Raw genomic sequence first — 72089 nt, 5'->3', positions numbered from 1 at the left:
AAATGGGTTAATACCCAAAGGCTCAGGAGTTGGAACCTAAACATGGCTTTTGTGGGGGACATGATTCAATTCCCAACAATAGCAAAGAGACTTTTCTTCCAAAGCCAAGCACTTGAAGCAATCTTCTGTCCCATCTGTCCCAAATGGGGTGATCTACAACATTTTGATAAATAAAAAATCTTCATTTATGAAAACTAACATCTGTTAGTTCTGGTAGATAGTGAATGCTAGGGAGAGAATGGGAGGATAATTTGACCTCAATTCTCTAAATATTATTTCAATGCCTATAAAGAGGTATTAAGTCTCCTTCCTCTTCCTCTTTCTCATCCCTTTCCGCTCTCCTCCTCCTTCTTCAGAGCATACTGTTGGCACTGATAGGTATAGACATCTCCTTCTTTCTCTTTTTCTTTTTCATCCTCCTTCTCCCCTTTTCTCTTCCTCCTTCTTTCTCTCCCCTTCTTCTTTTTTCCCCTTTTTTGTGTGAGGGCAGGTGGTACTTGTGGTGACTCTTGAACACCAAACAAAAGTCACAAAATGTGGAGTATGGGCACCCATGCATGTAAGATGTAGCATGTTTTATATGGGACTCTTTACTCTGATGGAAGTTTAAACTGTGTACAGTCCTGGTAGGCCCCAACTTACAAATACTTGACTCATTTAGAGCAGTTCACATTGGCATGATTTTGAATATAGATTCCAGCTCTTTTCCCTCCTTGAATATTGCCCTTCATTCTCTCTGTTTCCTAGAAAGTTAATAACCTAGGATTACCATTTTGTATGAAAATATAGGAATGTACAGAATGAGCATACTGTTAGCACTGATAGGTATAGACATCTCCTTAAAAATAATATAAAAAATGGAGGGTTGGCAAAACTGAAATAAGCTTGTGTAAACACTATACTGCTTGTACAAATACAATTTTAAAAAAGAACGTGGGCACTTTGTTTCTAGCTTTGACACAATGAGAAGGAGTAGACTTATCCTTCTACATACATATCTGGAGGAAATATATCTCCAGATATTGGACAATGGCAGTGCAAGACCATGAACCCTTACAGAAGGGAAATAAATGATTAAGCCACACCCACCACCCCAGATTTCTGTCTGGGGGTGCATTTCAGCAGCAGTTCAGGGAGAAGGATCACAAGGAGAGCATGGTGGCCTGGCTGAGATGAGGAGACAGGCAAGTCAGGGAATTAGAGGCAGCTGGAAGTTGCAGGACAGGGAATGAATGAACAGAGAGCTGTAAACTGAACAATTTCAGGAACTCATACAGGGCAGAGAGCTGTTTAAGCTCTGGCCAGTCAGAGTGGAGGTCCTTGGTACTCAAGCAGGGCATTTGACTTTAGAAGGACTATGTCTTAGTAGTAGGGTTGCAGTATACCTTGAGTAAAACCTCCTCTAAACCCACTTGAACAAAGTTTAAAAACCAAGATTTGGAAGACTTAAGCTGATGTACAAGTCTTTATTTAAAGGAAGACAACAAAATTTAGGCACTCTATAATATTACATTTATGATGTCCATACAGCGATTAAAATTATGAAATTGTGTGGGCCATGGTGGCTCAGCAGGCAGAGTTCTTGCCTGCCATGCCAGAGACCCAGATTCAATTCCTGGTGCCTGCCCATGCAAAAGAAAAAAAAAATTATGAAATTATTAAGCTGGCCAAGAAACAGGAAAATGTGACCATAACTAGGAAGAAAATCTGTCAATAGAAAGACACCCAGAAATGACAGAGATGATGGGATTAGCAGATATAAAACTAATTGAAAACACATTATATGTATTCTCAAATGCTCAAGGATTTAATGAGAATTTGAATATAATGAGGAGATAAATGGAAAGATAGAACGTCAAAAAGTAAAAAATAAAAATATCTAAAACGAAAAAATTGATGGATAGAATTGACATTAGAAACTGCCAAGATCAGTGAATTTGAAGACTTAGCAATGGAATCTACCCAAGCCAAAGTACAGGGAGAGATGTAGACTGGAAATTGCTCTTAGCCAAAGTTTAAACCCACTCCTGGGCCACAACCCAATGACTGGCTGGAATGAGGGTACAAACTTCCCCAGAAGGGATCACAGCTGCGAGGCTTCAGATGTCTATACTCCTGGTAGCTGGAAGGATTAGTGCTTTGGTCCTAAAGATGAGAACAGTCAGGATGCCATAGCACTAATCAAACAATCTTAGACTTGACTGTGGAATGGTACAATACACGCTGATTTAAACAAAAGCCATTTAAAAAGAAAAATTTGCAAGATAAATTTACATATAACCATAAATTATTTTTAAACCAAGCTACTTTTCTGGATAAATATGCTCCAAGAGGGCAAGCAATTTTTGTTGTTGCTATTTGGGGTTTTTTATTCTATCCTAAGCATCTAGAACAGTACCTAGTTGGCCGGTTTGCTTCTGTTGTGTATTCCAGAAAAGCTGTGTTCTTTAATTCTTATTCAGTATTGCTGGGTGGGATCTGTTTTATTGTTTCCATGGAGATGTGACCCACCCAATACATTTGATTAGGTGGCTTCCATGGAGATGCATCTTTACCCATTCAGGGTGGGGTTGCTTACTGAGCCCGTTAAGAGGGAACCATTTTGGGAGAAGCCCAACAGCACACAGCCAGAAACCTTTAGAGATGAAAGAAATGCCCCCGAGAAGCCACTGAAGAAGCCGGTAGAGGAAGCTAGCAGACATTGCGTGTGCCTTTCCAGCTGACAGAGGGGTTCGGAGGTGTTCCAGACAGCTCCAGCCTTGCTTGAGTGAAGGTAACTTTAATTTGGATATTTTCAAATAGTCTTAATGTGGATATTTTCACAGCCTTAGAACTATAAACTTGCAACTTAATAAATGTCCTTTTTAAAAGCTGTTCTATTTCTGATATATTGCATTCCAGCAGCTTTAGCAAACTACAACACTAGTATACCAAGAAATGAGCAGTAAATATTGAAAGAATAAATCAGTGAATGAATTGGGCTCTATTAGAGATTAAATCATATTTCCTATTATTTTCCTCAAGGTTGTGCTGTGCATAGTATAAAGGGTCTCTTAACAAGTGTGATTCCCCCCCAAATATAGCCTTAATAGCTGATCAGTTTTGTTTCATTATGTACGTCTTTTATTTTTTTTAACTTTCTCATCTTTCCAGCCTTCCAATTTTTTAGATTTATGTTCTTTATTGAAAGAGGCTTACAAAATTATCACAGGGGTTGGCTTTCTTGCCTTTTCCTCCTACCATTTATCTCTACCTAATTTTATCAGTAAGTCCTCCTTTGAATACTTCCCTGACAGAGATTATGTAAATTGCTTCATTTTCACCTACTATCTCTATCATTTATTTAAAAAGGATGTAGCTGACCGATGTTGATACTTTTCGTGCTAACTCGTCCATTTCTTTCTTGCTTTTTTTTCTAGATGCTTATTGCCCAGTATTTTTCCAAGTCCAAGTTTAAACTAACTAGTCTCCTTTTTTATACAGCTTTATTGAAATATAATAGGTACAGAATAAACTGCACATATTTAAAATATGCAATTTGATATGTTCTGGCACACAAATCTGTGAAACCACCGCCACAATCAAGATGATTTGCATAACCCAAAAGTTTCCTTGTGCCCCTTTACAATTTCTCCCCCCCAGTTCATCATGCCCTGCCCCCTAATCCACCTGAAGGCAACAGCTGATCTGTTTTCTGACACTAATGATCAGTCTTCATTGTTTAGAATTTTTTATAAATGTGGTCATATATATTTTTACTTTATATTCTAGCTTCTTTACTTAGAATAATTGTGTGTATCCATAGTTCATTTCTTTTTGTTGCTGTGTAACATTGCATTGTATGGATATACCACAATTTATTTATCCATTCATCTGTTGATGTACTTTAGGGTTCTGGCCAATTCTGAGTGATTTCAAATAAAACTGCTATGAATATTCACATATAGGCTTTTTGGTGGATGCTTCCATTTCCCTTGGGTAAATACCTTGGACGGGAATAGCTGGATCATATATATCTCTAAATTTTTAATGTGTCTTTAAATTTTAAAGAAACTGTCAAACTATTTCCCAAAATGGTTGTACTCTCTTTGACATCCCTACCAGCAGTATGTGAGAGTTTCAGCTGCTCTACATCCTTGACAACACTTGGTGTGGTCAGTCTTTTTAATGTTAGTTATTCTCAAATGTGCATGATGGTGAATGGCCTTTATTTTATCATCAGTTTCTTATGTTTAGATATATTTTCAATTTTCAATGAGTCTATGAATGCTTTTCTATACTGACTTTAATTATTAGGCATAAAGGTGAAAAATGTATGTATGAAGAAAGAGGAAAGATAGGTGCCCTTTTTATTTTAAAAAAAAAGGAGGGAGTAAAGTTATGGTTGGTTATTCTTAAAAAGATTAGCTCTAGCGATTATACAATCCATGTGTCAAGTATTTGTCTTGCATGTCGGAGGGGCTGGCATAGGCCTAGCAAGAACGATTTGAGAGAGAGCATGAAAACCCCTCCCTTACTCTTCTTCCAGCCTCTTCATCATCTCCTGCTATCAAGAGTTCTCAGCTGAAACCGTTTTTCCCTTTTGGCTTTTCAAAGCTTTTCTACAAGAGCCCACTTTTAAAACCAAGTATTGATTTCTAGGAAGATGGCAGTATAGGATAGGCTGATTTCACTCCTACTCCAAGGAATAACTTGAGCAGTGACAGAAAAATGAGTGGGACAACATTTACAAGGTACGAGTGACCTGAGAGGGTCTTTTACACTATATAGGGAGATCCTGGATGAATCCAGACTTCAGAATCAAGACTCCGGTCCTCTGAGCCCCCATGCTGCACCCCATTCTGCTCCCTGTCCTGTGCCATGCCCTGCACTGCTCCCCTGCCCCTGCAAACCCATACCTCCTAAGTCCCACACTCCATCCTCTGCTGCACCCCACCCCTGCACCTTCACCCTGGGCCACACCCTGGGCCATACCCTGTGCCCCTGTGCCCCTGCTCACTACACCCTGCATCTCCATGCCATGCCCAGCCAGAAGGCATTTCCAGGTTGGTTATGGACAGGAGCAGCTCACATACCCAGTCCCACAACCCAGGGTCATTCCAAGCCTGAGACTGGGGTCTTCCAGACCCTTCAGGCCCACAAGCAAAATCTCTCACTGAGGTGCACACTGGCTACACCCCTGGCCTGGGACTGGAGACTTTCAGCACTCTGGGATGAGTGGACCTGGCTGGAATTGCACAAGGTCTCCATCCAGCTTCCCTGGCTGCTGCAGTTGGGGAGAGGTGGGCGTGAAGGGAAGAGGCAACCCAAGATTGCCATCTGCTCAGAAGAAACAGAAAAGGCAGTCCCACAAGCTCCTTAACTATTTACTTTCAAATGGATCCTCAAGTAGAGTTGCTTTCCCTGCATGTAGTCCAGGTCATGGTCTGGTGGGGAATTACTAATGAACCAAGCACAAAAGGAGAGCTTCATTACAAATCAAAGCAATTACAAAACCTTAGATGACTGAGGAAAACCAACATCCAAAATAATCTGTTAATATAATCAAATGCTCAAAGGCAATAGAAAATCACAAAGCATGTGAAGATGCAAGCAGACATAGCTCAGCCAAATGATGAAAGTAAAACACCGGAGGAGACACAGACTCTGGAACAACAAATCAAAGATATCCATGCAACTCTCCTAAATAAATTCAGTGGGATGGCTAATCCTGAATCCTGAATTTAAAGGATATCAAGAAGATGCTAGAAGAGTATAAAGAATTTGAAAGACCAAATAGAAAAATACTAGATATCACAGAGAAGAAAGGTACTGTAGACTAAATTTAAAATATATTAGAGACACACAACAGTACATTTAAAGAGACAGAAGAAAGAATAAGCAAACTAGAGCACAGGACAATTGAATTCAAACACACAAAAGAATAAATGGTGAAAAAGATGGAAAATTTTGAATTGCATCTCAGGGAAATGATGGGACAACACAAAGCTCACAAATATAAAAATAATCAGTGTCCCAGAAGGAGAAGAGAAAAGGGCTAGGAAGATTAGTTGAGGAGATAATGAAGGAAAACTTCCCAACACTTAAGACATAAAAATGAAAATCAAAGGAGCCCAATGAATCCCAAATAGAATAAATCCAAGTATGCCTATTCCAATACACATACTAATCAGTCTGTCAAATGTTGAAGAGAAGCAGAAAGTCCTGAAAGCAACAAGAGAAAAACGACTCACCACATACAAGGGAAACCATATAAGACTGAGTTTGGACTGCTCAACGGGCACCATGGAAGCAAGAAGGCAGTGGTATGGTATATTTACTATCTTGAAAGAGAAAGACATCCAGCCAAGAATTCTTTATCCATCATAGCTTGCCTTCAAAAGTGAGGGAGAGTTTCAAATCCTCATAGACAAACAAATGCTGAGAGAATTTGTCAAGAAGAGGCCAGCCCTAGGAGAAATACTAAAGGGAGTTCTGCAAAAAAAAAAAAAAAAAAAAAAAAAAAAACAGACAGAAGAGGGAGGTCTGGATGAGGCCACAGAAGAGAAGAGAATCAGTACAGGTAATTTAAAGGATAAAAAGAGAAAGAGGGGAAAGAATATACAGATCTGACTGCTAAAAACCAAAGGATAAGATGGCAGATTCAAGACATGCCTTTACAGTAATAACTTTCAATGTTAATGAACTAAACTCACCAATTAAAAGATACAGATTGACAGAATGGATTAGGATTTATGATCCATCTATATACTGCTGAAAAGAGATTCATATACTGAAAGCTATAGGGTAGAAAGAGATGTCCCATACAAGCTATATCCAAAAGAAAGCAGGAGTAGCTATACTAATATCAGATAAAATAGACTTTAAATGTAAAAATGTCATAAGAAACAAAGAAGGGACAATTCATTAATAAAAGGGACAATTCATCAAGAAGAAATAACAATCATAAATGTGTATGTTCCAGTGCAGGGAGCGCCAAAGTGCATGAGGCAAATATTGGCAAAACTGAAGGGAATGATAGACTTTTCAACAGTAATATTGGGAGACTTCAATACACCACTCTTTTCTATAGATAGACCAACCAGACAGAGGATCAACAAAGAAATAGAAAACTTCAACAATTTGATACATGAATTACACCTAACAGACATATACAGATTATTACACCCCCAAACACCTGGATATACATTATTCTCTAGTGCTCATAGAACATTTTCCAAGATGGATCATATGCTGGGGCAAGAAACAGGGCTTTATAAATTTAAAAAGATTGAAATTATTCCAGGCACTGTCTCTGATCACAGCGGAATGGAGCTGGAAATCAATAACCACCAAAGAACCAGAACTTTCCCAAATAAATGGAGATTATATAACACACTCTTAAATAATCAGTGGGTCAAAGAAGAAATTGCTAGAGAAATTGGTAAATATTTGGTGATTAAATGCAAATGAGAATACAACATATCAGAACTTATCAAAGGCAGTGTAAGAAGGAAATGTTTTTTGCCCTAAATGCCTATATTAAAAAAGAAGAGGGTGGGCAAAGGTGGCTTAGTGGCAGAATTCTTGCCTGCCATGCCAGAGATCAGGGTTTGTTTCCCAGAGCCTGCCTGGGCCAAAAAAAAAAAAAAAAAAAAAGAAGAGAAGAAGGAGAATGAGCAAAAATCAAAGACTTAATGGCTTACCTAGAGGAACTAGAGAAAGAACTGCAAACTAAGCCAAAAGCAAATAGAAGAAGAGAAATAACAAAATTTAAAGCAGAAATAAATGAATTGGAGGATAAAAAATAGAATCAACAAAAAAAAGTTAGTTATTCGAGAAAATCAATAAAATCGATGGACACCTAGCTAGGCTGACAAAGATAAAAAGAGAGAGGATGCAAATAAACAAAATCAGAAATGAGATTTTGTTACCATGGACCCTGAAGAAATAAAAAAAAAAATAATGAGATATTATGAACAACTATACGTCAACAAACTAAACAACTTAGATGAAATAGATAAATTCCTAGAAACACATAAACATGCTACACTGACTCATGAAGAAATAGAAGATCTCAGCAAACCAATCACGAGTAAAGAGGTTCAATCAGTCATCAAAAATCTTCCTACAAAGAAAAGCCCAGGGCCAGATGGCTTCACAGGGGAATTTTATCAGACAATCCAGAAAGAACTAATTCCAATCCTGCTCTCTTCCAAAAAAAAATATGAAAAGACATTTTTCCAAATAACAAATACAAATGGCTAAAAAGAAGAGATGCTCATTTTAATTAGTCATTAGGGAAATGCAGATCAAGACTACAATGAGAAATCACCTCACACCTATAAGAATGGCTGCTATTAAACAGACAGGAAATGACAAATATTGGAGCAGATATGAAGAAACTGGAACACTTATGCACTGCTGGTGGGAATATATAATGGCACAGCTACTAAGGAAGATAGTTTGGTAGTTCCTTAGAAAACTAAATATTGAGTTTCCCTACAACCTAGCAATACCACTACTCAGTATATACCCAGAAGAGCTGAAAGCAATGACATAAACAGACATTTGTACATCCATGTTCATAGCAGCATTATTCACAATTGTCAAAAGATGGAAACAATCCAAGTGTTCATCAACAGACTAGTGGATAAACAAATGCAGTATGTACATTTGATGGAATACTTATGCAGCAGGAAGACGACATGAGGGCCTGAAGCATATGACAACATGTATGAGCCTTGAGGACATAATGCTGAGAGAAATAAGCCAGACAGAAGGATAACTGCTGTATGATTTTGCTATTATGACCTTGGTAAAGGTAAACTGAGAGGCTTATAATATAGAATAAAGGGGACTGAGAGATACATGGAAGCTAGAGACGGGTGAACAGTTAGCTAATGTGGTTGAACTTAAATGTAGAGGAACGGACCGAAGTGAAGGCAGTTCATTAGTGGGTCTGTAAGTAATATTGCCATATTGAAGGTGAACATGATTGAAAAGGATTGTATAGAGACATGTATCCCACTTATTAACATTACAAATATAAATAACCTCTTGCATGAACTACTTCAAAGGTATGAATCTTGTACAAAGAGTAAATAATAAAGGGTTATGGGGAGTGTGGTAGTTAGATTCAGTTGTCAACTTGGCCAGGTGAAGGCACCTGGTTCTGTTGCTGTGGACATGAGCCAATGGTACATGAACTTCATCTGTTGCTGATTTACATCTGCAGTCGGCTAGGAGGTGTGCCTGCTACAATGAATGACGTTTGACTTAATTGGCTGGTGCTTAAATGAGAGAGCGCAATGTAGCACAGAAAAAGCAGCTCAGCATACCTCATCTCAGCACTCACAGCTCAGCCCATGCCTTTGGAGATGCAGAAAGAAATCATCCTGGGGAAAGTTGTTGGAACCCAGAGGCCTGGAGAGAAGGCCAGCAGAGATTACCCTGAGCCTTCCCACGTAAGAAGGAACCTCAGATGAAAGTTAGCTACCTTTCCTCTGAAGAACTAACAAAATAAATCCCCTTTTTATTAAAAGCCAATCTGTCTCTGGTGTGTTACATTCTAGCATCTGGCAAACTAGAACAGATTTGATACCGGAGAGTGGGGTGCTGCAGCAGTTTGCAAATACCAGATATGTTGAAACGGGTTTTTTTTCATGATTAAGGGGAAGATTTTGGAGGAACTGTGAAGAGAATGATGGAGAAGTCCTGGAGTGCTTGAAGAGACTGTTGGTGTAAATGGAACCACTGCCAATCTGGACAAAGGAGGACACGAAAGGACAAATTGGAGTTTGCAGAGTGAGAGCCATGGAAGCTCGGGTCTGAAGCCAAGAAATCTTGGCCAGGAGAGTGGACCCACCCATGTACATGGAGAGGGTGAGTTTACCCTGAAGAGTAAGGATGAGTCTCCCATCTTGTTGCAGTGGAAGAGTTGTGCAGCCTCAGGCCTTGGAGAAGGTAGAGCACACTCCTTGAGGGACTGGGGAGAGCCTGGGCTGCCACCACATGGAGGGGATGAGCGTGTGCCCCGGAAATGGCAAAGAGCCCAGGGGTGGCCCTGATGCCTGGAGAGAGTGGAGCAGAGAAAAAGGTGGTCTCCTCAATGTCCCCCGGGGTTGATTTGGAAAAAGGCGGGCCACTGCATAGGCCTGTGGAAAAGGTGGGACAGCCACTTTCTGAAGCCAAAGGATAAATGACTTTCGGGCTTTGAAATCCCATGGTGCTTGCCCTGCAGGTTTTACATCTGTGTTTCTTCCAATTTCTCCCTATGGAAATGAAAACCTGTATCCTATGACTGTTCCTCCTTTGCATATTGGCACCAGACAGCTTGTTTTGAGATTCACAGGTCCACAGCCAGAAGAGAATTTTTTGCACCTTAATATTGTTTAAGGTGATGCATGTAGTTGCCAAGTTCACAAAGGGTGGACATGTGGTAGTTAGACTCAGTTGTCAACTTGGCCAGGTGAAGGCACCTGGTTCTGTTGCTGTGGACATGAGCCAATGGTACATGAACTTCATCTGTTGCTGATTTACATCTGCAGTCGGCTAGGAGGTGTGCCTGCTACAATGAATGACGTTTGACTTAATTGGCTGGTGCTTAAATGAGAGAGCGCAATGTAGCACAGAAAAAGCAGCTCAGCATACCTCATCTCAGCACTCACAGCTCAGCCCATGCCTTTGGAGATGCAGAAAGAAATCATCCTGGGGAAAGTTGTTGGAACCCAGAGGCCTGGAGAGAAGGCCAGCAGAGATTACCCTGAGCCTTCCCACATAAGAAAGAACCTTGGTGAAAGTTAGCTACCTTTCCTCTGAAGAACTAATGAAATAAATCCCCTTTTATTAAAAGCCAAGCCATCTCTGGTGTGTTGCATTCCAGCAGCTAGTAAACTAGAATGGGGGAAACTGCTATTGCAGGCTATAGTCTATATTTAACAGGAAGAAACAGCAATACATAGTAAATAATTGTGGGGGAAGGACAAGAGCTAAGTGGAGGTTTGGATTTTCTGTTTAGTGATGGTGTGTTTAGCAGTTATTTTTCTCTTTGGAGCAATGAAAAATGTCAAAATTGAGGGATGTTGATGATTATTATACAACTAAATGAGGATAATGTGAGACATGGATTGTTGACTATGGACATTATACATGATGCCCCATGGAAAGAGATGGTGAACTGTGGAATATGATGAAATATTGTGCAGCTACAGAAATGAACGGAGTCATGAGACATGCAACAAGGTGAGTAAACCTTGGGGATATTATGTGGTACAAAATAAGCCAGAAACAAAAGAGAAAATATGATGTTGTCTCTTTTAGAAAATGCTTTTAAGAAAATTGGGGCCTAGATTGTAAGTTGTTATAGCAGTCACATTTAGTTTGGAGCTGTAAATTTTATTTCTAGATTTTGAGATGCTGTGCTGTATATGTATAAGCTGGTTTCTCCCTGGAATTTGGCCACCTGTGTGACACCTAAGACTCAGAGTTGGATTTCTGCAGTTCTGAAAATCAGCATTGTTACATAGAACAACTGTTAAAGAAACCAAAACAAAGATCAGGCTTCAATTAGAGATAAGAATGAAGCCAGTTGGGTTGGGACTAAGGTAAATCAGAATACAGGGGTAAGAATGACATTGTTGATATTTTAGAACTTCACCTACTGTATGAGACCAAAAGAAGAGAGGTTTAGATTGTCCAAAACATAAATTTTCTGTAGTACATAATCTAACTCAACTGTCTGATTAGCTCATTTAAACAGCCCAAACACATGGAGCCCAGAATAGGAATGAGGGCTTGCAATTCTGTAGAGTTTAATGTAATACTCAGATACATCCAAGAGTATATTGAGCAGATACTTTAGAAATATTGATAGACTACATCCCTCTCCAAGGCAAAAGGTCCTAAAACAGTACTACTCAAAGTATGATCCAAGGCAGGTGGCACCAGCAGCTTCTGGGAGCTTGTAATGCAAATTCTTGGGTCCTGTCTTGACTTACTGAATCTGAATCTGTGAAGGTGGGGCCCAGGAATATGCATTTTCACTAGTCTTCTTGTAATTTTTATGCATGGCAAAGTTTGATAACTACTCTAAAACACAAATGGGGTGGTGACATTCCACGCCTTCTCGAAGACAGAGTTCAGCAAGGAGAACCTAGAGTTCTAGTTGGCCTTTGAGAAGTTCAGGAAGACCAGATCAACTACCAAACTGGTCTCCAAGACCCACAGGATTCTTAAGGAGTTTGTGGATGCACAGGCTACGTGGGAGGCAAACACTGACTTCCAGGCCCAAGAAACCACAAGAAAGAACATGCAGGAGCCATCCCTGACTTGCTTTGACCAAGCCCATGGAGAAAGACTCTTAACCCAGGTTCCTGAGGCCCAAAATGCATTTAGATTTGCTGTCCCAAAGCCAGAGGAGGCTCAATTAGACCTCAGATGGGGACTCTTGGAGATCATAGGCTTTCCCCCTCCCCTTGCTGCCAAGACCATATTCTAATGTGAAATGTCAAGGATGTTCAAAAGCAGTGGTGTTTGGTGTGGGAGGCTAGAGATAGGGAAGGGAAGAAGGGCTATTCCAAAGAACAACCCAGCCTCCAGGCCTCAGGCTCTATTCCATTGACCTATGTTTGGGTTTGTGTTAGTGGTAGTATACCCCTCTCTGGGTCAGCAACTTGCTCTCTGTTATGCCTTGGATCTTCCCTGCTGAGAAGGCAGATTTGCTATGCTGGGTTAATCTGTAAATGATACAAATGCAGTTTCTGCCCCTTGCACATCCTCCTCAGTTAGATTCTCTGACTCCCACTTGTCCTATATACCTGGGCGGAATAGCCAAAAGACTCTGGTTCACATTTGTGATTTGGTGTCATAGCATAATGGTCAGCTCTGTGTGTTTTGGCATCACAGTGTAATGGTCAGCCCTGTGGGTGGGGACCACTCACCTTAGGAGAGATGTCTCTCTGGAATACCAGGTATCAAGTAACGTCATAGATAGATAGCCCCTGAGAGGATGGGGCAAACACCATGGGTTGGCTGTTACTTCCATTTCCAATGGACCAGTGTGAAAAGCTGTGATCATGGCCCATCTTAGTCTAGGAAATTCACAAGACCCCCCACCCTTGTATTTCCAAAAATGACCTGGGGAGCTCTCCTTCATGACCTTTGACAAGGAGCTGCTGTGAAGGAAGATGCAGCTTGCAAGTCTTCCTCAATTCTACCAAGAAGTTTTCTAGAAGTTGAATGACCAGGGAATGTAGCACCAGTAGACTTTTATGCAGTGGAGCACCATTTATTCTGTCTGTGGCTTCACATACTCTCTGCCCTCATCTCCCTGTGGCGTCACACATCACTCTTCTCTTAGGATGACAGAAAAGCTTGGCAAAGGGAGGTAAATTATCACAGCATGGACAGTCTCATGGTGCCTGATATTTTCCCCATCTCTCCCCCACTCCCCATTTCCATGCAGGTCATGTATTTATGATGCAGGGAGATGGGAACTTAGGCTGAAACTCTTCCAGTGTGCTTCCAAGGAGCATGCTTTCTTAGAAAGTTCACTCTCACAAGGGCACCCTTGAATCTTCAGCTGCTTCCCTCTTGATCTTCACCTTCCTGGGACTGATCATGGAACAGAGGATGTGGCTAAGATCACTGTGAACGTCTGGCTTGGGGATAAGTAGGCCTGGCTGTGGAAAGCCTTCCAAAATACTTTCTTGGTACCCTGGTTCTGCTCTTGAAAATGCGTCAGGAAAGTTTTCTGTGGAGGATAAGTGAGAAGCATACAACCTTTTCTAGCTACTCAGGACAAAATGGACTTTGACACAAGAGACAAATGTGTCAAGATTTGTGTCAAGGAGACAAACCTTCAGCAGAGACCAGAAAGTGAAAGAAGATCCAGGAAGGGGCTGTTTTCCAGGTGGACTGACATACAGAGAACTTGGTGGACGGACTATTGGAATAATTCCATAACTGTTGGGTTTGGTTCTTGGAGTAACTGCAGATCAACAAAACTTCATGCTTGACTAAATAACACAACACAACACGTGAAATTAGGTGTCAGTTCTGGAGGGCAGACAATTGAGAGCTGGGCCAAAGCACATTCTTCAGTGTCTGCATTCCTGTCAAGGAATTTTGTGAATCTCTCCCTTCTTTGGCTACAGTCAGATGCCTTGAATCCCACTGGTGTGAAGTCCACTGCCCTGCCAGGACGCCTTGTTATCTATGGATAAGGGTTGGCTTATCTCCAGGGATCATGAAGTAGAGTAAAAACATGCCTTCTAGCCCTCACCCTGAGGACACTTAGTAATTTTGTCTCCAAGAACTCTGATGCCTCAAATGTGTGTTTGTAGTTAGATCGGGTAGTATTCCCCTATACACAGGTTAAAAAAAATTTTTTTTTAGCTAAAGCTCCAGAATTGATTAAATGATAAAATTCTCTAATAGGGTATTTTCAACATTGTTTACATATGAAATGTGCATTTGCTGCCTATTTTACCGTCAAATTTGAGGTGCATATAAATTGGAAGTGCATATACACAAAAAAGTATTGCCAAGGGGGTGGAAGGGTAGTTTGGTGGTAGAATTCTTGCCTGCCATGCGGAAGACCAAGGTTCAATTCCCAGCCCATGTACTTCCCCCACCTCCCAAAAAAATTCAACAAAATAGTGTTGAGTAATGGGATAGTCACATGGAAAAAGAATGAAATGTGATCCCCACAATATAGCATACAAAAAAAAATGTATTGGCAAAGTCCCTTGAGGGATGGGAAAAAATATATGCAACTATTAGGTTTTACCATTGAGAAAACCCCTGATACTGTCTCAAATATTAGGGACTCCCAAGTCAATAGGCCAAGCCCTTGATCTTTTTTTAAAAATATTTTTATTGATAGATCTTAACACGCAAACATTTCATATATGGTATACAATCAAAGGCTTACAATATCATCACGTAGTTGTGTATTCATTACCATGATCATTTTTAAAGAATATTTGCATCACTCCAGAAAAAGAAATAAAAAGAAAAAAGAAAAAAATTATACATACCATGCCCCTTACCCCTCCCTTTCATTGACTACTAATATTTCCATCTACCCAATTTATTTTACCCTCTGTCCCCCCATTATTTATTTAATTTTTACCCGTATTCTTTTACTCATCCATCCATATTCCAGAAAAATAGAACAATAGACACAAGGTTTTCATAATCCCACAGTCATATTGTAAAAGTTATATCTTTATACAATGGTCTTCAAGAATCAAGGCTACTGGAATACAGCTCAACAGTTTCAGGTAATTCCCCCCAGTCACTCCAATACACCATAAACTAAGAAGGGATATCTATATAATGCATAAGGATAACTTCAAGATAACCTCTCAACTTTGTTTGAATCTCTCAGCCACTGAAACTTTGTTTTGTCTCATTTCTCTCTTCCCCCTTTGGGTCAAGAAGGCTTTCTCAATCATTTGATGCTGGGTCCCAGCTCATCCCGGGATTTCTATTCCATGTTGCCAAGGTGATTTACACCCCTGGGGACCATGTCGCATGTAGGGAGGGGGGCAGGGCAGTGAATTCACCTGCCACCTTGCAAGCCCTTGATCTTAAGACTTGTTCTTGTGACATCTATTTCTGTAGCAGAGAAGCCAAATCTACCTGTATTTATGCCTAAGAGTTACTTCCATAAAACCTCTCTTGTTGCTCAGATGTAGTCTCTCTCTCTTTAAGCCCAGTTCTGCAAGTAAAATCATTACACTTCCCTCTATGTGGCACATGACAATCTGGGGGGAAGATCACCCTGGCAACATAGGACATGACACCCAGTGACGAGCCTGGCCTTCACGCCATGTGACCAACATTGCCTTCTTGACCAAAAGGGAGAAAAGAAATGTAACAAAATAGGTAATCAATGGCTAAGAGAGTTCAAATAGAGTCTAGAGGCTATTTAGGAGGCTACTCTTATGCCATCTTCAGTCAGATAGTTCTAATTACCAGGTTTTGCCAAACCCCAATCAAAGCCATTCCTGTCAACCCTAAAGAACATATAGGGTGTTATTTGAGATTCTATAAAGGTTCCATGCACTATGATTACTTTCTAGAAACCTACAACCTCCAGATGTTTTCTTAGGCCAGATATGTCCTGAAATCCAGAGGACCCAGCTTCTCCAAGAACATCAACTAGTTCTATCCCCCATCCCATATTACTGACACCCCTTTCCAACATGAAAAAGTTAGAATGGGCATAGCTTAAATACCCATAAAAATTAGGAGAAGCATCAAAGGAGAAGGAGGAGTTATAATAGAGAAGATAGGATTTAACAAATGAGTATGATTGCTGAATTATTATTTTATATTTATTTTAGTCTCCGGTGTCTTGAAGCAGCTAGAAGGAAAACCTAAAATTGTGGAAATGTAGCCCATATCAAACTCTGAAATTTGTTCTATAACTACTTGTTATGATGTACTTTGAAATTTATCACCTTTTTGTATATATTGTATTTCACAATTAAAAATGTTACAAACAAAGCAAACGAGAAACCAAGTATTGCTGGTTATTTGGTAATGCCGGGTGAGTTCAAGTCTTGCAAGTTCTATTGGGGATGGGCTGCAGATGAGTCAGAGTTGTTAGGGAGGCTGCAGGCTACTAGATGCCACTCCCAGCCTCAGAAGAGTCTCTCTTCTCCGCAGTCTCCTAAAACTGTAAGGGTTCCAGGTTTCTCATATGTGCAAATGCTGACCTAGCTCTGCCCATTTCACCCCGAGGATACACAGGGTTACAACAAATATTACTCACAATGTTCATGCAAAATGTATGTACCAAGCACAGATTAATTCAAAAACAGAAAAATTAAATTAATCAAATCAAAAGCCAGTCATTAAAAAATGCTTTGCTTAAAGTCCCCTTAGAGGATTGGTGAGAAAGGGGGAAAATTCAACTTCCCCATGTGGAGAATTCCTGATATTTTCACAAGCAGTGGGGACAACCAAAGCAATAGACCGAGCCCTAAATCTTGGGGTTTGTTCATATGAAACTTATCCCCTCAAAGAATAGGCTAAACCTACTCAAAATTAGGCCTAAGAGTCATCCCCAGAGAACCTCTTTTGCTGCTCGAATGTGGCCTCTCTCTCACAGCCAAACATAAGCCAAGGGCTTATGACAAGCAAACTCACTGCCCTCCCCCTCTCTACATGGGACATGACTCCCAGGGGTGTAAACCTTTCTGGTAATGTGGGGCAGAAATCCTAGAATGAGCTGGGATGAAGCATTAAGGGATTGAAAAGACCTTCTCAACTGAAAGGGAGAAGAGAGAAATGAGACAAAATAAAACGTCAATGGCTGAGAGATTTCAAACAGAATTGAGAGATTATCCTGGAGGTTATTTTTACACATTATATAGATATTACTTTTTTAGTTAAGGTATATTGGAGAGTCTGGAGGGAACTGCCTGAAAATGTACAGCTGTGTTCCAGTAGCCATGTTTCTTGAAGATGATTGTATAATGATACAGCTTTCACAATGTGACTATGAGATTGTGAAAACCTTATGTCTGGAGGCCCTTTTATCTACAGTATGGACAGATGAGTAAAACATAGGGATCAAAAATAAATAAATAATCGGGGGAACAAATGTTAAAATAAATTTAGTAGATTGAAATTTTAGTGATCAATGAAAGGGAGTGATAAATGGTATAGAAAAAAATAGAGGAAATAAAAGCTAAAATATATTGGGTAGATGGAAATACTAGCAATCAATGAGAGGGAGGGGTCAGGGGTATGGTATATATGAGTTTTTTTTCTTTTTTTATTTCTTTTTCTGAAATGATGCAGATGTTCTAAGAAATGATCATGGTGATGAATATACAACTATGTGATGATATTGTGAACTGTTGATTAGATCCCAAGAATGATATGATCATATGGTAAGAATGTTCATGTTTGTATGCTGTTATGCTAAAAAAAATTAAAAATTAAAAAAAGGAATAAAATTATGGGAATGAAATTTAACAAAAAGTGAAATAGTTATACTCAGAAAACTATTTCACACTGTTGAAATGTGGAAAAAATGCTTTACTTAGAGTCATGAAGTTAGCAAAATAGGAATCAAGAATTTGATAGAGCTTAACAAAGACTCAGAGTAATGGAAGGAGTAATTGAATGCTGATGCGGAGACTATTGTGCAAGACCTGGTGGAAATACACAATGACTGGTCTTTGAGAGTGGGTTTAAGTGCAGCGATTCAGGGGTCATGCCTCGTGGTACACTTTGATCAAGTTTCCTAGTCTCGCTGTGTCTCAGTCACTTCAACTGTAAAACTGAGATAATGATCACGTCCACATCATAAGCCACATCAGAGTTATGTGGATAAAACTATTTAGAGTACATAAGCTCTTAGAACATTGCCTGGCACAGGGTATTAAGTGTCAGCGAAAATTGTTCTTAAGGAAGTGGCATTCTAAAAATATTGCCTTTAAAAATGAACACAAGAAGTATAAAGGAATATATAGTTGGATGCTCTAAACTCAAAGAGATTTCCTCATTATTTTAATTGATTTCTGTTGAATATGAATGACCAACATAATAGTAGCTAATTATTTCTGCCATATGATATGCATTTAGCTCAAGAGCTTTACATGGAACATTTCAGCTCATATTCAATACAAATCTATAAAGTAAGTAATATATTATCTGTGTTTTATAGCTGAGGACACCAAGACAAGGAACTAGCTTTAAGTCACATAGCTGATAAGTGATGGGGTCAGTTCTGAGCCCCAGCCCTTTTACTTCTCCGTATTATGTTAAATCTTACCTACTAAAGTTCATTTACTGATTATGCTACCTGAGATAAAACAGGAAATTGGGGAAAAGGAAGTTCAGTTAACTTGCAGGGAATCTTAAACAGTCTATGAAATTTAAAATATTTTTATTTGTATTCTGGAATAGTGATTCAGATTAATTTTGCAACAGGAAAGACATTAATAATTTTTCAGAAATGTTCTCATTTCTGGCTCAGTGGTCTACAGTTGCCATTAATGTTTATAACCTATTTCCTAAGAGCTGCCCACGTAATGTGATTTGTTTTACTCTTTTCTTGGCCTTGGTTGGTTCAATGTTCCTATAGTTAAGTACCTTGATCTCCTCCTAACCTCTAAACACAGTTTATTCCTTCAGCTGGATGTTTGTTAATTAGGACACACAGATCAGTCAGAAGCGCTTGCAAATTGGAAACATGCATATGTCTTCTATTACTGAGATTAGTGTATCGCAACTCTGGGGTGTCTCTCAAAAAATCATAACCTTCTGCAGGGGATGGGATGATAGATGGAGACCCAGAAATCTGCCTTTTCTTAAGAGTTGCAATCCAAATAGACAAGCACAATGTTCAAAGGCACAATGTTAAACTGGATTAAGATGTTTTTGTTGCTTTCAGAGAATTCTAACATCAAAAGACCATGGCGAGTCTCTAATACATCTCAATTTCTTTAATCAAGAGACAGTAACTCAGTTTCCCAGATTCTCCTGATTCCTGGGACTCTTTATAGTACAGCACATCCCCTTGCCATTTTAATTTAATCCCAAGGCCAATTACGTTAAATCAGTATAAATTAATTTAAAGTGTTTTAAAAAAATATTTTTAGAAACCACTTTATTCCACTATTCTTCATTCTTTCTGAGATAGGAATAGTACTGTTAAACATAGTCAGGGCCAATTAAGTATCTAAATTTACACATAAAATGAATAATATTGAACTTGTGAAGAAAATGAATTTATGTATGTGATTCATATATGTGATTTTCTTTCTTGAGTGGAATATATATCTATAAGAAAGAATATCACAACTAACATTATTATCATCATCACTCTTTCATCAATTTTAGTTGCCACCAAGTTCAATTATTTAAGCCTATTTCTTGGAACTTTTAACAGGTCTTCAAGACCTGTGAGAAAGAAAACTGCTGGTAAAATATCACAAGAACTCCATACAAGTTAGTCGAGTCACAGGAGATTGGATAAAGGTTTTACTCCTAGTCCTAGTTCAGGCCATAACTTCAAAGTCAGCAAATGGGTTTGGAACTTTCTCCAGTTAGAAGGACTAACTCTATAAAAGAAGCAGGTTTATAGAGTAGATTTTATCTTGACTTCTATTCATTAGCACTACATTGCCGAGCACATACCCTGGAGGGGACTTTAGTATCACCTAAACTCTGACAAATTAGTGTCCCGAATGGAAATACCTATTTCATCTTAAACCAGTTATCAATATGGTCTCTCCTTCATTGACTCAGAGCCAACTTATGCATTGGACACAGGAGGTGCAGAGTCCGGGGCCTACAGAACTTTTAGGAATTCATAAAAGGCTTAATTTATTTTAAAATCAGAAGGGAAAAAATGAACTTTGGGGATTGGAGAAAATGTTTTAAATGCTTTCTCACAGCAGGAAAAAAAAAACATGTTTAGGACACACAAAAATCTATTAAATTTTGCCTAAAATACACTACTGAAGTATTTAAAGACATACCAAAAATGGTTTTTAATTTGATGTTATTATGGTGGAAGGGGCACATGGAAGCAAAAAAGTACATAGGACCTCTGAAGATCATAGAACAGTCCTGCATTGATCTATTGATTTTCAATACATGTGTTATCATTTTATTGATTCATCCATCACTAACCTTTTGGTTGCAATACTTTTAGGACTCTGGATTCTAGTAAACATCCTGAAGAACAATGCAGCCGGATATAACATTTTGATTGTTTCTAATTATTTGCTAAATTGTGGCCAGTAGACTATTTCTCATCTCTCACATATTTGTTCTCTAATTTCCTATCCTTTCCTACAGAGCCCTCTTTTACACACTCAAACAATATCAGGTAGGATGGCCAAGAAAATCTATTATGAGAGCAAATAATAATTTGTAGTTGCAATTTCATTAATAGTCAGCCATTCAAGGGATTATAGGAAAGGGTAAAAGTTAAGATATTGGTGGAAAAGCAGTTATCTTTTAGGAGAATTTGTAAGATTCCTTTCTAACTGCAAAGCCTATTTTCCATGAGTGTGGAGTAGAGTCATGTATAGAAGGGCTTCTGGAGAGATCCAAGGCTCATCCTGAAAATCCTGGTCCTTACCTCTGGGTGTCCTCCGGACTTTTCCTTTCTTCTCCAGTGAGTTCCTCTACGTAATTGCTTATTAAGGAGACTAATTTTCTCCTTACAATTCTAATGCACAAGATTCAGAAGTTTGAGTTTAAAATAAGAGAATGACAGATAAATATGAGAACCCAGAGACATTAAAGCTGACAACTTTATACTACTTAGGCATCTTCTATTATCACATTTTAAAAACTAGGGGTTAATTATTTATTGCAATGCTGTATCCAGGGAGCCCTTGATGAGGGGCTTCTGATATAATTTAGCAGACAGCCCTGATTTAAATGGAAGCATTGCTTGGGTGGTAGTGGGGGTGGGGGGGAGTTGAATGGCTGCCTGCTTTAATGTCAAAAACACAATCTGAGAAGATCTGACTGCTAGCTACTACTCTCTCATTGTCTACATAACCTGCCAAACAAATTTGTGTCCATCACAGGTTGCAGACTGGCTATTTCAACCTGGCATTTTCTTTGCAGTTTAATTAAAATCTCCTTGTAGTAAGGAAATGCTGTATACTCTTTCTCAACTGAAGAGTCTAGAGATCCATACTCTGGAGAGCTAACTGCATTTAGTTAATGCAAGCTGAACTCCTAGGAGCTGAAAACTATTAGAAATGAAGCTTGAAGTCTGTGCGCAGCTGGCTTTTCTGAGGATCTGTTTCAATATGATTGAATATGTACATTAAAGGGATTACAAAAAATGTTTCAAAATGGCGGTATACATGGTGTTGGTCAACAACGCTATCATCAAGGTTGGGGCAGCCTCTATCCTGAAGGTGGGAGTCATAACAGACTTAGACTGTCACCACAGAGCAAAGCTACCTTGGGCCAAATCAATGCTGGTACCTCAAATGCTTCAAGAGTTCAGAGAAAAGAGGAAGATAAACTCAGAGCTGGGAGAATTGGAAACCGTTTCATAGAGGAGATGGATCATAAATGAGAGAAGGGACTTTAGAAGGGAATTAGGGAAAAGGGATGCTATACATACTGGAAAGTGGAAATAAATCATTAGTAATAATTGATGAGAAAAATAAATGATTGGATGATAGCTTTTAGAACAATACGATACAGAAAGAGATTATCGATCTAGCCTCTTGGCTCCAGGGAGAAAATGTCTTATTATCACTTTTTGCAAGCAAAATAAATGTGGTCAAAATATCAATGATTTTTCAATCTTTCCTGCAAAAGAATCATCTCAAGAGGTTTTATAAACATGAATATTTCTGGGTCCAATTTCTCCAGCATCCAATTCAGGAGGTTTGAGTGGGGCCCAGGAATTTCCATTTTTCACAAGACTTGCAGATGGTTCCCAAATGTGGTTCTAATAGGGAACCAGTGAAAAAATTGTGCCATATTCTGACCTTAAGATGAGTGGCCAAAATTTTCTTCTTCAAGTCTGGATAGGTGGACAAATATTTGGTTTATCACATCATGGGTATTCATTATCAATTTCCATAGTTTTCAAAATTTCTACACCAGAAAATGGAGGTCTGCCATCTCTGCCTAGGAATCTGAGAAAATCTACACATATCTTAGTCTGTCTTTCTCTAGCCAACTCTCATGTTAAGAGTCCCATGGAAGAACAAATGTTAAAATAAATTTAGTAGATTGAAATGCTAGTGATTAACGAAAGGGAAGGGTAGGGGGTATGATATGTATGAATTTTTTTTTGTTTTCTTTTTATTTCTTTTTCTGAATTGATGCAAGTGTTCCATGAAATCATCATGATGATGAATATACAACTATGTGATGAAAAAAAAAAGAATGTTCATATTATATGTTGATTGGTTTTATTAACAATAATAATAATAAAAAAAGAGTCCCATGGAGGACCTGGGAATGTTACAGAGAGCACAATATGGAATCAAAAGCCCTGGGTTTGAATCCTTGTTCTGCCACTTGATGGCTATTTTTGCTTGGACAAATATTTTAACCCATACTTTAGATTGTCATCTATGTAATAAGTCCTCCTTACTACACATACAGCCTCCACTGGTTATGTTACAGGATTGTAGAAGGACAGAAAGTGATGGTGTAGCCATAAACAAGCCACAATAGCAGTCATAGGGAAGTGTAATCCTCAGCCCTGGTCTCAAAGAAGGCAAAATTCCCAGATGAAAATTCTCTGAATCCCCCTGCCCCCATCTCTCATTCCCATCATCTTTCGGGTCCTGACACTGGTCAGAGACTGGGGCCACCAAAACCCTTTGTCCTGCCTGTACCCTCTTCCAAGTCTAAGAGATAGGATGGTTAATGATAGGGGTGAAGGGAATTACAAATATTTTATTCCTTTTGCTCTCTTTTGCCTACTCCTTTGTAGGCTGAAGAGGTTTGGGATAGCTGTATCTTCTTTGGAAGTACCTACAATCTGAGAACTATTTTCTTAAGGGCCATAGCAGGGGTCTGGAGAAGAAAATCAGGAGTTGCTGGTGTATCTTGCTTGTGATTCAACTATAATGGATAAGAGGGAAAGTTTTTGAAGTTTCTGCATTTTGCAGTTTATCTCTTCAGGGCAGAAGTCCCGAGGAGGAGAAGAATGTATGTTTGGTTTGAATGTTCCACTTAATGTATTTCTCAGGAGCATAAACAGTGAAAGAGGACATGGAAAACTAGATTCAAAGCAGAGGAGGGAATCCTACCTAACACAAGTTTACAAACCCTGCGTGTTATGGTTAGTGCAAAGCTATTTCAGAAGAGGGAGAGACAGTTTGCTATCAGCCATACAGGAGCGTAAGAAGAGCACACGTATTTTTGAAAAAGAGCAAATGACAGCAAATTTGGTACAGTTGTAAGGAAAGTAGAGGTCTGTGAGTCAAAAAGCCTCTCTCTGTACTCCTGGTCCAGTGGCTTTAACTTCTGCCTCCCTATGCAGCCCCACCCTGACTCGTGCTATTTTATTTTCCTTTTAGACAACTGCAGGGCCCTTCTAATTAGTCTCCTAGTCAGGAGAAATTGCTTATTCAACGAATCCACTTGCAGCCAAAAGTACCTTATTAAAACTTTAATTTGATTTCACAGCTCATTCTCTATGGAAAGGCTTGATGACTTTACTGTTGCTGACAAGGTCCTTTGTGGGATGTATAACTCAGATTCATGTACTCAGATGCCCCTCCCCAAACACAGACATGGAACTACTGATCTTCACCCTTCCACACACTTCTGGTACTAAAACATGAGCTTTTTTTTTTATCGCTACATGTATATGCTAATTTGCATTTCCCTTACCCTCCCTCTCTACCTATCACATTTCTATTCATCCTTCAACACTCAGTTTGAGTGACAACTTCTAAAGGAAGTCTTTTTGATTCTCAAGAAAGGGTTAGTCCTTCCCTAATAATTCTGGAATACGTGCTTCCAGACTGCAGTGGCATTCTTCTTTTGATGACTTTTCTGGAATTTCCCGGTCAAATGGCTGAGCAACCCTGTTCTGCTTTTGTTCTCTCTGGGGGTGGAAAAGATCTCCTGTGTTCTCATGCTATTATTTTTTCATGAATGTTTAACCAATAGGTATTATGAGAAGGTTCACATTTACCTTAGGAAAAAGCTCACCATCTTTAGTACTTGCAAGGTTTTACAAGATCTCTTGTTGGAAGCCTGCTTACTTGTTTGACCATGGTAAATGAAAGCAAAAATTGGGGGCTGTTACTATTACTCCTTGGGAAAAACTTTCTGAGGTCATCTTTTCATCATCCTTATTTAGAAATCAGTAATATTTCCCTTTAATAAACTCAACAAAGTTTCTTAGGGAGTAAAGAGCTATAAAAGGCACAATCATGGAGGATTCATGAAACCAGGAGTAAGATCTGCTTTGGTGATAACTGATGGCATTACATTCTGTTTCTGTAGTACTTTTTCTCCCCTTCAAAGGCTTGATCTCATTTTAAGACACATAAACTATCACACAGCAGTCATTAGACTTGCCTTCTGATATGATGAAGTGGGCACAGGAATCTGATAGGGTTTTGTCTTGTTTTTGTTTGTCTACTTGTTTGCTTCTTAAAGCTCTGATGCTGATGTGGGGTCAGGTTTCGGACTCACTGGCATGGAACTGATAACTCTCATCTGTTCAAGCAGCTTCCTCCAAAGTGCTTCCCCTGCCCCCACTTTCCCCAGCTCAGCAAACTCTCTTAGGTCCTTTTCAGGGTCAGTGAATCTCATACACCCTGGCAGAAGGTTCTTTCTTCTTGAGCAAGAAGAAAAATTATTATCCTTGCTTTCTGGATGTATGGTTAAAGGGAGCCCCCCTAGATCTCTGAGGCCAGTAAGAGAGAACCTGGGAAAGGGTTCTGCTGCCAGTGATTAGATCAAAGGTAATGGCAAACTCAAGTCAGGTGGTTCTCTGCATAATGTGTACCTTATATGTGCAAAGGTAAGAAGTGCTGTGGTCATCTGTAGCTATTCCTTCTCAAGACCATCTCGTAATAGCTATAAGTTGTGGGAAGGGCCTTCCCCTTTCATCTTAGCCTCTTTGTTTTTCAAAACCTTTCTGTAGTAATTCAGTAAAATTGCAACTCAGCCATCCCTGTGTAATTACACCTGGAAAGGTTGGCGACCTAATTATTTCATTTCTTCAAGCAACAGAAGGGTAATTTACGAGGAAGCCAACATTGGGCACTGGCTCCCAAACTTGACTAATTGTGCCAACACCCAGGGTGCCCTTGCCACCCAAGGACTCCCACTGGACTCTGAGCCTTTCGATCTCTGGAGGGATGGGGTCTACACAGCTATTTTTCTAAGGCTCCTGGAGCCAGTTAGATGATTAAGTTTAAAATCCACTTGTCTATTGGCCTCTGGCAAGTATATCCAAAGTCAGTTTCCCCTGGGTAGATGTTCAAAGATGCAGATTTTATGTCCAGCTTTGAGGGATTATGATTGCTGGATGGGGTATAGAAAGGCATTTTAAATAAGCCCCTCAAATGCTTCTGAAGCAGGTGGCCAGGTTACCTCACTTTCAAAGAAACACTAGTCTGCTCCAGGTTTGGTAAAAAGTGGCCAGGAAGGGGAAAGGATTTGAGATATTTGAGAGGCTTGGCAGTTGTCTATACTTGGCAGTTGCCTGTACCAGCTTCTAAAGGTCCATCAAACAGTGCATCTACCTGTGTCTAGCCACCCAGTACCGGAGCAAGTATGAGGGCAGAGAAGATGACTTTCAGAGACAGTGCTGCCCTTCACACTGTACCTCACTCAGGATTAGGCACTCAAAGGCCAGAATCTTGTCACCACCCTCCTTATGTATTTTGACAGCTCCTAACTGCCCTTCTTGTGTTCATCTTTTCCCTATCTTGCCTCGCTCCCCTTCCCTAACTTGATCCAGCTCCAATTTCTATATTGCTGCTAGGAATCATTTTCACAATATGTAAATTGGGCTTCTCTGCAGCTTAAAAGTCTTCACTCCCAATAATCTACCCAGATCAAATCTAAACTCCTTTGCAAACAATCTAAGGCTAGTGGTCATGAAGCCTCTTTTGTATACTTCCAGCTTCATTATCCATGTTGATTTCTATAAAGTGAATAAATGCCTTTGCCTACAATGTCCTTTCCGTGACCATTTGGGTGGAGTCTTCAACTTTCAACCTTAAATTAAGTCATGATTCATTCCATAAGACTTCTAGGACTTTGCCAGGTAGAATTATTTTTCCCTCTGAATCATGTGCAGACCTGTGTGATTATATATATACATATTGTAGCATCTCTTCTTCTATATTGCATTTTTAAATTTAAAATCTATTCCCCACAATAGATTATAACCATGTTTTCATATTACTATCATTACTATTAATGAATAAAAACAACAGTATAGCTATTGTATATTAGTGATTTACTTTTACACAGTTCTATGCTTTACGCTTTAGATTAATTATCTTATTTAATCTAATCATTTTAAAAACTTTAAGGAATAGGTACACTTATAGAAAACAGCAAGCTAGTGTGAGAAGGCAGGTTTGTCTGAATTGAGAGAGGTGCTTTGTATTCAGTGGGCAGTTAATCAATATTTGTTGATTTTGTTGATTGAATGAATGATAGAATTCTGCAAGCCACATTTTCAGAAAGGACTCTTGACTTCTGCTGATCACAAAATTGTCTGCAGGGTTTTCTTGGACAGTATTTCTACTTGTGGAGAGAGCAAAAAGGAGGTACTAGAAATGACTCTTTTGTCCTTTGACAGTTGCTTTTTCATCAGTGAGCCTCAAAAGGAAAATGAAATATGTACATGAAGAGATACCCTGAAGAAATTAGCATAAAAGCCTACTTGTGGGAACCTGCATGATTATCATGACCTGCTTAGGTCCTGGTCACTCACTATGCCCCTCCCCGTGCCTGAGACCACGTCATCCTTTGCTGGAGCCTCAGCCTTGCCCATAACTCTGGCACAAGTCCTGTCTTGAGGAAAGCACTGGCTCTGTCTGGGTCCATACCGTGTGGCAGCAGCACCACGTCCTCTGACCTTGAAGCCCAGGCTCCAAAGCATCGTTGTCGTGGTTCTGACAGCCGGGCTTCCTTCTTATTGCTGGAACCCAGTGACAACTTTTTAAACTAGCCCCAGAAATGAAATGTCTGTCTTAGTCCGGTACCTGGACCTCATTATTGTTAATCTGCCCCTTGACGAGTCCTGCAGGAGTGAGCTGTGGTCCAGACCCTGCTACGCTCTGGGATGCTCCCCCTGACAGTGCCTGCCGGCCTAGACCTCTGCACACCCTCGTCCCCTCTCCAGGTACTCAAATTTACTGGATAAGAGTCCTCCTTATTGCATGCAGCTCTAAATGTCCCTCCCTATATCTGCTCAGTGAGTTTCCTCAATTCCATGTTTTGGCCCCTACAAGCAGAAAATCGATTAGAAGGACACATTGATTAAAGATGCATATATCCTATTCATTTTACAACTTCAATTCTAATGATGCCTAGTTTGCTTTTATAAATAATTATTAGTTAAAGAAAAAAATGCACTGTGTGTTAGTGTATATAGGGGGGATACCATAAAAGTGTCTGTTTATTAGAATGCTTAACGAGTGAGACATGATCTAAACAACTATTTCTCACCTCTCTAATTCACATCCTGGTATTACTATAGCATTTTAAATTAAAATCCTCTTTCCAGGAACATCTAACAAAATTGTCTACTTCAATTTACTTTGTTTTGTGTGACATGCATAGTGCTAAATATTACTTTGTTTGCTTCTCACAACAATACTTTAAAGAATCAATATTACTATTTCCTTTTCACAGAGAAGGCTAAATTTAAGTTTAGCGGCATTAAGTAGCTTGCTGAAGGTGGCACTAGTAATAATGGGCAAGATGAGGTTTTATGTCTTATCTGACTACAACTGGCCCATATCCATAACCACCACAATATACACTAACCATTGTTTCCTCCCTAAAGCATGTTTTTATTTTCCTTATGAAAAGAGTTATTATGTTACTAAAACTCCTACCTTTAAAAAACTGCTTTGAAAATATGGCTATATAGGTAATGTGGGTATCACTGGATAGAATTCATTTAAAACTGAAAAACTTCGAGAAAATGGAGACCAATCTCCTAAAAGTTATAAAATATTTTTTAGAAATTATTCTCATGTACAAAAAAATAAAAACAATAGTGAGAACCATTCATTTCTGCCAATTTTACTCATACTCAATTCTTTTAAAGCAAAAGACAAACTGTTTAGAAAAAAACTAGATTGTTAAACAGAGCAGTTCTATTTGGACCGAAATTATTTAGAGATAACAGGACAAATGTACGAACACACAAAAGCCATGTGTGGAATCTTCTCAGGGTTTACAGATATTTCCTGTCCTCCCTCTGTCATCAAAACTGCCTATAGGGGCATAAACAACCACAAACCCACCTCGGACTGTATAAAAAGTGATGAATACTTAAAAAGTTGTGTCAGGAAATATTTACTCAACAGAGATTTATTGAGCGCCTGCTTTGTGCCAGGCACTGTTCTAGGGATATTATGGTGTCCAATACAGACAAGTTTCCTACCTAAAATTATGGAAAGTGTAGGGCTTAGATCCTGGTGAGATCGAGACAAAAAAAAAAAAATCAGTAAGTGGAACAATGAGATTATTTCAGCTAGCTGGTGGAAAAGAAGGTGGCCAGGGAAGGCTGCTCTGAGGAGTTGTCTGGTGAGCAAAATCTACGGAAGGCTGTGTCTAGAAACATGTAGAGAAGGAGTATTCCAGGTAGAGGGAATAAGAGAGTAAAGCCCCTATGGAACAAATGAGCTGGGAGTTTTTATGGAAGAGCAAGGATTCCAGTGTGGCCAGGGTGAAGTGATGAAGAAGGGAATGTTAGGAGATGAGGTTAGACAGTGCCCCAAGGCCATACGGTCTTGTCTGCTAGCTGTGATGTCAACTGTATCTGAATGGTAGGGGACCTGGCAACATTTTCTCACTTCTTTTACCTTAAAATGGGTACCTTTTCCTGAGGAAATGCTGAGTTAGGATACCATGCCAATGGACAAAGCATTCCAAGAGGTCATGGATGGTGGTGCTCATGGAAGCCCTGCTGCTAGGGAAAGCAGATCTAATTTTGAAATATTTATATATCCCAAAGGGATGGATTGCTGCTCCTTCTAAGGTGAAAGGGCCGGTGTTACCGACCTACCATCAAGTGAGTCTGGCCACCTGGAGATCAAGCACTCTTTATGGCCAAGTGCTGTTCATTAGTCTCAGTGGATGTTCTGTTGGGATTCATTAGTGGTGGTAGCTAGATTATCCTTGTTGAGAAAAAGATCCCTTGTTTTGGGCTCTGCAAAATCTCCATGCTGCCACCATCACCTCTCCGTTCATACATCCATTGCACAAGTACTGGGGTGCCTGAGGAGAAGGCTAGCTGACATCCATTCAATGGGTTCTCCTGTTCTGTTTAATTGATTTGAGCCTTTTCTGAGGCTGATATTCTCCAATGGGAAATAACTCAAAGCACAGAGAACTGTGTGCTTTGTATCACTACTATAGGTTTATTCTCTTACTTCTGTTCTAGACCTCACCATGGATGGTTCAGGCTTTATTTTCTCATTTCCTGACGGGCCATTTCTGTATTTTGTGTACAGCCATACCTCTTTCAACACAAAGTGGAAAAGCCACTTGCACTGTTCATATTTCTGACCACTGAGAAGATTTCCATTCACCGCTATCCTTAAGGGCCTCTCTTGAGTGGGGCTGTAATGTGGTAGTAATCCATTTGGGGTGTACCAACATATCACACTGATCTGACTGTGAACCAAACACAAGATCAAGATCTTTTCTCCTCTATCAGTTACTCACAGAGAAACCCACCTAAAGTTCATTGACGTGAATCGAGGGAAGGCAATCAGTGATGCAGAGGTAGGAAGCATGGGCATCTGGGTGAACCCAGATGTATGTTCACCTGGTCATGTACTTTACTGGTGCTTTCTGGACTTGTTTGATTCTGATCCAAATGCACCATTTGTGTTATCCAATGAACTGTTCCCCTCTCCAACCCACCTTATGCTTCGTTGGACTTGGTAACACGGAGCTCATGCTTCATTGATTTGGTTTGCTTGGTCAGGTCACATAACCTATTTTTTCATATACAACCCAGGTATTTTATTTTAATCTAAAAATCAAAATGTTTATTTATCTACCAATCTTTTAGATGAGGCCAGACCTGAATGTCTGCTGACAGAAAGCCCTCATTTTCTTTCTTGTGTGAACCACACCCCAATGCATCATTTACATTTCCTGTTTAGGTTTCATTAAAATGGATAAGAACTTAATACTTATAAAGCAACCTAAAATAAGATTATTATACTATTTGATAGTCATCTCACTTGTATCTAATTCAATGACATTCTTCAGCAACTTGCACTTCTTGATTCTTTATAAGACATTTAAAGAAACAGCTCTTCATTTGCAGGTCACATCTCATCATTTATTATGTAATACTAATTATTTTTCATAACTACAATGACAAGTACAACTGGCTTTCACAGGTAAAGAAACAAATATAGCTGATTTTGATTTTGGTAAGCAACAGTTCAGCGGGGGAGAAGAGCAACAAAGTTAGGCTTAAAGTACTTTGGAAATGGCAAGAAGATATTGGGGGAGAAACTTCCGAAATGTCATCGGACATTGGACATCGGACATTCTGATTGAGCATCTCCATAAGTCCACCTCTCCATGAAAACTCTATCAAAAATGGTCAAAATAAACTTTTTTCAGAACTCTGGAAATTAATAAAAGGCATTCAAGAATCTGAGGAATATTTATTAAAACAACAAACTGCTGAATCTTAGTAAGAATAGCAACAAGATATTCTTTTCCTAAAAAAGGCTGTTCCAGCCTCCCAACAACTACTGAACTCCTGAAAACATCACCCATGTGGCAAGCTCCTGAAACTTTGTGGGGTTTATGGTCGACCCTCTGCCTTGGCATCTATGGTACTCGCCACTTCCTACTCACCAGCTACAATTAGCCTTACCAGCTAATGGTCTGTGGACTAGAATTAAATTCCATCCAATATTAAAATATCAAAGTCTTTGCAGTCTATTTTGATAAGACTACAAAGTCTTATCAGTAGAAATGCGCTATAGACCTTACTGTATAAATGCAAACTATTTTTTTAATCCTCCCTAGTGATATGTATAGGAAAGTAAGTACTCACTGAAGCAAATACTTATCTGATCAGCACATTGAGTCCCAATCTATGTTGATATGCTCCAATTATGATACCACATCTGGCACATCCATTTTGATTAGGAATCTCACCTGGTCAAGTTCATGGTAGTCCACCTTCATCTACCACGGTTCATCTAGTTTTTGCAGGAATGAGGCATATAAATAGATTTGGGATATGATGGCAACCCCAACCTCTGCATTCTTAACATTTTTTATGGCAACACTTAAATCTCCAGTTCTCTGGGGGATTGAATATTATTTATCATTTACTATCTTAGCTGCTATGGAGACTGGGCAAAAAAATAGCTGAGGGTCCAAGAGCCAACAATGCCAAAAAAATCTAAAGAGATGCTATAAATATGTCCAATATAGAGATGAATACTATAGCTATTTACAAGGCATAAATTAGACCCTAAGTTAAGGAAAATAAAATAACATAGGAAAAATAAAATTTCAGAATGGAAGAAGGTATAGGTATAAAACAAAATAAGGTGAATTCTGGTTCTGATAGAACTGATATCTGTGTGACTTTGTTATTGATATAACATCTTGGGGACTTATTTTTTCACTGATAAAAAGTATGGGAATTATTAGAGGTCAATGACAGCAGCCCAATTCAGTGATTTTTCTAATGTTTTTTTGGCATTGCAGTAATTGAAGAAACTAAGAGGATAATGAAGAGTAATACATTTTTTAAAAGAGTAATATATTTTTAAATAACAGTATACCTTATATTCAATAAAGAATAAAAGATCCTCTTTGGAAAATCAACTTAAATCATCGGAAAATACCACCTACTCTGGAGGTCACTCATACACACTTCAATTAAACATTGCTACCTATTATAAATTGCCAACCCCCCAACCCAAAACCGTCCTTGCCAATTCTATAGAACACCTAAGGTGTTATATAAGATTCTACAAAGTTTCCATGCACTAGGGTAACTTTCCAGAAACCTACAACCTCTAAATGTGTCCCTGGACCAGATAAGCCCTGAGATGCAGAAGGGCTGTCCTCTCCAGAACGTCAGTTTGTTCCATCCCCTATCCCATATTATCTATAGCCCCTTCCAACATGAAAAAGCTAGAGTGGGCATAGCCCAAATACCCCTAAAGAGTGAGAGAAAAAATCAAAGGTGATGGTGGAGTTATAAAGAGAAGATAGGGTTTAACAAATGAGTATGATTGTTGAATCAGTACATTGATATTTCTTTTAGTCTCCAGTATCTTAGAACAGCTAAAAGGAAAAACCTAAAATTGTGGAACTGTACACCATACAAAACTCTAAAATCTGTTCTATAATTATTTGTTGTGATGTGCTTTAACATTTATTGCTTTTTTTGTATATATGTTATTTTTCACAAAAAAGAAAAAAATTATTGTGATGATAAATACACAACTATATGATGATATTGTGAACCACTGATTATACAGTTTGGATGATTACATGGTATATGAATATATATCAATAAAAAAATAAATAATTAAAAATATCAAAAGCGAATGCAGAGTTATAAAAGAGAAGATAGGATTTAATGAATGTATATGACTCCTGAATCATTATATTGATATTTCATTTAGTCTCCAGTGGCTTGGAGCAACCAGAAGGAAACACCTAAAATTGTGGAATTGTAAACCATACCAAACTCTGAAATCTGTTCTACAACTAATTGTTGTGTGCTTTGAAATGTATTGCCTTCTTGTATATATGTTTTTTTCACAATAAAGAAATAAAATAAATTAATTTTTCAAAATACCACCTATATATTACATGTGAAACTTTTATGTGCTATCTTCTAGATACTTAGATTTTTTAAAACATCTGCTTTTCCAAATAATGTTATTAAGCAAAAAAAATTTTAAAAAAACAGCAATTAAAAAGTATAATGTGCTTGTAAAATGACCTGTTACTTAACCTAAGTTTTACATTCCAAACATTTTTACAGCTATGAAATAGTTGTGCTGAACTCTGGACTACTTTGTGGTAAATGTTATTTTTGAAGAAACACAATGCATTTTCAAGAACAGAAAACACAGATGTGGGAACTGAGAGTGCCTCATTAAGTTGATTTAAAATAGCTCATATTCTATAGTGCTGAGTAAATCAGAAATATGTCAAAGGACAAGGGGGAAAAATCTAGAAAGAAGTGAGGACAATGTCCTTGTATCTGATTTGTGAGGAAGCAAGAATTACATTTTCAGTTTGGCATGAGAACCAGGGGAAAGAGCAAGAGCTGGGCAAACTGCTTACAAGTTACAAGACAATCAGGAATCAAATCCCCAGGGAAATATGGTTGAAGGGAAATTCCACTTTGGAATAGCTGGGAAAGCTTAAGCTCATAATTGCGCCTGCTAATATTACTGAGAGGATGCTGATTTCTTCCTTTGGCTAAACCAGTAAAGGCAAAGAAACATATTTTATAAAACTCAGACAAAGTAAGGTTTTATGGCAAAGCAAAAGAAAAAAGTATTTTACATTTTATATTTTTCTAGACCAGAAGTCCTTTTTTGGGAGATTTAAGAAGAAGCAAATAATTTAGAAAATCCTAAGGAATGTACATATATTCTGGAGACTATCTTGATACAATGACACAAATACTAAGAAACAGCATTAAACTTGGATAGTTATTTGACAAAGTACAGACTTCAATGCACAAATGAACTTACAACTTACACAAAATCTTGGCCCAAACATTAAATTATTCTCCCAGGGAAAAAATGAGATAAAGTGAATCCTTTAAAGCTCAATTCATGTATATGTAACGCACAATGCTTCACACATATACACAATGGTTAATCTGCTCAGAAATAATCAAGGAGTTGACATTATTTGTATTAGATGAAACTGTTGCTAACTGGAGATTGCATTTGCCAATTTACCAAAATTGCAGTAGCAGCAATTTTTAATGGAACTGTTTAAAGTAATTTTTAGTATTTGTTTTTATATTCAATGATATGCCTTTGAAGGACAGTTCATGTATTTATGTAGGCAAAACAAATTATTCTTGGTAGAATTCCTTGCTTTGTACAGTAAGTGATCAGGAGGCAGTTTCATGGTGTATGCAGTTATGGAAAGTTTATGAAAAAAAAAGGACAAAGGGTCCCACTGGTGCACTTTTAGGCATGGAAATCCTAATGGTGGACACACAACCCACAGCTACTTGATTTTTCTTTTTTAACATTGCCTGAATTTTACTTCAGATTTTATGCTGATTTTTCTCTATGTCTATTTCCAGGTTAAAGGAACTCCTATACCATTTAAACACATCTAATTATCATCACATATTTATTTCAGATTTGCTATTAATTTGATTGGACTACCTAGTTTCCTGACTAGGATAAAACCATTCATGCCTTTAATATGTGGAAGGCACTTTCTAATATTAAAACACTCAAGAATATAAGAATGCTTATACTTATAAGAGAAGCAGACTAGCAATGTCTTTATAGCTCAGAAACAGTTGATATTTCAAACATGTTTCCTCTACTTACCAACAAAGAAAATCACCGCCATTGGAAACTGTAATTGCAAATTCTCAGCCACCCAGAAGGTACAAAGAGGGAAAACCATACTTTTTTTGCAAGGTCTTGAAAGAGTAGCTACAATGTATAGTCACTATAATCTTCATGTTTTATAATTTGGAAAGCAGATTAAAAACATATACAATTGAAGATTTATACTAGGGGTATAGATTCCACCTCTTTCTGGCTGGAAATTGAAAAATTCCAACTATCTCCCCAAAGCCTTCTCAAGAGCAATGGTTCTAGACTCTTCACACATATCTCTTTTTAGCAGAAAACCGTGAATGCTGTTTGTACATAATATTACTTATTTCCTTACTCAATTCCCTTACTTTTCCTAAGGCAGGCCCTTGATGATCTTTGTTAGACAACCAGAGACTGTCTGTCACCAAACATGTACTAAGTAAAAGGGACTGTCACTGCTGTCATTGTGTGAGTGCTGTTAGGCCCTGGGTAAGGGTGCTGGCTATTGGTTCTAGAACTCACGTTGGTTTGTTTCTTTAACTATCTGCTTATATCCATTTTGACTTTTTCAAATGATAAATCCATTGAAAGGAAGCCCCATGATAAGCCCATTCTTCTGAGAGAAAATAGGTATTCTCCTCACTATTACCTCTAGTGTAAGGAGTATAACCTCTTTGGATGCCACTTCCGGAATGTATGTGAATATTTGTAATGTATACAGCCATTGGTCCTTCAGTTCTATCTCTAGGCATTTATCCTACAGAAATATTTACACAAATAGATAAACGCATGTACAAGAAAATTTACTAGAACATTGTTTTTAGCAGTAACAAAGTTGAAGTTAACTTCTCCATAAGTAGAAGTATTGATCAAAATATGGCACATATATAAATGGAAAACTTGAGAGCAATTTCTAAAACATGAGATATTTATATTCACTGACATGCAAAGATAACTATGTTATATTGCTCAGTAAAGATGACAGTTATGGAAGAGTATGTGTGTGCACACTCTTGACATATTATCCAGTGTTTTTAAGAAAAGTTATACTTGGATTATATATGTATTTGCATATGCATAGATAAAAGGCTAAAAGGATATTCGTGGAATCATTGAAAGTATGATCTCTGGAGAGTGGAGCAATCACTTTCTTCTCTATACGTATACTGTTTGCATTTTTGTATTAAAATATATGGACATTTTTAAAACATTAAAAATATTCTCATTTGGGGAGGGAACTTTTCCACAGGGAGAGGAAGAGAGAATTAACACAGTATTGTCTCTTGAGGAAAAAGAAATTCATTTTTTGCATCGTGAATATCAGTAAGTCTCATTTTGAATTTGATTAATTTTCTGCAGCTGAGATTGGTCCCACATTTTAACTTTTACTCCAAAATCATTTGTGGACAAAACTCAACTTTTTGAGAGTTCTTAAGCCAAAGAGAACTCTGAGTACGGCTATTCTATATCAAAGAAAATATTCCTAATTCTTACTAGCCCAAGAATTATACCCCTGAGTTGTTGGAAGTCTAAATTATTCTGGGGCCTTCTTGTTTCCCCTTCCCCTCCTTTCCTCCTCTCCTCCTCTCCTCCTCCTCCTCCTCCTCCTCCTTCTCCTTCATTATTACTATTGCCACTTATTGAGTGAGGTATATGATAGGCAGCATATGTAAGCATATGCTAGGCAACATGCAAAATACTTAGTGTTCAAGAGCACTGACTTCTACTATAACCATGGAATATAGTTTTGCAGTGAGAAAGCTGAGTGACACAGGAATGAATTAGTTTCCCAAAGGCCTCAATCTAGTGAACAGTGGAAACAGAATTTCAACACAAGTCTTTTAACTCCAGAGTTCATGGATCTTTGCTATATAATGCTGTTGATAAGGCTACCACAAAAATGTCACTGACATGTTATTCATTTGACAAAAATTTAAGATAATAACAAAATCATCAAGAGTGACATTCTCTTTATAGCATGGTATCACCATCAGAGAATTTTCTAGCCAAAGGAATAACACCTACATATGGAGAGTCTTGGTAAGCTACTGAATAAGTGCAAGAAAGCACATTTCACCCAGTGAGAGAGGATTTTCATAAGAGGGAAGTTAACACCCAGATGGCAAATGTAGTTCACAGATGCCTGACATATGTGCTTTTCTACTGGATCAGAGTTCACTGGGGGAAGTCTCACAGCAAAAGTGCTTCCCAGAAAGAAGACTTAGTGTTTCCTTGTAATCAGAATTGTTCTTGGCTTAAACAACTCCCGTTCTGTCTCTTTATCAGCATCAATTCACAGTTAGTGCCTATCGTGGCATCTGCTGCTGTCTGGGGTTTGCAATTTAGCGCATGGTTCTCACTTTGTCTGCAACCCTAGGGTATCCATGCACTTGTCCAAAGGAGCTCCCTCTTTCCCTTCCTCCATTCTCTCTTTTCTTTTAATGCTATTCCCTCTTCCTCACCTCATTCCTTCTTTTTTTTTCTTCCAAAGTATTATTTCATAAGCAGTACTAAGAACCATACTCTGCCTGCTATTTACCAGAAACATTCAGGATGCACAGTCCCACCTGGAGAAGCTCGCTGTCTAGAAGTCAGAAACATAATCATGCGTTGTTGTAATGTATACAGTACCATGGAATCATAGAAGAGGGACAGCTAATGGCATCTATTAACTCTATTTCTGCAGAAGCTGGTGTCTGCCCCATCCCTGTTTCCTCAAGTGAAAGAAAAGTTTGAAGATCCTCTTTCATCCCATTTTTACATGTTGTGAATGATGGCTCTCAAGAAGAACTGAACTGAAATCTTAGGTTCTTTAAAATAGTTCCATGTCATATCCTTATAAAGGTTATAATGTGATTGAAAACAATTTTATTAATCTAAAGTTTCTAGGCTTTCTGGAAAGTGGAGCACAGTTTAAGAAAAATAGCAATCGACTCAGAAAACATGGATACTTCCACTACCAACCTCTACCACCTACAAAATAAGAGTGTATCTTTTAACTAACTTTTTGGAAAAAAATTGATAGTATATATTTAAGGGCTTAAAATATCTATGCATTTGACTCAACATTTCCATTTTCAAGAAGCAGTCTAAGGAAATCATTAAAACATGTCATGACAATTGTATACCAATGGCCATCATAGTGTTGTCTATCATAGAAAAAAAAAGCTGAAACAACAAACCAAAATGTTTTATTGTAGAGGGCAGATTATATTTATGGTATATCTATACCATGGAATGCTTTAGAATCATTAAAACTTATTACGAGTATACTTATTCACACAGAGTGATATACATTAGTATATGGTTGTATCTCCAATATCTAGAATAGTATTTGGTGCTAAAGAGTAGATATTAAATAAATTTTGTGAATATTCTATAAAGTCGAAAGTCAGCATAGAGTAGCACGTCATTTTCAAAACACTATAATTATATACAAAAATATCTGGGGCAAGATGGGGCCTCTCTCTCTCACACAGCAAGCAAACTCACTGCCCTCCCCCTGTCTACGTGGGACATGACTCCCAGGGGTGTGGAACTTCCTGGCAACGTGGGACAGAAATCCTAGAATGAGCTGGGACTCAGCACCAAGGGATTGACAAAACCTTCTCAACCGAAAGGGGGAAGAGCAAAATGGGACAAAACAAAATGTCAATGGCTGAGAGATTCCAGAGTCAAGAGGTTATCCTGGAGGTTAGTCTTAGGCATTAAATAGATATCACCTGTTTAGTTAAAGTGTAATGGAGAAGCGGGAGAGAACTGCCCGAAAATGCGGAGCTGTGCTCCGGTGGCCATGTTTCTTGAAGATAACTGTATGATGAAATGGCTGTCGCAGTGTGACTGTGTGGTTGTGAGAGCCTTGTGTCTGATGCTCCTTTTGTCTACCTTGTCGATGGACAAGTAAAACATATGGATTAAAAATAAGTAAATAATAGGGGGAACAAATGTTAAAATAAGTTTAGTAGATTGAAATACTGGTGATCAGTGAAGGGGAGGGGTAAGGGGTATGGCGTGTATGAATTTTTTTCTGTTTTCTTTTTATTGCTTTTTCTGAATTGATGCAGATTGTCTAAGAAATGATCATGATGATGAATATACAACTATGTGATGATAGTGTGAGCTATTGATTATATAACAAGAATGGAATGATCATATGATAAGAATGTTTGTGTCTGTATGTGGTTATGCATCATAAATTTAAAAAATAATTAATTAAAAAACATCTGGAGAACACATATCAAAATGTTCAGTGGTAATTTCTGGATGGTGGTATTGGTGAGTAAGTTCTATTTCCAAATCTTTACACCAATCCCCAACTTCCACTCTAATCCATTTCCACACCTCAGCCAGAATAATCTGGAAAAAAATTCAAATCTGGCCATGTTACTACCCTGATCAAAATTCTTCAGTCATTTAATTTGCTCTTATGCTAAGCCCCAAAAGTGCAACCTGGCTTATAAAGCCCTGCCTGCTCTGACTTCTATTTCTCTACCACCCCCTCATATTCTGTACTCCTGCCACTCTGAACACCTCTCATTTTTTATTAGGTACAGCCCTCTCCCGTCCCTCTAAACCTCTGTACAAGCTGCTCTCTCTGGCTAGAATGTTATTCATCATACCTGATCCGGCTCAAACCCCCTTTTCAACTTTAATTTGGATACCAGGACTTTGGAAGTCTTTCCTGACCCCTACCCGCCTCTATCAAATCTGTGCGAGGCACCCAGTTCTATAGCGCCCTCTGGTCCTTTATGTGTGCACCTTATGACCCCATACTATTATTCATTTTTTTCCCCACTTCACATTCACCCTTGTGTGCTTTTGCATTTTGGATTGATTCATTCTTGGGCCACAGCATCAAGCACAGTGACTGGCACTTAATAGACATTTCAATGAATACATGGCTGACTATCATCTTTAATTTAGCTCTATTTATGTAAATGTGTGAAACATTAAAAAGCATATAAAGCGTGTAAGTAGGCTGAGGGTGGTAAAGGCAAGGTTGTAAACAGTTTGGAAGAGACATGGTGTACTCATTCCTTGTGGATTGAAAAGAGTTCTTATAAACACAAGTGGTAGTTTGCATGCCACTCCAACTTCAAGGGGCCAGACTGGCTCTGCCCCAAGTTATAGCCCCCCTACACCTGAAGTTTTTCCTTGACTCTGTGATAAATAATTTTGTAAGGTTAATCAATTTCTTCTTTTAATGTGCAAATACTTCTAGTTGTTTTATGCTGTCATTTATACCTTAATGTGATCTAATTAATTTCCTCCTATTCAAAAATGCTTATTCCGTACCACCATGTGTCATACATAATACTAAATCAGGATGTACAATGTCAAGAAGACACAGTCCCTGCCCCCAAAAAGCTCATGGCTGAGAATCAAAAGGAGAATAATTTAGTGTTTGGTAAAAACAAAGAAGAGAAAAAACTTGGTGTGTGTTTCTCAGTGATATCTTCTGATACCAGAAGTAGTTCATTTGTACATCTCCTGTTTTCCTAATTTACTCTTTTCCTTTTGTCTATAGTCAGTTCTTCATAATGATGCTTGCTTTATTAAATGAGGGTGAAATAGGACACTCTTTCCATTCAGAAAAATGTTTGTCATCTCCTTTGCTGTTCCTACCTGCAACTACTAAACCATGTACGCGGAGTCCCTTTTATGAGTAAGAGGGCAAGTGGTTAAGCAACAAATTTTTAGGCACAACTCAAGTTGGTAAGTAGCCAGTACTTTTTCAACTGATGCATTGCCTCCTGGCTTAATCATTTTTCCCAAAACTGTCATGATTTTTGAGTCAGTGTTCAATGACTGTGAACATATGTGCAAGGGATCATACACAAAATAATACACAGTTCCCTTTACCTCTTAAACCTAGCTTAGGAAATGTATAACAACACTCATGTTAATTGTTCCCACTAATCTACAAAGGAGAGGCTCAAAATCTATAAATGTCTAAATTTCCATTCAAGACTTTGTAGTAAAACTCGAATAAGTGCACAAAACATGGGTAATAATAATAATGTGGCAATAACAGAACCTTGCCTCAAATAAAAAGAGAGTCCTGGCATGCACCCTGAGTTAGCCTGCTGTAAATGCGCTGTGAAAATGCTCCCTTGCAATAGCTTCGTCTCTGTCCATTATTAACCAGAGATTGGGTCTGTTTCCTCTTCAACTTAAAAATCATCAGTAAAGAATATCTTCATTTCCTCCGAAAAAAAAATAAATGCAGGCAAAGGTCAGAGAGCCACATTCCATGGACGCTGTCCACAGTAGGGCAAAGTGCAAGGCAAATGGCCTGAACCAAAGATCGCTGGTCCCTACTCAGCACCGAGAATCTGGGGCCCTCTCTCCCGCTCCCTCAGCACCAAAGCAAGGAGAATTTCTAGTCCCTGAGGACCCATTTCCCGTGGCTCTGGGGGAAGATTCTGTCCTATCAGGTGTATGTTAATGCTCTATCTGAATGTTTAGCTAAGTCACCACTGTGGGAATTCCTTTCAGAATCAAAGGCAAAATTTTCCCCAGAAATTTGTTTCTGAGTACCAAGCTCCTACAGAGGGAAGGAGCTTCCTATCCCCTTTCTATATCATTTACCAAATTCTTTCACTGCTTTTCTACTTTCTAATTGCTATTACCCTTGCTTAACACCCTCCCCACGTTGCCCTGTAAGCAGATTTCCATCTGCTCACACTACCCTTTATAATCTGCCCTTCCTACTGCCACTGTATTTATCTTTCTATAGCATAGATTAGATCCTGACTTTCGTGGTTTAAAACACATGCATAAGCAGTAAGCACGATTATGTAGCTTAAACACACGCCCCACTCCTTTTGTTAATTCGTTAATCCAACAAATACTTAATGAATGATCAAGGTGCTAGGAACGTCAAGTTAAGGATGGGATAATGTTCAGGATTGTCAAAAAATGAGGAGATTGGAGATGGGATGAAGGTATCTGCAGTCTCGTATACATTCATACTAATAAAACACACCAATTAAAAAAAAATAGAATAGAGTGCCAAGTGTAAATGGTGTAAAACATGTCCATATCAATAAGACTGTGAAAACAAAATGCCTAAAAAAGATTGTGTCATTTACTTTGGCCCCAGCCTGGTAACTGGAATGGGAAGTCGGATCACTAAAGATAAGACAGAACTTGGGTTTTATTTCCATATTCCCTCATGGCACTTATCACAGTGCCTTGGACATAGTAGGTTTGCAAAAAGAACTTGTGAGAATTATTTGCCATTGTGAGCTGTTGTTGTATACAATGTAATTATGTTTGAGCCTGTGTACAGTACAATTTCTTATTAGTTTTCAAGAAAAGATGGTTTCTAAAATTTTGGTTAAATCAGAATTAATGCTTAGGGAGTACAGTCTTTAAAGAGTGTTGAATCCCAAAGCCATCTAATATTGAATTATTTTTTAGTGTGATTCTTTTTTTTTGTGTGGCACATTATTCACATAGCAGTCCATCCACAGTGCCGTGAAAGATGACAACATTTTGATGAAGGGACAGTCCATCTCAATCCTATCAGCAAGACCCCCAACTTAGGCACTGAGACCAAGATCATTTCCGGAAGATGGCAGTGATTGCTTTTGTTCCTGCTTTACTGCAGAAACAGATGCACGAAATATGAGACGTGGACCTCTGCATTAAATTTCTGGAGAGCTCATTGTCTAGGAGGAATTCTCCACCTTACTTGAGACATAGCTTGGTGGACATGCACATAGGCATGTGTGGGATGGCGCATGTGTTTGGAAGACGGACAGAGCAGCTTTGAAAGACAACATTCCTTCAGGGAAGCAACTCTGCTATGTGTATCTGCTTACTCTACACAAGTGATAGTACGACATTTTTTTTCAGGCAAACTCAGCTTCTCTCTCACATTTTCACTCTTTCATTACTAAGGGAATTATGAAGACCCTTTACTACTACCGTTGTTTATATTAAATCATTAACAGACCCAGCAGTTGTTTGAAGAAAATCTCATATATGCTATTTCTCCAGTAATGATCAGGTACTAAATATGAGGACATATGAACATGATGCTATTGGCTACAGAAACATTCTTCAATACTTTTACAGGGGTGCTGTTGGACTCTTACTAACCGACCTAATTAGGGACTTCTTCATACAATTTATTGAATATCTCATTACTTCGCATCATTTGTGAACAAATCAAAACAGTCTCCACTTTCATGGGGCTTGGACTCTGCTCTCTCTGCTCTGTTTGTCCTGACTTATAGGTATTGGCATTAGCTGTTTTGAGGTAAAATTGCCTTAAACAGGAATCAAACCAGCAACTCCTGCTGTTCCCTCTGTTTGGAACCCCCCTCTTCCCGGTTCTCTCATGGCTGTCTCCTCGTCATTCAGGCATGAGCCCACACATCCACCTCCTTTGCCTGACCTTTGGGGACTTCTCTCCTAACGCCACCAACCCTCACAGCAGTCATTAAACCAGATTCCTTTGTCCTGTTTCCTCTGAAACACAGTACCACCAGCAATCGGTTTAGTCATTTATCTCCTTGTATATTACCTTCTCCATCACTAGAATTTAAGCTCCATGAGAGCAAGCAGGTGAGGCTTCCTCAAGACTGATTCCTCAGTGACCTCATAGTGCCTGATACGCATGTTGAATAAACAAATGATTCTTGGTGTCACTATGAGGCTCTCAAACAGTGCTTCCCAACAGAAACACAACGTTCAAGAACGCCCTAGAGAAGTACACAGCCGAAGCCCCTGCCCCAGGCCCCGTACCAGGAGGAGGGCTTGTAGGAGGTGCTGCACCCAGAGAACTGCGTCAAGCTTGTGGTCGAGGAAGTTGTGAGGACCCCTCGAGAAAGTCCAGAAGTTTCTGGCTTTTGACATCGTGGATGAGGACATGAAGCTGATGGTGTCCTCATTGCTCAAGGTTATGTCCTTGCCCAAAATGCCCCATCATGCTCCTCCAGCCTCACCCTGTCCGTTATTAAACGAGACAACGGTCTGCTCCACCCGAGAAGGCCGTGGCAACCCCAGAGTCCAGGGCCCACTTTCCGACCCCAGCCCCTATGACCCGTGCCTGGAAAACGGTGGCTTGTGGGGGCACCAGGGACCAGCTCTTCAAGTAGAAGAAAACCCGGCAGCTCCCGGGCTGCCTGGAGACCTGCCACCAATGGACAACACTCATCCGGTCCTGAGGGGCCTGGACAGGCTGGAGTCCGTTCCCATGTTTACAGCGGGGTATGGCAACATGCTCAGGGGACTTGGGTGGCACCACCTCATTGGTCTGCTGGAGCCTCCTGCCGCCAACCTCTCCCCAGACAGCTCAGGTGGGGGCCCAGCAGGGCCATGTTACCATCCCAACTCCCAGTCAGGCTGCCGGCAGCTCCCTGCACCGAGAACGGAGACCCCTCCTGGCTCTCACCAGGGCCACAGGGAGCCCCATCAGCTTCTCTCAGCCCTGACTAGGCAGGCTCTTTTCAGACAGAGGACAGAGCTGTGCCAGGGCTGTCCCTGCCCTCAGTACCTGCTGATATTTTTCTGGAAAGAATAAAACTGCCTTTCTCTTTGGCAAAAAATAAGTAAAAAGGAAGAGATTAAATTAATTTCAGAAATACGTTTTATTTAGCCCAACATATCTAAAACATTGTCATTTCAACATCAAATTAATGTTAAAATATTTTAATGGGACATTGTACACCATTTTGGTCATATAGTCGTCAGAGTCTGATGTGTATTTCACACTAATAGCACATCTACCTTCAGACTCTAAATTTTCTCTGGAAATACTTGATCTGTATTTAGATTTCACAAAAATTTGTAGCTGAAAAAGTAGATTCACATATAGAGGTTGTTCTAAACATATTTAAAAGCTTTTCAATAACTGAAGATCACTTTAAATTTATTTTATTAAAATCAAGTAAAATTGGAAATTTAGTTTCCCATCATACTAGCCATATTTCGAGTGTTCAAGAGCCTCATGTAACTAGAATCTACAATGTTAGACAGTGGCGCTTTAAAATATCCTGTTTAAATTGCAGTAATTATTATTTGAACCTTTCTGAAATAATTCGTTACTAAAAGTAAAGCATCAACATGTATTTTCAAAAGTAAACCTCTAATAATATATAACATTGTCAAAGTTACCCCTGTATTAAGATTAGTCATTTTTATTCACTTGTCATGAAAGATTTTATTCACTTGTCATGAAAGATATTATTCAAGAGGAAATGGGTTTATATTTGCAAGCTTGTCAGGGACTATACAAAGGCCACAGCTTATGCATCTGTGTAGTAGTCCAGAGTGGTGGAACATAATTACTGTACCATTAATAATTGTGACAATTTAAAATGACTATTGTAACCTGACCTTATCAGGCTTTTATAGATACTTGCTTACAGAAAATGCTGCCCTTTACAGAATTTCCTGCCCTAAATAGTTCCTGGAGGCCTCAGGATATGTACCTAGATGATGGACTTCGAGTCAATCATGTGCATAAAAGATGCCGTCCAGGGGTACACAATATACTGATTTATTACCGCACAATATTTTAGTTTCCTTTTTTTCTTTTCTGACATCTGGGCATGCTCATGGGAAGGTGTTGCACACACATTATGATGTGTGTGTGTGTGCATGGCAGGGGTCAAGAACCGTGATTATTCTAGAAAGGTAATCTTACAGACTAGTCACAATGTAGACAAGGAAATAGTTTTGATACCTTGTGGTCACATCATTTCTGATCCTTGTCAAGTGAAGTAACATCATTTGGACACGGATAAATTTAGAGCTTATAATATAGCTCAGCAAACAAATGAATTTTCTCAGTATGGGGCATATAGTTTGGATGGGGATCCATTTTTTGAAGGGATTTGAAAGAGTGAGATTGACGTGTTACTTATTAATCTATACTCCTACTCACGGTGGATAAGCTGAAATTATTTTCTTTTGTTTTTCATTCACACAAAGCTCTTAGAACTAGGAATTTGGGATGCTTTAAAATGCTGTCATTTATTTGTTTTAATTGCCAGGTACTTTATTAGACAATACTGTTCCAAAGAGCCCTTGCATTCACTTAAGAATCTACAAGGTGGAAGAGCCAAGATGGTGGCTTAGTGAGGTGTGGGATTCAGTTCGTCCTCCCGAGCAGCTAGTCAATAGCCAGGAACAGTACGTTAACAACTGTTAATGACCGGACACACAGCATACCCCAGTCTGGACAAGTTGGACCGGCTGAGAACCCACCCAGAACTGTGAGTTCCCCAAGCCACGATGGCTGATGCCCTTCCCCCACAGGCTGCTTCCCAGAGAGGAAAAGAAAGAGACTTTACTAGCAGCAGGGGCTGAGCACAACCAAGCTCCAATTGTGGAATTAATTAACAAATTTTGAGTACTAAAAATAGGCCCCTAGCTTAGCTGAACCTCAAGTAAAAGCTGAGGTTGCTGGATTTTGCCATGGCACAGAGGGGACAGGACTGATGGAAAAAGAAAAAAGAAACCAAGGCTTTTTGGTTTGGACAGCACAGAGGGTCTGGGCCCTGAAGGAAAGGCGGGGGGGGGGGGGGGGGTGGCGTGGCACATAGGACCTGTAGATATACAAAATATTGTACAAACTTCAGCTTTTGACTGGGAAACCCAAGGAACTGGGGTCCTGCTCTGAAAAGGATTTTGTTTGTTTGTTTTCTTCTTTTGTGGCTGTGTTTCCACAGCTTGACTGCTCTTTGGATACACCCGCAGGGCTTCTCAGGCTCCAACTGCCCCAAGCAGGGGCAGAATTAAGCTTGTTTGAGAGTTTGTCTGGAGGCTGTGCCTTCCCAGGAGAGGGGTGGGGCCCAGCTCAAGTGGACTCCCTCCCTCAAGGAATTCAGGCCCCAAAACTGAAGCCATTAAAGCCAGCCTACAACCTCTTCTCTGTCTCAACCACACCCCCAGCAGGAAGAGTGTGCTGAAGTTAAAGATACCACATCACCGCATACTAGTGGGACCTGCAGGCAGACAAGTACCACATAACTGGGAAGTTTAGAAAAAACACAGAATCCAGAGGCTTCATAGGAAAGTCTTTCAACCTGCTGAGTCTCACCCTTAGAGAAAACTGATGCAGGTGACTCTTTCCTCCTGAGAGGAGGCCAGTTTGATCTGGGAAAATCTGACTGGGGTCTATAATACCTAAGTAGACCCTCCTATGGGGGAAAAAGTCACCATACAGGCAGGGCAAGAAACAAGAAAGCAAGAACTGAAAAATTCTGATCTGTTAAACTAAACCTAAGCTAGAGCTCTAGAATAAGCTGAACTGATGTCAAAGAACAGATAGACAGTAAAGTCATCCTACAAGAAAATCCTAGGTAAAAAAAAAAGTGAAAACAATCTCCAGAATAAACTAAATAAGGTAATTAAATGCCTAGATGCCAGCAAAAAATAACGAATCATTCTAGAAAAATTGACGCTATGGCCTGGTCAAAAGAACAAACCAACAATTCAAATGAGATATAAGAGCTGAAACAATTCATTCAGAATGATGGAACAGACATGGAAAACCTCATCAAAAATCAAATCAATGAATTGAGGGAGGATATAAAAAAGGCAAGGAATGAACAAAAAGAAGAAACTGAAAGTCTGAAAAAACAAATAACAGAACTTATGGGAATTAAAGGCACAGTTAGAAGAGATGAAAAAAACAATGGTATCCTACAATGTTAGATTTCAAGAGGCAGAAGATAGGATTAGGGAACTGGAGGTGGGACATCTGAAATCCAACAAGTAAAAGAAAATACAGGGAAAATATGAGCAGGGACTCAGGGAATTGAATGACAACTTGAGGCACATGAATATACATGTTGTGGGTGTTCCAGAAGAAGAAGATAAAGGAAAAGGAGGAGAAAAACTAATAGAGGAAATTGTCACTGAAAAGTTGCCAACTCTTATGAACAACTTAAAATTACAGATCCAAGAAGTGCAGCATACCCCAAACAGAATTGATCCAAATAGATGTACTCCATGACACTTAATAATCAGAACATCAGATGTAAAAGAGAAAGAAAGAATCTTGAAAGGACCAAGAGAAAAGCAATCTATCACATACAAGGGAAGCCCAATAAGACTTTGTATAGATTTCTCAGTAGAAACCATAGAGACAAGAAGACAGTGGTATGATATATTTAAGATACTAAAAGAGAAAAACTGCCAACTGAGAATTCTGTATCCAGAAAAATTGTCCTTCAAAAATGAGGGGGAAATTCAAACATTTTCAGACAAAAAAATCACTGAGAGAATTTGTGACCAAGAGACTGGCTGTACAAGAAATACTAAAGTGGGCACCAGAGACAGATAGGAAAAGACAGGAGAGAGAGGTGTGGAGAAGAGTGAAGAAATGAAGAATTTTGGTAAAGGTAAAAAGAAGAAAAATTAGATATGACATATAAAATTCAAAAGGCAAAGTGGCAGAAGAAAGTACTGCCTGTACAGTAATAACACTAAATATTAATGGATTAAATTCCCCCCAAAAAACTGACGAGGAGGGAAGGTACCTAACTCATTCTATGAAGACAACATCACCCTCATACCAAAGTCAGACAAAGATACTAAAAGAAAAGAAAATTACAGACCAATCTCTCTAATGAATATAGATGCAAAAATCTTCAACAAAATTCTTGCAAATCGAATCCAACAGCACATTAAAAGAATTATACACCATAACCAAGTAGGATTCATCCCAGGTATGCAAGGATGGTTCAACATATGAAAACAACTAATGTAATACACCATATCAACAAATCAAAGCAGAAAAACCACATGATCATCTCGACTGATGGAGAAAAGGTATTTGACAGAATTCAACATCCTTTCTTTTTGAAAACACTTCAAAGAATAGGAATAGAAGGGAACTTCCTCAGCATGATAAAGGGAATATATGAAAAACCCATGGCTAACATCATCCTCAATGGGGAAAAACTGAAAAGTCTCCCCCTAAGATCAGGAACAAGATAAGGATGTCCACAATCACCATTGTTATTCAACATTGTGTTGGAAGTTCTAGCCAGAGCAAGTAGACAAGAAAAAGAAATACAAGGCATCAAAATTGGAAAAGAAGAAGTAAAACTCTCACTATTTGGAGATGATATGGTACTATATGTCAAAATCCTGAAAAATACACAGCAAAACTATCAAAGCTGATAAATGAATACAGCAAAGTGGCAGGTTGCAAGATCAACACTCAAAAATCTGTAGTGTTTCTATACACTAGTAATGAACAATCTGAGGGGGAAATCAAGAAAAAAATTCCGTTTACAATTGCAACCAAAAGAATAAAATATTTAAGAATAAATTTAACTGAGGATACAAAAGAGCTATACAAAGAAAACTGCAAGAAATTGCTAAAAAGAAATCACAGAAGACCTAAATAAATGGAAGGGAAGACTAAATATAGTTAAGATGTCAATTCTACCTAAATTGATTTATAGAGTCAATGCAATACCAATTAAAATCCCCAAAACTTACTTTTCAGAAATAGAAAGAAAAAAAAACAAATTTATCTGGAAGGGCAGTGTCATGGTCAGATTCATGTGTCAACTTGGCCAGGTGGTGGTACCTGTTTGTCTGGTTGGGCAAGTACTGGTCTGTCTTTTGCTGTGAGGACATTTCATAGCATTAAATCATGATCCCGTAAGCTACATCCACAGCTGATTCCATTTGTAATCAGCCAAGGGGAGTGTCTTCTTTAATAAGTGATGCTTAATCTAATCACTGGAAACCTTTTAAGGAGGATTCAGAAGACACAGGCTCTCTTCCTGCTTTGGCTAGTGAGCCTCTTCTGTGGAGTTCATCCAGACCTTCCATCAGAGTCCTCAGCTTCACAGCCTGTCCTACAGATTTTGGACTCTACATTGCCACGGTTACATGAGGCACTTATATAAATTTTATATTTATGAATATTCCCTGTTGATTCTGTTTCTCTAGAGAACCCTAAATAATACAGGCAGGGTGCCCCAAATAGCTAAAAATATCCTGAGAAAGAAAAATGAAGTCAGAGGTCTCACACTACCTGACTTGAAGGCGTATTATGAAGGTATAGCAGTCAAAACAACATGGTACTGGCATAAAGATAGATATACTGACAAATGGAATAGAATAAAGTGTTCAGATATAGACCCTTTCATCTATGGACAATTGATTTTTGATAAGGCAGTCAAGCCAACTCACCTGGGACAGAACAGTCTCTTCAATAAATGGTACTTAGAAAACTGGATATCCACATGCAAAATAATGAAAGAGGATCCATATCTCACACTCTATACAAAAATTGACTCAAAATGGATCAAAGACCTAAATGTTAGATCAAAGACCTAAATGTTAGATCTAAGACCATAAAACTTTTAGAAGAAAATGTAGGGAAATATCTTATAAATCTTTTAATAGGAGGCGGTTTCCTAGACCTTACACCCAAAGCACAAACATTGAAGAAATAAATAATAAATGGGAACTCCTCAAAATTAAACACTTTTGTGCATTGAAGAACTTTGTTGAGAAGGTAAAAAGACAGCCTATACAATGGGAGACAATATTTGGAAATGATATTTCAGATATGAGTCTAGTAACCAGAATATATAAAGAGATTGTTCAACTCAACAACAAAAAGACAAACAACCCAATTACAAAATGAGCAAAAGACATGAACAGACACTTCTCAGAAGAGGAAATACAAATGGCCAAAAGGCACATGAAAAGATGCTCAACTTCGCTGCCTATTAGGGAAATGCAAATCAAAATCACAATGCGATATCATCTCACACCCACCAGAATGGCCGCACCCACGGCCACCAGAATGACCATTATCAATAAAACAGAAAATGACAAGTGCTGGAGAGGATGTGGAGAAAGAGGCACACTTATCCATTTTTGGTGGGACTGTCAAATGATCCAACCGCTGTGAAGGCAGATTGGTGTTTCCTCAGGAAGCTAAGTATAGAATTGCCATATGATCCGGCAATACCATTGCTAGGTATCTACTCAGAGGACATGAGGGCAAGGACACAAATGAACATTTGCACACCAATCTTTATAGCAGCATTATTTACAATTGCCAAGAGATAGAAACTGCCCAAATGTCCATCAACAGATGAGTGGCGAAACAAGCTGTGGTATATACATACGATGGAATTTTACACAGCTCTGAGACAGAATAAAGCTATGAAGTATATAACAACATGGATGGATCTTGAGGACATTATGGTGAGTGAGAATAGCCAGAAACAAAAGGACAAATACTGTATGGTCTCACTAATATGGACTAACATTAATGAATAAACTTGGAGAATTTCAGTTAAGAACAGAGACCATGAGGAGATAGAAATAGGTGGATATTTTGTAATAGGATATTTTGTAATTGGAGCTGAAGGGATATAGATTGTGCAACAGGACTGATTGTAAAAATTTAGAAATGGACAACACAATACTACCTAACTGTAATACAATAATGCTAGTACACTGAATGAGGCTGAATGTGAGAATGATAGAGGGAGGAAGGCTGGGGGCACAAATGAAATCAGAAGGAAAGGTAGATGATAAAGACTGAAACGGTATAATCTAGGAATGCCTAGAGTGTACAATGATAGTGACTAAATGTACAAATTTAAAAACGTCTTTTCATGAGGAAGAACAAAGGAATGTCAATATTGCAGCTTGTTGAAAATAGATGGTAATTCATATTTTAAAATTTTAGCTTATGTGTGAGACTAAAGCAAAAAATGTTTATTTAGTACAATATTTATTTATTTATTTTGATTGGCAGGCATGGGAATCAAACCCAGGTCTCCGGCATGGTAGGAAAGAGCTCTGCCACTCTGCTGCCATCACCAGCCCCAAAATTTATATTTTGACTAATGCATTTCCTAATATAACTTATGTGGACTGTTTAATTGAACACCATAAGTACATGGAACCTTGAGTAGGGCATGAGATTTTGATGGTTTGTCAAGTGATGCCCCGATAAACCCCAGAGTGATTTGAACAGTGAATAAAAAAGTATTTGCAAAGTCCCCTTGGGGAAATGGTGAGAAAGGGGGAAAATTCAACTTCTCTATGAGGAGAATTCCTGATATTCTCACAATCAGTGTGGACAACTAAAGCAATAGGCCAAGTCCTCAATCTTGGGGTTTGTTCACATGAAACTTATCCCCGCAAAGAATAGACTAGGCCTACTTAAAATTAGGCCTAAGAGTCACCCAAAGAACCTCTTTTGTTGCTCAGATGTGGCCTCTCTCTCTTTCAGCCAACACGACAAGCAAACTCACTAGCCTGCCCCTCTCCCTCTCTATGTGGGACATGACTCCCAGGTTATAAACCTTCCTGGCAACGTGGAACAGAAATCCTAGAATGAGCTGAGACTCAGCATCAAGGGATTGAGAAAATCTTCTCGACTAAAAGGAGGAAGAGCGAAATGAGACTAAATAAAGTGTCAATGGCTGAGAGATTCCAAACAGAGTCAAGAGGTTATCCTGGAGGTTATTCTTACGCATTAAATAGATATTACCTTGTTAGTTAAGGTATAACAGAGAGGCTGGAGGGAACTGTCTGAAAATGTAGAACTGTGTTCCAGTAGCCATGTTTCTTGAAGATGTTTGTATAAGGATATAGCTTTCACAATGTGACTGTATGATTGTGAAAACCTTGTGTCTGATGCTCCTTTTATCTATAATATGGACAAATGAATAAAACATATGGATTAAAAATAAATAAATAATAGGGGGAACAAATGTTAAAATAATTTTAGTGGATTTAAATGAAAGGGAGTGGTAAGGGGTATAGAAAAAAATAGGGGAAACAAAGGCTAAAATATATTGGGTAGATGGAAATACTAGCTGTCAATGAGAGGGAAGGGTAAGGGATATGGTGTACATGAGTTTTTTTCTTTTTCCTTTTTATATCTTTTTCTGAATGGATGCAAATGTTCTAAGAAATTATCATGGTGATGAATATACAACTATGTGATGATATTGTGAGTTATTGATTGTATACCAAGAATGGAATGGTTATATGGTAAGAATGTTCATATTTGTATGTTGTTATGTTTAAAAAATATTTTTTAATTTAAAAGAAAAGGAATCTCCAAGATTGTTCTCGTGTTCCTCAATTCAAAGAAATACCATATAATTGCATTTTTAATAAAAACACAAGTAAATTGGGTCAAAGTTCATCCCAAGCTAATTAGCTGCCCCCAGTTGGGATGAAAATAGTAGGGAGAGATTTAATGCATTGATCATTGAGCTTTCAAAGCAGAAATGTTAAAGTCTTCTGCTCATGCTTAAAAGTAATTTGAACTCTAAGTACAATGACCATTTGCCAGGGAGAGCCAAAGTTGAAAAATTTCTATTAAAAATATGACTCAGAGGGAAAAATGCAGAGGCTAGTAATGAAGGAAATGTTCTAATATCATCCCCAATTGGCCACTCCTAAGATCACATGTTTTGGGCACACTTAAAAGGAAGTTATCTGGACTCAGCAGGATAATAGCACCTTCCCAAAAGCTGCCGTTTGTATCTCACCTTGAAGAATAATCAGACAAAGCTCACAAAATGTGTGATGCATTTGTAGGCACCTGGAAACTTGTCTCCAGTGAAAACTTTGATGATTACATGAAAGAAGTGGGTAAGCAAATGTGCTATGTAATAACTGGGTTTATAACTTTTTCTCTAAGGGAAAGGGTTTATGGCTGTGTTTTTTATTCTGGCCAGATATGAAAATGCCACTTCCTATATACAGGTTATTCAGTAGTAAGTAAGAATCATTTGTTTCTAGAAATATCTGGACCAAAGGGATAAGCAATATTTCCTAAATATGAATCAACATGCAAAAGGATCTAAATGGAATTTTTATGGCTGACAGAAGTGACAAACTTTTATTTTAATTGCTAAACTTGGGTGTCTTTGGTTTACTTGGCTCATTGCCTGTTTTTCTTTCATCTTCTCTTGCAAATGAAATTAGCATTAGCTAAGACGTAAAGTCAGATTTATTTCCTAGCTTTAATAATTTCCATTTGAATCTGAAAGTACTGTATTTTCCATCTTAATGAAGATGCTTTTTTTTTAAAGTAGATGTATGTTTATGTCGTTTGACTGTCAAGCCATTAAAATGTGTGGTTGTATTATGGGAGTCAAAATCTTAATTTCAGAGAATTTGTTTTTTAAAGTACTTAAATAGTTATTTGATTAGAAATTATAGGGAATGCTATAGAACGATTAAATAATTCAAAAGGCGAATGTTTATATCCGTTACATATCTCCTGTTTGATAATGGAGGCTTTCAATTTTTTAGATTCTGTTAATGTTACCAGTGAGTTGTGCGAATGTTCCCCAAATAATTATGGAGGTAAAGCAAGCAAGTAGGAAGGAGATTTCTCACTCAGGCAGCTCCAATTTTGAAAGCTCCCCTCTCTAAACTTCTGTGCTTAATCAAGTCTGACCCTGGGGTTGCAGCAAATTGTGGGCGGTGGGGGGGTGGGGAAATGTCTTCACACGATATTTTAAGTGGCATTTAGCACGTAATCTCTAAACCTCAAAAGATTACCCCCCTCCTAACTTATGTAGTATAGTTTTCTTGCTTGTCTGTAATTTCTATTTTTCTTGTTTATAGACAAGGAGAAAATCAGGGACTTCAGCTTGAGAGAAACCCTGTTTTCTAGACTACCAACTAGCTTCAACCCAATAAACTAATATGTGCCGATATGGTAATGTCAAGATTTGAAGACATTTAGATATTTACTTTTGAAAACATTCTGTACATTTAATATTAACATTTAAATTCCTATAACACCGTTTCTACATTATAAAGTACCAATAATAATCAAAATGCAATAAGATACTTTCTGAAAACAGGTAAGCCTAAAGCTACTCTAATTAAGAGTGAGTAGACAGGAGGTATTACCTTCATCAAATAAGGACAGAAACAAACAAGTGGAGAATATGATTTTTCCAAAGTAGACCATCCCAGAATTATGCTCTATGTTGCCAGACTTCAAGCACAGTATTCAATGAACTAACTCGTTCCATATATTTGATGTTAACATTTTGTAACAGAGCCAGGTCCTCATGATGCAACTTATTTTCTTCCACCTGTGGCTACTTTTCAGATGGGGAACTAAATCAGAGCCTCAGAATCACTTGTTTTGCCCCATTATTTCTATCCAAGATCCCCACATTTAATCTTTGACACTGCTAAGTAGACTTAAGTCAAAGAAGCAGCTTATATTATGAACATGTTAAAAAATTCAACACTCCTATGACATGAATTCTGCATAACATATTGAATTTCCACTGTAATTTAGGTTGTAAGTCCTGCAACCCATATCGAACACAAGAAAAGTATATTTCTCTTAATTTAAAAAAAAGAAACAAAAGAAGAGTTTCCAAGTTACATGACTGAGAATGAAACTATTGGTTTCTAAACTTATCAAATGAGTGGTTTCTTAAATTTTGAAGTGTTTACAATTGATGCTTATCCCTCTGTAGTAATTCTTATAGCTTATTGGAAATGGTATCACCATTCTAAAATGGTATGAATATGGGAAACATTTTACTTTTCAGAGAAATTAATCAAAACCATCATTTTATAGCAGCAGTAGTTGGAATAGTAAGCAAAAAAACTAGACTGGCAGGAAATACCATGAAATTGTGATTCTTGTAAACTCAAAAGAGAACTGAATAACTGTTTATTAACCCCCAAAAAGTTCTGTTGAGAATTCTTTGACTGTGGATTTGGTCATTTTCATTATCTAAGAAGACAAATTTGAAGCATCTCATGAATTGAGTAAAATTATAGAGGTTTCCCTAATGGATTGAGATAGCCAGTTATTTGAGGGTACTGTGATTTTTTTATTTTTTAATTTCAGAAGACTAAACCTTTGAACATATTCTTATTAACAATTAAAAATAGATATCCTAAAGTATTATACCCAGAACCAGAGAAAGGCGAAGTTTAAATAATGGACCTACACATATTGTGACTCAAGTATTGACCTTGACCTTGACTGACTTTTACTTACCTTGCAGCAACTGTTCAGATAAGGCTTTCCAGAAACGCACTGGCACCTTTTCCTTTCTTTAAACACACACACACACACACACACACACACACACACACACACGCAGAGTACAGCTCTCTGACTTAGATAAAGATGTGAGAGAGACTGTGACTGATATTTTTTTGTCCTAACTGTAGGGGTGGGCTTTGCCACCAGGAAAGTGGCTGGAATGGCCAAACCCAACGTGCTCATCAGCGTGAACGAGGATGTGATCACCATTAAATCAGAAAGTACCTTTAAAAATACTGAGATTTCTTTCAAACTGGGTGAGGAATTTGATGAAGTCACTGCAGATGACAGGAAAGTCAAAGTAAGTAAATTCCCGGTTTCTGAATGATCACCGCCTGCAAGAAGTCATTTTGTAATAAAGGAAGAAAATGATTTCATTAAAGGCCAGAAATCTCTGAGGTCCTAGATCTAAACCCTGTTGCCTCTGATATGTAGTTGGTGATTTTCACCCCTTTTTATGAAGTTTTTGTATTAAAAAATTATGACCGGGCACTATAACAGTGGCTCAGTGGCAGAATTCTCGCCTGCCTTGCCGGAGACCCAGGTTCGATTCCTGGTGCTGCCCATGCAAAAAAAAAAAAAAAAAATTTTATTACTATATACCTTACGCAGAGTATTTAAAGTGAATTTAAGTAACATAACAATATTGGAGAATGTTTGAAAAAAGTAGAAGGGAGGGAAAAAAAACAGAAAGAAAAACATCCACAATACTATTTCAACATAAATCTATCAATTATCTGCATTCCATCAGTTTTTTTCTAAGTGCATGTTTGTTTACGAGTCTAGTCATAATGTATTTGTTTGCTTTCTACACTCATTTTTTTTTATTTTGCAGTATGTTCTTATCATTTAGAATTTCTAATGATCTCCAAATATTCTTTTGAACAAAGGTACTGCATCTTGTATTCTATTTTCCACCTCCATAGGCAAATTGTAATTGTTTTTCTTTACACCTGCAGAGCATCATAACCTTGGATGGGGGTGCCCTGGTACAGGTGCAGAAGTGGGATGGAAAATCAACTACCATAAAGAGAAAACGAGTGGATGATAAACTGGTGGTAGTGAGTATCTTCTAGCTACTTAATTTTAGGTCCTACTGCTAGGTACTGCAGCTCTTAATCATTATTCTACTTAAAGAAATAGATAATCACCCTTGCTTATGTAAAACAAAAAGGTGATTCTTTTGGAATCATGGCTCCTTCCCAGCAATTGCCCCTTATGCTCTTAAGCCTCAGCCCAGGCATGCCAACCCCAAGGAAGCAACCCTGACCCCTCAGGCACTCTGAATCTATCTCCATCGTTGTACCCACCACATTGCATTAATTTCTGCTTATGTTTCTTGCTACTGCATAGTTTATAAGGTTCTTGGGGGGGAAGACTTGTATTTTCTTGGTTTTTCTGTCTGTCTAACTTAATGCAATATCAGCTATCTATGATATGACTTTTGAATGAATACTGTTTTCTTCCCAACGTTGAGGGAGACCAAATAAATAAACCCAAGGTTTAGTTCCAGTGATTTGACCAAGGACTTCTTTTGAATCTAGGAATGTATCATGAAAGGCATCACTTCTACCAGAGTCTATGAGAGAGCATAAGCCAAGAGACGTTGACTTGGACTGATGTTTGCATCAAACTCTACAACATTCTATTGGATGTGTTATTCAGATATTGTATTTTCCACTAATTAGCAAACAACTAATTTCCCCCAAAACTGATTTTATTTGATATGGTTTTGTTGGTTAAATAAAAATTTTTAGACTTAGAAGGTGATGTAACAATTTATTTTTGTGCCAGTTCATTTCTTTCTAATTAAATAAAGGAAATAGCAATTTGCATTATTGCTTTGTGTTCTAATTTGCTACCTGCTGGAATGCAATATACCAGAAACGGAGTGGCTTTTCAAAAGGGGAATTTAATAAGTTGCTAGTTTACAGTTCTAAGGCTGAGAAAATGTCCCAATTAAAACAAGTCTATAGAAACGTCCAATCAAAGGCATCCAGGGAAAGATACCTTGGTTCAAGAAGGCCGATGAAGTTCAGGGTTTCTCTCTCAAGTGAGAAGGCACATGGCAAACACAGTCAGAGTTTCTCTCTCATCTGGAAAGGCACATGGAGAACACGGTCAGGGTTCCTCTCTCATCTGGAAGGGCACATGGTGAACACGGCATCATCTACTAGCTTCTTCTCCTGGCTCCCTGTTTCATGAAGCTCCCCAGGAGACTTTTTTTTTCCTTCTTCATCTCCAAAGGTTGCTGGCTGGTGGACTCTACTTCTCGTGGCTATGTCAATCTGCTCTGCTCTCTCTGAATCTCTCATTCTCCAAAATGTTTCCTCTTTTATATGACTCCAGTAACTAATCAAGACCCACCCAAAAGGATGGAGACACAATCTCCCCTAATCCAGTTTAACAACCACTCTTGATTGGGATACATCTCCAGGGAGATGATTTAATTACAGATTCAAACATGCATATTGAATAGGGATTATTCTGCCATCGCTAAATGGGATTTTAATTAAACATGGCTTTTCTAGGGTCCACACATCCTTTCAAACCAGCGCTCTTTGTTTCTGGTATAAGTAATAAGATCTTTCATAATAATCCAAGACAAAATAAGAATTTGCTATTCATGAATTTGCCATTTTTCTAGGTAGGAGATGTTAAGTATATGTTATTACTGACTATGAAGTACTTAAGCATATCTACAGTCAAGTAACTATCTATCAGAGACCTAAGATTGTTTAAAATGTAGTGAGATTGTTCCAGCTAGCTGGCCCAGGTACCCACAGCTCATACTTGCCCTGTCTCACAATACTGAGAGATAAAGTAGATTAGCAATGCATGGTGTAGAAAAATTTTTCTAGGCTCTTATTCTTAGTCTGAAAAATAATAGGTAAACCAAGAGATCTCTGAAATCTCTCCAGAACTCAGTGCAAATTATTACTTAATATTCATTCAGGAAAAAGTGACAGCTTTGGATATAAGAAAAGATTCAAATGTTCTTGCAATGTTTTTCAAACTTTTCTTTTTCTTGTCAGTGGAATCATTTATTTAAATAAAATCTTCAATATGCTTTGGAACTTTCAATTCTAATAAACATCCACAGAATCCCAGTAGATAACACAGAAAAAATGATAATAGGGTTTCTCAGGTAGTCTGTGTATGTGTATGAGTGTGTGTGTATGTGCAAGCACACATGTGCACATTTCTTCCGCCCCTTGGGTAAGTGACGAAGCACCTTTACATATCACTGTGTTCCATGTACATAGATTGAAACTTCCAAACTATGTACTTGCATTTTGTTGTAAGACAAAGCCTGTGCTGCAATTGATATAATTCTGTTTGTGATACTTCCTTTAAAAAGAGACCCAGAGTTTAATGGGTACCGGGTCTCTATTTGGTGTAATGAAAACGTTTCAGTAATGGATGGTGGTAATGGTAGCACAATATTGTAAACGTAATTATTATGGCTGAATAGTGTACTGAAAGTGGTTAGAAAGGGAAATTTTGAGTTGTATATATGTCATCACAATAAAAGTGCTTTTTAAAAAGGTGGGGGCAAAAAAGAAACCCAGAGACGTCCACTTCCTGAATAACTATTCTCTGTGTAAAGCTATGGTATGGAGAGGCCAGAAGAGCAGACTAGATTCCTGATCCTAATTTACTTGCTTCACAAAAACCAAGAGTAAGACTTGCCTTGGAGTCACTGAAACACTGAAGAACTCAGGAAAGAGACTTGTAGTGGTTGATAAGGACAATTCTTAGTAAATTAACATTTATTAAATTCTTACTATGGTGCCAGGTACTTTACATGCTTTCTCTCATTTATCATCAGAATAATCCAATAAGGTAGATTTAGTCTTTCTGTTTGCAAATTAAGAAACTGAGGCTCAGAGTTTAAGTTCCTAAAACTAAGTAGGGTACAGATATAGGAGTCTGAAATTCAAAAGAACAATCCTGTCTGGAATGTATATTGGGAAGCCATCGACATCCAGGTGGTTACCAGAATCACCAATGGTGATGAGCTCATCCAAAGAGGAGGAAGATTTTTAAAAAAGAAAAGATTTAAAGATTTCCAAGTGAACATCCTGGGCATGTCAGTCCAACATGTTTTCCATTTATCATCACTGCCCCCACTTTTCCTCAACTCCCTAAAACTTAACCCTCATTCTATTTTCCATATCTCAGTGACTATCATGTTTCATCTAACTTCCTATTCCAGAAACTTAGAATACTCTTTTTCCTTCCCTCCACAACACCTGTTTAATTACAAAATCATGCTGATTCTATTACTTAAAATTTATTGAATATGTTTGCTTTCCTACATTCCAACAGCCAATACCACTACATTTATTTATTTATTTATTTGTTTATTTAGTTATTTATTTTTCTTGATATGTATTATATATTCACATACCATGTAATCATCCAAACTGTATGATCAATGGTTCACAGTATCATCCTATAACTGTGCAGTTATTATCATAATTGACTTTTTTTCTTTTTTGTGAAAAATAACATGTATACAAAAAAAAGCAATATTTCAAAGCACATCACAACAATTAGTTGTAGAATAGATATCAGAGTTTGGTATGGGTTACAATTACACATTTTTAGGTTTTTACTACCAGCTATTCCATGACACTGGAGTTTAAAAGAAATATATAACTCCATCATCACCTTTGATCTTTCTACCACTCTTTAGGGGTATTTAAGCTATGCCCATTCTAATTTTTTCATGTTGGAAGGGGCTGTCGATAATATGGGATAGGGGGATGGAACTAGTTGTTCTGGAGAGATTGGTCCCTCTAGATTTCAGACTTATCTGGTCCAGGGACCCATCTGAGAGGTTGTAGTTTCTGGAAAGTTACCCTAGTGCATGGAAACTTTGTATAATTTTATGTAAGCCCTAGGTGTTCTTTAGGATTGGCAGGAATGGTTTTGGTTGGGGTTTGGCAAGCTATGATAAGCAGCAATGCCTAATGAAGCTTCTTTACCTCCAGAGTAGCCTCTAGACTCTACTTGAACTCTCTCAGCCACTGATACCTTATTTGTTATACTTCTTTTCCCCCTTTTGGTCAGGATGGCATTGTTGATCCCATGGTGCCAGGGCCAGTCTCATCCCTGAGAATCATCTTCCATGCTGCCAGGGAATCTTTCATCCCTGGATGTCACATCCCATGTGGGAGGGAGGGTAATAATTTCACTTGTAGAGTTGGAATTAGAGGCAATGAGGCCATATCTGAGCCACAAAAGATGTTCGCCAGAAGTAACTCATAGGCATACTTCTAGGTCGGCTAAGCATCTCCGCTACGTACATGAGCATCACAAAAGCAAGCCTTAAGATCAAGGGCTTGGCCTATGGATTTGGGTGTCCTTAATGTTTGACACAGTATCAGAGGTTTCCCCGATGGTAAAATTTAATAGCTCCATATTTTTTCTCCCATTCCTCAAGGGACTTTGCCAATACTTTTTGATCATCTGTTTAATACACTCTGGGATGTATTCAGGCATTACATTAAGCTATACAGAATTAAAGGTCTCATTCTTATTTTGGGCTCTCTGTGCTTGGGTTGTTTTAAAGATCTATCCAGTCAGGTTGAGTTAGATTATGTGCTACAGAAAATTTAGGTTTGGGACAAAATAAGCCTTTCTTCCTTTGGTCTCAAAGAGTAGGTGAAGTTCTAAAATACAGACAAAGTCTTCCTAACCCCTGTATTCTGAATCACCTTAATCCCGATTGATCAGCTTCATTCTTCTGTCTAAATATCAGGTTATACATATATAAAACAGCCCTCAAAATCCAGAAATAACAATCATCACTCTGGACTAAACGTGACTGCTATAAGAGCTTAGAGTCTAGGCCCCAGTATTTTATAAGTACTTTCTAAATGAGATCATATGATATTTACCCTTTTGTTTCTGGTTTATTTTGTTTCACCAAATGTCCCACAGGTTCACTCACAACATTGCACACCTTACAACTTCATTCCTTTCTATAACAGCACAATATTGATCATATGTACACACCATCGTTCACCAATCTACTTCTCAATCAGTGCATCCTTCAGCCACCTCCATCCATTGGGCATCATATATAACGTCCAAAGTCAATAGTCAGTCAACATAATTTTACATAATTTCATTGTCCCCGAGAGAAAGATAACCAATAGACACACTCTCACTAAATGGAAAATCCAAACCTTACTTAACTCTTGTCCCTCCCCCAATTATTTATCCCTGGTATTGCTGTGGTACTGCTAATGTTTTCCTGTTAAACAGAGCCATTAGCATGCAATAGCAGTTTTTCCCCATACCCTGAAATCATACACTCTTTGTATAAGGTTCATACCTTTGCAGGCAAGAATTTATTTACATTTGTAATTGTTCTAGTTTGTCAGCTGCCAGAATGCAACACACCAGAGATGGATTGGCTTTTAATAAAAGCGGATTTATTTTGTTAGTTCTTCAGAGGCAAGGCAGCTAACTTTCCACTGAGGTTCTTTCTTACGTGGAAGGCACAGGATGGTCTCTGCTGGTCTTCTCTCCAGGCCCCTGGGTTCCAACAACTTTCCCCGGGGTGACTTCTTTCTGCATCTCCAGAGGCCTGGGCTGAGCTGTGAGTGCTGAGATGAGGAATGCTGAGCTGCTAGGCTGTGCTACGTTGCACTCTCTCATTTAAGCACCAGCCAATCAAGTCAAATATCACTCATTGCAGCAGACATGACTCCTAGCTGACTGCAGATGTAATTAGCAGCAGATGAGGTTCACATACCATTGGCTTATGTCCACAGCAACAAGACTAGGTATGCTCACCTGGCCAAGTTGACAACTGAATCTAAGTAACACAGTAATGTTAATCCATGGGACAGGAGGAGGAGCCAAGATGGCGGCTTAGCAATGTGCGCGTTTTAGTTCATCCTCCAGAACAACTACTAAATAACCAGAAACAATACAGAACAGCTCCCGGAGCCACGATAGTGACCAAACACACAGCATACCCCAGTCTGGACCAGCTGGATCAGCTGCGAGTCTCCAGAACCGTGAGTTCCCCAAGATGCGGCACCCGGTGTGCCTCCCCCACAGGCAGCTTCCCGGACGGAAAAGGAAGAGACTCTAACAGTAGCAGGGACTGAGTCCAACCAAACACCAATTGTGGCATTAAGAAACAAATTCTGACTACTAAAAATAGGCCCCCAGCTCAGGTGAAACTGGTCAAGGCGGAGGTCGCTTATTGTACTAACCGAAAAAGAGGAAAGAGGACGAAACAGAGGTTTTGGTGGCTGTTTCTATGGAGGCTTGGCTGCCTCTGGATTCAGCGGTGGGAATACTCGGGCTGCAACTGCCCCAGGCATAGGCAGAAACAGACTGCTTTCAGGGCTATCTCCTGCCTGTGCCTTCCCCAGGGGTGAAGCCCAACTTAGGTGGAATCCCTCTCTCAAGGAATTCAGACCCCAGGGCTTCACTATTTGAAGCCATTAAAACCAGCCTACAACCTCTCCTCTGTCTCCACCACATCCCCAGCAGGTAGGGCCTTCCAAAGTTAAAGGAGCCACAACATCTTTGGCTGGTGGGACCCGCAGACAGACAAGCGCCACATACTGGGCAGGATAAGAAAAACAGAGCCCAGAGACTTCACAGGAAAGTCTTTCAACCTGCTGGGTCTCATCCTCAGGGAAAACTGATGCAGGTGACTCCTTCCCCCTGATAGGAGGCCAGTTTAGTCCGGAAAAACCCGGTTGGTGTCTGTAATACCTATGTATACCCTCCTAAGGGTGGGGAGGGAAAAGGCACCTTATAAGCAGGACAAGAAACAAGAAAACAAGAACTGAAAAATTACCCTCTGTTAAACAAAACTTAAGCTAGAGGCCCAGAAAAAGCTGAACTGAAGGTCAAAGAACAGATAGACAACAAACTCATCTAGCAAGAAAACCCTAGGTAAGATAAGTGAAAGCAATCTCCAGAATAAACTAATTAAGGTAATTAAATGTCTAGATGCCAGCAAAAAATAACAAATCACACCAGGAAAATTGAAGATATGGCCCAATCAAAGGAACAAACCAATACAGGAGCTGAAACAACTAATTCAGAATATATGAACAGAAATGGAAAACCTCATCAAAAACCAAATCAATGAATTGAGGGAGGACATGAAGAAGGCAAGGAATGAACAAAAAGAAGAAATGGAAAGTCTGAAAAAACAAATCACAGAACTTATGGGAATGAAAGATACAGTAGAAGAGATGAAAAAAACAATGGACACCTACAATGGTAGATTTCAAGAGATGGAGGTTAGGATTAGTGAACTGGAGGATGGAACATCTGAAATCCAAAAAGAAACAGAAACTATAGGGAAAAGAATGGAAAAATATGAGCAGGGACTCAGGGAATTGAATGATAATATGAAGCGCACAAATATACGTGTCCTGGAAGGAGAAGAGAAGGGAAAAGGAGGAGAAAAACTAATGGAAGAAATTATCACTGAAAATTTCCCAACTCTTATGAAAGACCTAAAATTACAGATCCAAGAAGTGCAATGCACCCCAAAGAGAATAGATCCAAATAGACGTTCTCCAAGACACTTACTAGTTAGAATGCCAGAGGTCAAAGAGAAAGAGAGGATTTGAAAGCAGCAAGAGAAAAACAATCCATCACATACAAGGGAAACCCAATAAGACTATGTGTAGATTTCTCAGCAGAAACCATGGAGGCAAGAAGACAGTGGGATGATATATTTAAATTACTAAAAGAGAAAAACTGCCAACCAAGACTTCTATATCCAGCAAAATTGTCCTTCAAAAATGAGGGAGAAATTAAAACATTTTCAGACAAAAAGTCACTGAGAGAATTTGTGACCAAGAGACCAGCTCTGCAAGAAATACTAAAGGGAGCACTAGAGACAGATATGAAAAAACAGAAGAGAGAGGTGTGGAGAAGAGTGTAGAAAGAAGGAAAATTAGATATGACATATAAAATACAAAAGGCAAAATGGTAGAGGAAAGTACTACCCAAACAGTAATAACACTAAATGTTAATGGATTGAACTCCCCAATCAAAAGACATAGACTGGCAGAATGGATTAAAAAACAGGATCCTTCTATATGCTGTCTACAGGAAACACATCTTAGACCCAATCCATGGGACACATGGGTTTATGCAACCCCTTTCAGTCATATCCACCTTCAATATGGTAATATCACTTATAGACACATAGTGAACTGCCTTCACATCTATCTGTTCCCTTACATTTAAATTCAACCTCATTAGTAACCATTCGCCCATTTCTAGCTTCCATACATCTCTAGGTCCCCTATATTTGGTATTATAAGCCCCTGATCTTACCTTTACCATGGTCATAAAAGTGGAATTAAATAGAATCTACCCTTCTATATTTGCTTTATTTCACTCACCATTATGTCCTCAAGACTCATCCATCTTCTCATGTGCTTCAGGACGTCATTTAGTTTTACAACTACATAATATTCCATCAAATGCATATGCCACATTTTATTTATCCACTCGTCTGTTGATGGGCATTTGGATTGTTTCAATCTTTTGGCAATTGTGAATAATGTTGCTATGAACATCAATGTGAAAATGTCTGTTTGTGTCACTGCTTTTAGCTCTTCTGGGTACATACTGAGTAGTGTTATTGCCAGGTCATAGAGTATCTCAATATTTAGTTTCTTGAGGAACTACCAAACTGTCTTCCATAGTAGCTGTACCTACTATGGAAGGTACAGCTTCCATAAAAAAATTTTAAAAAGTGTTTTTTTTTTTATACATTTCACCAGCAGTACATAAGTGTTCCAATTTTTCCACATCCTCTCCAACGTTTGTAGTTTCCTGTTTGTTTAATAGCAGCCATTCTTGTGGGTGTAAGGTGGTTCTTTTGTTCATTTAGCTCTGCTTTAATCTTTCTTATTTCTCTTCTTCTATTTGCCTTGGGGTTAATATTCTGTTCTATCTCTAATTCTTACAGGTGAGTAGTTAAGTCCTCAATTTTTGCTCTTTCTTCTTTTTTAATATAGGCATTTAGGGCAATAAATTTCCCTCTCAGTACAGCCTTTCCACATCCAATAAGTTTTTATATGTTATATTCTCATTTTCATTAGTCTCCAGATAGCTACTGAGTTCTCTAGCAATTTCTTCTTTGACCCACTGCTTGTTTAAGAGTGTGTTATTTAATCTCCATATATTTCTGAAAATTCTTGTTCTTTGGTGGTTATTGATTTCCAGCTTCATTCCATGGTGATCAGAGAAAGTGCTTTGAATAATTTCAATGTTTTTAAATTTATAAAGATCTGTTTTCTGTCCTAGCATATAGTCCATCCTGTAGATTGTTCCAGGAACACTAAAGAAGAAAAGAATGTATATCCTTGTGCTTTGGGATGCAATGACCTATATATGTCCATTAGGTCTAATTCATTTATCAAATTGTTTAAGTTCTCTATTTCCTTGTTGATCCTCTGTCTGGTTGTTCTATCTACAGAGAAGACTGGTGTATCAAAGCCTCCTACTATTATTGTTGAAATGCTTATCACTCTCTTCAATTTTCCAGTGTCTTTCTCAGGTACTTTGGAACTCCTTGATTGGGTGCATAAAGATTTATGATTGTTATTTCTTCTTGGTAAACTGTCCCTTTTATTAATATATATTAATATATAGTGTCCTTTCTTTGTCTCTTATGATATCCTTACATTTAAAGTCTGTTTCATCTGATATTAGTATAGCTCCTCCTGTTTTCTTTTGATTACAGTTTGTGTGGAATATCTTTTCCATCCTGTAACTTTCAATCTATTTGTATCCTTGTGTCTAACATAGGATACATATAACTAGATTATATTTCTTAATCCATTCTGCCAATCCATCATGTAGTTGGTAAGTTTAGTCTGTTAATGTTCAAAGTTACAACCGTAAAGGCATTTCTTGCATCCACCATCTTATCTTTGGATTTTACTTGTCAGATCTTCTTTCCCCTCTTTCTCTTTTTATCCTTTAAATTGCCCTTAGTGGTACTCTTCAATTCTATGCCCTTTTCCAGACCATCCTCTTCTGTATCTTTTTTTAGCTGGCAGAAAATCCTTTTAGTATTTCTTATAGGGGTAGTCTCTTGTTGACAAGTTCTCTCAGTGTTTGTTTGTCTGTGAAAATTTTAATTTCTCCCTCACTTTTAAGGGACAATATGGCTAGGTACAGAATTCTTGGCTGGAAGTCTTTCTCTTTCAGGATCTTAAATATATCATGTCACTGCCTTCTCAACTCCATAGTACCAGTTGAGGAGTCTGAACTATCTTACATGGTTTCTCTTGTATGTAGTAAATTGCTTTTTTCTTGCCACTTTTAGGATTTTCTGCTTCTCTTCAGCACTTGACTGATTGATAGTATGTGTCTTAGAGTAGGCCTATTTGGATTTTTTCCATTTGGAGTTCGTTGAGCTTCTTTGATTTGCATATTTATACATTTTGTAATGGTTAGGAAGTTTTCCTCCATTATATCCTCAACTAACCTTCCTAGTCCTTTACTCTTCTCTTCTCCTTCTGGGATACTGGTGATTCTTATATTTGTGCTCGCTTTTTTTTGTTTGTCTATAATTTCCCTGAGATTCAATACAAATTTTTCCATCATTTTTGTCCTTTGTTCTTTTGTGTGTTTGAAATCAGTTGTCTTGTCCTCTAGTTCACTTATTCTTTCTTCTGCCTCTTCAGATCTGCTGTTGTGTGTCTCTAGTATATTTTTTATTTAGACCAGAGTATCTTTCATCTCTGTTATATCTGCTATTTCTCTATTTATTCTTTCAAATTCCTCTCTATGCTTTTCTAGTGTCTTCCTTAACTCCTTTGTCATTAGTCATCCCATTGATTTCATTTAGTAGCATTATATGAACATCTTTGATTAGTTGTTTCAAAGTCTGTGTCTCCTCCAGTGTTTTAATTTGGTCATTAACTTGGGTTATATCTATCTGCATCTTCATATGCTTTGTGATCTTCTGTTTTCTTTGAGGCCTATACATGTCTTAATAGGGTTACTTTGGACATTGATTTCTTTTAGTTATCCAAAGCTTTGTGTTTGCAGGATGGGTGTGGAGCAGGATGTAAGCATGGGGAGTGATGCGTTGGGTGGACATGCATTGTGGTGCAGGTATAGGCACAGTTCGGGGATGGCTATGCTGGTACCTGTGAGTGTGGGGTGTGGGCATAGGGCTGTGGAGGTGCGGTGTGAGGGCTGTGTGCAGCTCACACAGGCCTTGAAGTACAGGAGCAGGGTGCAGCATGGAGGACATGAGGTAGGATGCAGTGGGAGGCAGATGGGGGAGACTGTCCAGATTTATGGGAGCAGGCATGCAGGCAGGATATGGGTGGGCTCAAGGAGTGTGTGTGTTGTGGTCAGGTTCATATGTCAACTTAGCCAGGTGGTGGTCCCTGTTTGTTTGGTTGGGCAGGTGCTGGCCTGTCTGTTGCTATGAGGACATTTCATAGAATTAAATCATGATCACGTTGGCTGCATCCACAGTTTATTCCATTTTTAATCAACCAAGGGGAGTATCTTCTGCAATGAGTGATGCTTAATCTAATCACTGGAAGCCTTTCAAGGAAGATTCATAAGAGACAAGCTCTTTTCCTGCTTCAGTCAGCAAGCCCCTCCTGTGCAGTTCGTCCAGGCTTTTCATCGGAGTCATCAGCTTCACAGTCTGCCCTATGGATTTTGAACTCTATGGTCCCACAGTTACGTGAGACACTTTTATAAATTTATATCTATGGATATTTCCTGTTGATTCTGTTTCTCTAGAGAACCCAAGCTAATACAGTGGGAGTAATGGGTATCAGGGTGTGGGATACAGGACACAGAGGTTGGGGCATAGGGAGGGAAGGGCATGGGTGTGCCCTTGTGCAAACAGAGGGGTCCAGGAGGGTCAGGATATGGATGTATGAGTGTGCAGGGCAGGGCACAGGCTGTGAGGTCACCGGATGTGGGTCAGAGTCGGGTGTTGATGGGCCTGATATGCAGGCCAGAGCTTCCCCGCAGGTGGGTGGGATGGGCTACATGTGGGTAGGGGGTGGATGTGGGGGTGGCAGGGAGAGAGTGCAGGGCTAGAGACACAGGTGCATGGGTACTGGGGCGGGTGGGGCAGGGCTATGCAACTATATGGGCTGGGGGCAAGGGTGGCCTGGGTATGAAGGTGAACGCCTGCAGCCCAGATATGTACGTGAGTGCCTGTTGGAGGCAGAGAGGGGGAGAGGGTTGAGGGATTGGGGGTGAGTAACTGGGTCTCAGGGAGGGTGGGGCTAGACTGTGTGTTTGCATGGGAGAGGTGGGTAGGGTTGGGGCAGGCATGTGTGCCTGAGTGGGGCAGGGCTGTGGAGCTGGGATGCGGGGCTAGGATACGCAGTGGAGGGATGGATGAGGGGGTGGTTTGAGGTGCATGCGGTGTGGGGAGAGATGCAGGTTGCCAGGCAGGGGTGGCCCCCAGGGTGTAGTGCTTTTAAGGAATGTGGCTTGGCTTACTTCCTTGTCCCCATCTCCCGGTATGTGCACTCCTAAGGGCTCCTAGGCCTCCGTTTGAAAAGGGGCACATTAGGTCATTTACACCAACTGGATGGTCTCCGGTTCTCTGCATCGCAATTCTTCAGCTTCTGCAACCAAGGCATCCCTATGTGGTGACCTCTCAGGTCATTTACACCCTGGAATTGCTGTCCTGGTTGTTTTTCTGTCATTTCTTTAGCTGTTCCTTGGAGCAAGGGTGAATTCAACCTCTTATTCCACCATCTTCCCAGAATTCTCCTATTTTTTTTTCTTGAGTTTTGGGGTCCTTCTGACATGTCTTCTTCTTTCAGTCTTGATCTTCCCTCTCTTACCAAGCACTGCAAATTTAGTGAATGATATTTACAGAATGAAATCTTTCAGTGGCTTCATTGTCTCCAGATAAGCTCCAATCTCCTTATCTAACATCTATCTTGTGTTTGCCTTTTCTTAACTAACACTCAACTTCATCATTACTGTACTCTCTTCACATTCCTTATTTCAACCACACCAAACAATCTGCAATCACTATCTTGCCTCTATCTCTATATACATATTGTTCCTTCCTGTCTGGACTATTTTTCCTTCTTTTTCTCCTGAGCTCTCTCCACCCCTTAATTGTGATTCTGTGAGATTCCATTACAAGGGTTTGATTATGTGCCACTTCTATGAGGATTTTTAGATTCAGTAACTTTGGGAAATGTACTTTTACAATTTAATTCTTATTTTTCATTTGTATAGAAGTATGAAGTAGGAAGATCAGTCAAATGTGAATCTGATGGATAAGCCAATTTCACTTTCCCATGGGTTCACAATAAAACTAAGGCCACAGACACAGACAAGAAAATCTTCAAGTAACAGTGTTTCAATTTAGCCTACCTGGGATCTGTTTGAGATTCACATAGTTTTTCATCACTTGGCATTGGTTCTTCAAACACACGCACACCCGCGCGCGCATGCACACACACACACGAGTATAGAGGACTCTCTACTCTGAAAGGAAGAGAGTCCGAAGGTGGGTTTTTCTTAAAAAGACAGACATGTAGACACAGAGTCCAACTACATCTTTTAGCAGAGATTAGTTATCCCAAGAGCCACTCAGTCACGCTTCTGAAACAGTGGAGACAGGTGAAGAACTGGACTAGCACATCCCCTGTCCTTCAACGCCCATTACAGTGATCATTGGATTCAGTTTTTGGTTTTGCAATTCTTCTTTCAAAGCCCAGAGTATTATGATATCAACTGAAAATGACTCATCAATTTTAGTGACCCCACCCTCCTGCTACTGTGACTTGAACAACCATGAGACATGCCACAATAAATTGCTACTGTTAAAGTACCAAAAGTGTGTGAATTATTTAATCTTTAAAATTAAAAAGTCAAGTTCAAGATTACCACATAATAATTTTTGTTTCACACAAACCTGCTCTCTGATTTGTTTCTTATGTGAGAGAGAAAAGGGTTGAGTTACCATTAGTATATACAAATTACTCAAGGTCAGCGAAGCACTTGTGAAAGTTACCCTCTGGGTGTGCTGCTGCAGAAAGGGAGTGAAAAAGACAGTGAATTCTAGTTCTTGGAATATATATTATATTCTTGCAGTATATAAGCCTCAAAAGATGGTGAGGTTTTCCATCTTTGAAGTCTAGCTTCTGAGCAACGCGTTTATAGCTCCCCTCATCGGCTTCTGGGGGTGCAGAAATAGGCTGAGTGTGGGAAAGAGACACAAGCGTTTAGATATCTTATCAGTGAACATTCCTTAGTCAGTGGATGTGGAAAACGCAGTCTTAACTTTATTCTCTGGCTCTCTATTTGCACATCACCTCTGAGTTCACCTTCAACTGCCGCAATGTTCATTTTGAACATGCATCTCAGTTTCCTGAAATTGCCTCTAGACATTTTTTGCTTGTCCTATTTTACCCGCCAGGTATTTTCATAACTGCTTCACCTATAAAGATCACAAAGCAAAATTTCTTCTTTATACATGTTCATCTAAAGAAATTTTTTGTTTCACTGAAGTTATAACTGGATGATATCAAAACGTCCACCTCTTATTTTGTCTACAAAGAGATGGTTTGAAAAAAAATTCTGACTTGAAAAAATAGTTGATATGACGCAGATAATAGCATGAATATTCTTCTGCTGGTCACTGGCAGTCTAACTTTCCAGCCATCTTCAAAGCAACTGGAGTTCAAAGAGATGGTGTAAATCCATCGCTCTTGAATCCAGTCTTTCTGAGTAAATTAAATATCTGCAAAGTTCATGTC

At 38.7% G+C, this 72089-nt stretch overlaps 2 protein-coding genes and 1 long non-coding RNA gene across 4 annotated transcripts; 2 read left to right on the top strand and 1 right to left on the bottom strand.

Moving 5' to 3' along the window:
* Nucleotides 1-31072: 31072 nt before the first annotated feature.
* LOC143686342 (uncharacterized) lies at nucleotides 31073-43850 on the bottom strand. Its single transcript, XR_013177072.1, has 3 exons — nucleotides 43783-43850; nucleotides 31852-31895; nucleotides 31073-31272 (listed from the first exon to the last, which is right to left on the bottom strand). It is a non-coding gene; the product is annotated as an uncharacterized LOC143686342 (long non-coding RNA).
* A 52-nt stretch (nucleotides 43851-43902) lies between these two features.
* Nucleotides 43903-52809, top strand: LOC143688788 (uncharacterized). 2 transcript variants are annotated; one of them, XR_013178310.1, is made up of 3 exons: nucleotides 43903-44557; nucleotides 46256-46477; nucleotides 52489-52809. XR_013178310.1 is itself a non-coding variant. In XM_077167087.1 (2 exons), exons 1-2 carry the CDS (start codon nucleotides 44128-44130, stop codon nucleotides 46411-46413), a joined length of 588 nt encoding a protein of 195 aa, XP_077023202.1. In that variant the 5' UTR covers nucleotides 43903-44127; the 3' UTR covers nucleotides 46414-46522. The 2 variants fall into 2 exon arrangements, 1 of the variants encoding a protein (XP_077023202.1); XM_077167087.1 differs by lacking the exon at nucleotides 52489-52809 and having other exon boundaries at nucleotides 46256-46522.
* An 885-nt stretch (nucleotides 52810-53694) lies between these two features.
* LOC143686341 (fatty acid-binding protein, adipocyte) lies at nucleotides 53695-58139 on the top strand. Its single transcript, XM_077163220.1, has 4 exons — nucleotides 53695-53864; nucleotides 56433-56605; nucleotides 57264-57365; nucleotides 57849-58139. The coding sequence occupies exons 1-4, from the start codon at nucleotides 53792-53794 to the stop codon at nucleotides 57897-57899; spliced, it is 399 nt and encodes a 132-aa protein (XP_077019335.1). The 5' UTR covers nucleotides 53695-53791; the 3' UTR covers nucleotides 57900-58139.
* The last annotated feature ends 13950 nt before the right edge of the window (nucleotides 58140-72089 follow it).

The sequence above is a fragment of the Tamandua tetradactyla genome, chromosome 6 (genome assembly GCF_023851605.1).
Source record: "Tamandua tetradactyla isolate mTamTet1 chromosome 6, mTamTet1.pri, whole genome shotgun sequence".
In the NCBI taxonomy this organism is placed as follows: domain Eukaryota; kingdom Metazoa; phylum Chordata; class Mammalia; order Pilosa; family Myrmecophagidae; genus Tamandua; species Tamandua tetradactyla.
This window is presented reverse-complemented; position numbering and strand designations above follow the sequence as displayed.

Bases quoted from the DNA above. Each gene is read 5' to 3' on its own strand.
- LOC143688788 (XM_077167087.1), top strand. From the start codon at position 44,128: ATGAAGCTGATGGTGTCCTCATTGCTCAAGGTTATGTCCTTGCCCAAA. The intron at 44,558-46,255 runs GTGGGGGCCCAG...TTTAATTGCCAG, and splicing joins CCTCTCCCCAGACAGCTCAG to GTACTTTATTAGACAATACT.
- LOC143686341 (XM_077163220.1), top strand. From the start codon at position 53,792: ATGTGTGATGCATTTGTAGGCACCTGGAAACTTGTCTCCAGTGAAAAC. The intron at 53,865-56,432 runs GTAAGCAAATGT...TCCTAACTGTAG, and splicing joins TGATTACATGAAAGAAGTGG to GGGTGGGCTTTGCCACCAGG. The intron at 56,606-57,263 runs GTAAGTAAATTC...TTACACCTGCAG, and splicing joins CAGATGACAGGAAAGTCAAA to AGCATCATAACCTTGGATGG.